Below are 72,089 nucleotides of genomic sequence, written 5' to 3' on the forward strand. Positions count from 1 at the left end.
TCCTGTTGTATCCCTAATTGGTGTGCTGTATGATTTTGTACTGTCATTCTGAGCAGTTTTTCTAAATCCAGAGTTTTTTAATACTACGCTTGTAATTGGTCGGAATATTAAATTGTACACAATCACAATACTGACGCATGACGCTTAATTCATTTTCTATTCTTTCGTATTTTCTGCATCACTATCGTCGTTCAATTCAGTAATAAATTTATTTCCATCATTAATGTGATGATGGAAATACATTGTGATGATGTCGTCATTGATGTGTTATATCTTCAACTTTTTTCTCCCCGACCCTTGTTTTCTGCCATTGTCTTTTGGTAATGTTGTCTACTTACTGCTGTTTCAATTATTTCAGTTATTTATTTACAATTTAATATGACGGTAACCCTCATATTAAATTTAGAAATGGGGAAGTCTCAATATAGTACGTCAAGGCTTTTCAGCAATAATGGTAGGGGAGTCCAAGCGGGGATTTTTGCAGTAACTCAAGCACGTCAGATTGCCATATGGGAAGAAACCTGGTAGCCTGTAGATGTACCTCTACCATATATTGGCTCTTACCACAGGGGAGTTCGTTAAGAGGGGCCCGAAAAAAAATATATCCTTAAAAATACTCGAAATTGTCAGATTAAGATAAGGTAAGTTAAGTACATACAAAAAAGTGTATATTTAAAAAATCTGACGATTTGAGCGGGGCGTAAGGAAATGGGCGAGTCAAAATTGTCACAATAAAAAAAGGATAGTTCTAAAAACTAAAAAATACGTGCTTAATATTTGTCAAAAATCTATCGAATGATAGCAAACACGACTCCCCACGGAGAGGGGTGAGGGGTAAATTTAAAATTTTAAATACGAATCCCGCGATATTTCGCGAAATGAACATCAGATCAAAAAATTGAAAAATACACTTATTCAATATGTTTGAAAAATCTATCGAATGGCACCAAATACGACCCCCATGGAGATGGGGAAGGGGGTTACTTTAAAGTTTTAAATAGGATCTACCATTCTTTATTGCAGATTCGGGTTGCTTACGTAAAAATAAGTAACTTTAACAAACTGGCGCGCTGTACTTTATCAAACACTTTCGTTTAACCCTCGTAAGGCGGTGCGGGGTGCAGGTGCACCCCAGACCTCGTTTTTCTCTCCTATCTTCTTTAATATTTTTTTTTGATTTTTGTCCATTTTTTTATTCGCATTAAATTCAATTCTAAACGCATTCCACCCATTGCAGCATTTAAAACTCTTTGCGTTTACGTGCTTTTTTTTTGAAAAATTACTGTTGGGTGCAAATGATGAAAATTTCATATCCTGAATTGGACGATTCTGGTGTTCCACCTGGAGCTAACAGAGCAGGGGAATAAGCTCGGTGTCAGTGAAAATAGACCAAAAGTTCCGGCATAACTGTATTATTTGTAAAAACTGTGTGTTGCCCATTCTGTGAAAAATTTCATGTGTTTGTCTTGCAACGATAATATTTTTTTTAAAGATGAAATGAGTACTTTGTAAAATTATGTTTAATACTATAATAAACAAGTCCTTATTATCTTTCAAATCAATTTCCCCGACGTTTACATATAAAAAAGTGGATATACGGATGGGGTGCAAATGCACCCCGCACCGTTGTTGATGTAAGAATCTAAGCACCGCCCTACGAGGGTTTATCAACAAGATATGCGTAATGCGTATACGTCGCAATTGACGTCTCTAAATCACTGGAAAAAACTTGTATTGAGAACAAAGCCTCTATAGTATCAACAGCATTTATAAACCTGAACTGGTGAGGGGAAATTTGACTCTCACATGGTTTTTAAGTTCTATTATGGATTATCTTTAGGAAAAATTTTAGGGGATGACTTATTAGGCTTAACGTACGGTATTCTTCTTATTTTTTATGTATTGTTTTTTTTAAATTCAACAAACTTACACTACAGCAATTCGGGTCTAGGACGTTTTATCGCCGCCGTTTCCATGTCGCCAGTTCGATGCCGATGCCGGCCGATTCATCGCCAGTCAATTAGTCGCTATCTGATATATTTCCGAATTTTCGACAGTTACAATTATTAGTTATTTTTAGTATTAATTAGGAATTCTAGGAAATGCGAGATATGACGGCGATGAAATGGACTGGCGATGAACCGGCGGCATCGAAACGGCCGGCGATGAACCGGCGGCATCGAAACGTCCCATTCCGAGCAATTCTGTTGGTATTTCTTCAGAGTTGTATATGTTGTTGAGTATCTTTTTGATTATTTCTACCGATTGGTTGTCCATTGAATCTTGGACATTGAAGAGACAACACATAAGAAGAATAGAAGCGTTCGAAATGTGGTGTTACAGAAGAATATTGAAAATTCAGTGAGTTCAAAGGATTACCAATGTTGAAGTGCTACGACGTTTAAATAAGGAGTTAGAAATTATGAAGGGTATAAAAACTAGAAAACTGGAATATTTGGGTCACATTACCAGAGGAGAAAAATACGAGTTGCTGAGAATTATTATGCAAGGAAGGATCCAAGGAAGAAGAAGCATAAGAAGAAGACGCATCTCCTGGCTGAGAAATCTTATAGAATGGTTTAACTGTAGTTCATTACAACTGTTCAGAGCAGCAGCAAACAAAGTGAACAGAGCCATTATGATATCCAACCTCCGATAAGAGAGGGAACTTTAAGAAGAAGAAGGTTGTCCATTAGTTTGAGTAGTTCTGCTTGTATACTATCCGGACCTGCTGCTTTGCCTTCATGTAGCTAAATTATTGAAGAATAAAAAATGTAAACTGTTATAATATCCCCGATATATCATTCAGCTCTTCTTCTAGCTCAAATGTGTTATCTCTTTTTTCTTGAAACAGTTATTCTAGGTAGGCTTTCTACGTTCTTTTTTTACTCTGTCCAAGACGATGTTTCTATCAGAATCAGCTAGATTTTCTTTCTGTCTTTGTTTTAGTTCGAGTTTTTTTATCTTTTCTAGGCAAATTTTCGCTATCGTATTTTAAGTGTAACATATTTTTTTTTAAAGTGTATAGTGCAGCGTATTTCTTATCATTTCTCCATTCCTTAATACTACTGGTTGATTATACGATTATTATTTGACTACAATTTTGTTAATTTATTCTCTTCATTGCGGTTTTGTTTATTTAGTTTTTTGTTTTAATCGTCTTCGCTATAAATTCGAGTCTTGTGGGTGCACTTCATGTTTTTTTAATAAATATTATCAAAAACAAAGAATTTTTCTCTCCTTTCATAGTATATATTATATTAGTGAACTACTTATTTCAGTTTTGCTTTTTGAGAAAATATACAATGCAAATACATAACACTGACTAAAATGATTTTCCTGATTGAAACAAAAACTAAATCCAGTCTATCATCAAATCTATCCCTCAGAATCCGGATAATTCCACAATTAATTTTACACTGAAGTTTACATCGCCATTAAGATTTGCACCAGAGATCTAAGTATCTATCAAATCTCGCAAACGATTTTCAAAGCAGTCACAGTCAGCAATAGGGATTAGGGAGGAATTAGCCCTTGTTGAGAGAACACAATACCATTAAACTCGGGCGTAAATGCCGAAAAGGACGTCTAAAATTTATGGTAATGTTCTTTAAGTTATGTATATTATATTATATTATATATATAACTAACGATGAGAACACACAATTAAAATCTATAAAAAAGATGGAATGCAAGACACGTGTTTCTAACTCATTATTAGTCGCCATCAGTACGGTATAGCCAAGTTAGAAAAAGGAGCAATATAACTTGGGAAATGATCACTACGGGAGCGATGTTACTATTTGTGACAATGTCAAAAGACCCTGCCGTTCAGGGCGGTAACACAGTCCCAGCGGTAAAGCTACCCGAGGAAAGAAAAGCCAAAACGTTATGAAATAAGGGATGTTGAGTAAGCGAGTACAACTATAAATATTATAGAAATTTTCCTTTTCAAAAATAGACATTTAGAACAAACGGATCTAGGGGTTGCCGTAACGTCGGCACGATATGTCGACAGTTTAACAAACAACCGATTAACAAACGTATTGTTGAGTTATGGCCACTGCAGGAAGCACAACGAGCAGATGATGCCCACCAACCAGATGAACTGATGATATAAAGCGTGTTAGCAGTGGTGATTATTAAATCACGCCGCGATCAGTGACCGTGATTTTTAGACAACGGTGATTTTAAACAGTTACAGTGCTCGCCGCTTTTTTATGTACAATAAAAAGTAGTCACAATAATTGTAAACTAAACACGATCGCGATTAATCTGTTTTAGGTCATATTATAAAAACATGTTGCTGATATTGAATCTGCTTAAACCATTTGGGAACTATAATCAATGAGTCGTGGGACAATACTCAAGAGATTAAATGTCGCATCAGAAAGGCCAAGAGTGCATTCTTGACTATGATCTCTGTGTTCAAGAGCCATGGTATCAGTCTAAAAACAAGAATAAGGCTCCTTAAATGTTACGTGTACTCAGTGCTTCACGGAGTAGAAACGTGGACATTGAATGCGGAAACTCTATCGAAACTTTAAGCTTTTGAGCTATGGTTGTACAGAAGGATCCTGAAGATACCATGGACAGACAAAATCACCAATGAAGAAGTACTACGGAGGATGAGCACAACCGCAGATTTAGTCAACATCGTGAAGGGCCGTAAGCTGCAGTACTTGGGGCATATAATGAGAAATCAAGGCAGATACGAGCTACTCCAATGCATTTTACAAGGTAAAATTGAAGGAAAAAGGGCCCCAGGACGAAGAAGAGTATCCTGACTTGCTAACCTGAGAGCATGGTATAGAAAGACCTAAACACAACTATTCCGTATAGCAACTAACAAAGTCATCATACCCAGAATGATCGCCAACGTTCGGAACGGACAGGCATCCTAAGAAGAAGAACGCAACAATGTGGTTGACTTATTTATAATATAAATTTGCAATACCACAATAAGAAAGTCCATTTAAAAACAATAAAATGCTTTCTTGACAACGCTTCCTCTACAAACTAAAAATTACTATAAAATATCAAGTAATTTTTTTAAAGAAGAAAATATGTCCGCAATAACATAAAATACATCGTATTTCACAGTTCCTAAAATCCACTGTTAATAAATCCACAATGTGGATTTATGTTAAAGGGGTGATACACACGCGAGTAAGTACGCGAACTTATGGCTCGACGACCTTTTTCGCGCGTGTATCACAGCAAGTACGCGTACTTTAAGTCCGCCGAGTAAGTACGCCGCCGTCGATCCAACAAGTTTGAAATATTACTCGTAACCCGTACGTGATTCACTGCCACGAGCCGCGAGCCTCGAGCCATCATGTTATTGCGTTTAAAGTTACACTTATATTTTCACTAATTAAGCAAATTGCGTAGAAATAATTCAATCGTTTATTGTTGAAAGGAGTAAAACCCTATTTTAAGCTATAATAAATTATTTTTGATTATTTGTTTTTGATGAAAATATTACGCTCTTATCTATGATATTTTGTTTGTTACCCACACTTTTCGATTTCGTGTTTTTTTATTAGTATTAAAAATATATAACACGATAGGATACGATACGAAGTATATAATACTACAAAATTCCTAAATAGCACAAACCACCCACGGCGACCCCGATCTTTAAACCCGCGTGCTTAAAGTTTGCGTGTGTATCACGCGCTTTAAAAATCGCTGTTCCTCAAATCGCGACCACAGAGAATATCGTAATAGTTATTATAAAAGTATTTACTACATCGTTGTTTAAAATTCACGGTTCATAATAATCGCCAGATGTAAGGTCACATTCGCCATTAATGAGGTTTATTTTATAAATAAACACGTTTTGCGAGATAATGAATGTGAATGAAGTTGATACCTGATATAAGGTCACCAGTCACCGTTATTGAAGTTACTAAAGAATCGTCGTTACCAGTTATTTGTAATTCACCGTGAATAAATCACGATTAGTGAAATCACGTACAACCACTAGTTAGCAGTAACTGGATAGAGGCGGCACAGGACAGAGACAGACGGAGAGGGCTGAGGAAGACCTAAATCTAGCACTGAACGCATACAGGTTGATGATGATAAAATTATGACATCCATGTTTAAAATATAAACATTGTCATACGCGTTGTTATATTTTTTACCTCACTTGCAAATAAAATGGTGTAACATCCTTGGCATCAAAAGAGGAATAAGACAGGGAGACACATTATCTACAAAACTCTTTACGGCAGTACTTTAACATGCTTTCAAACCATTGGAGTAGGACGCCAAAGGAACAAATATCGACGGCGAAAGGCTCTCCCAACTACGATTCCCAGACGACATAGTTCTTATAACAGAAAACTTAAAAGAGGTTAGGACTATGCTTACTGAGTTAGATGCCGCCTGTAAGAAAGTTGGTTTAAGCATTAATTTTGCAAAGACGCAATAAATGAGAAACCTGGTACCAACCGAATATTTAAATGTTAGCGTCAAGGAAATAGCATTGGTCAATAAATATAAATACTTAGGAAATGAAATCCAAATTGCCAGGGACAATCAAACTGCCGTATTACAAAGAAGGATTAACTTAGCATGGGCCGCATATGGAGCTCTATCAGACATCTTCAAGAGCAACATACCACATTATCTGCAAAAGAAGACGTTCGATCCATGTGTGCTTTCAGTCATGACTTACGGCGCCGAAACATTATCTTTAACCCAGGCCACAGCAACTAAACTTAGAGTGACCCAAAGAAGAATGGGACGGTCCTTACTTGTACTAACTCTCAGAGACAGGGTTAGAAACGAGGAAATTAGGAGAAGAACAGGAGACACAGATGTCATAGAGCAAGTAGCATAGCTGAAGTGGAATCGGGCGGACCATGTAGCAAGAATGAATGACGGGAGGTAGGTAGATTATCTACACGATGGACATACGAGGTCAAAAGGATTTCTGGGAATTGGTTGCAGGAAATCCAAGACGGACAAAACTGGAAGACATTAGGGGAGGACTATGTTCAACTTTGGATGCAGAAATATGGATGATGAACGTCCTTGACAATCGCTACATTTGGTTCCTATGTAACCTTTTTATAGTATTTAGTTGTAGATAGATAACGAAAGAAAGATCTCGTGAAGAAAATAAACAAAGCGTTTTCTACTGCACTTTATTAATTATTCTCCGTACACCTTAATATTTTATTTGTTGTTCTTTCTATATTTTCTAAATTATCGAGTGTTATTACAGTATTATTATCGACAGACCTATGGTTTCTAATTATGGCTCGCTTTATTTTAACTTGAATATGTTTGTGCACTCAATACTTAAGAGTGAAGTTCAGTAATTTAAAGGCGTATTTTTGCCATTTTTCTGATGAATTACGTAAAGGACTCAGGGCCGTAACTACCATTGGGGCAACCGGGGCAGTGCCACGGGGCCCCCGGCCAAGGGTGGCCCCGCAGGTGCCCCTTTTTTGACCGTGCATAGAGTTTAACGAGGAAAATAAAAATATGTATTTTAAAAGCCGATCCTAACGAAATATTTTCAAATGACACAATTTTAAAAAGACCTTACAGGGACACCCTAGAATTGAACACAAAGTTTTAATTTTTCACTGGAGAAACTAGTATTTTCGACTAAAATGCAATTGGAACAGAACCCATAGAAGGGGCCCCTGAGGCCTGAGCTGAGCTGGGGCTCCCGAGACCTTGTCATATAATTTTATATTAATACTTAGGAAATTAGTTATTTCGGCGTAATAAAACATAAAATGCCATTGGAAGAGTGGCCCTCGAGACCTTTTATAAAGATATAAATTGTTACTGAGGAAATTAGTTATTTTGGTGAGATAAAAACTAAAATGCATCCGGAATAGCGGTCCCTGGTCCCAGCTACCAGTGGAATCAGCCCTACCAGTTCCACAGCATAATAAATCTTACAGCAGTGACGGTATTCGCCTTCGAGGGTGTCACGACTGAAGGTACCGGATATCGTTTTCTAATATCCTCGTCAAATATGATTCTGCTCTCATTAGGTCTGTATACAATTACTTCCCGACGGTCTCCTTCTTTTTGACATTTTCCATCTCCGTCAATTTTTCTTCCAATTTTCCATATCGAATTTTACCGCATTCTTGAATTTTTCTTCCAACTTTTCAGTTTTCTGTATCTCCTTAGCAGTTTGATTTACCTCTTCCCACATTTTCTCTAAATAAACCTTCATATCTTCATATTTTATTATCCCATTGGGTTTTCAAGTTTCAAGAAATTTTCTTTTTAATGTTTCATTATATTATTTCATTTTGTTTTACTATCTGTTCATTTTGTTTTTTTTTCTTTTAAATTTTTTAAAGCGAACAAAAAATAAGGTGATTTAAATTTTTTTTTGTATTGGTCAACTAAAATAGCAACATGTAGGTTCAAGAAACTTCAGTCATAGAAATCCATTAAAATGCTTTTTCAAGGGGTTAAATATCAAACATTTTTCCGGACTCCGCCTTCCGCTGGGGGGTAAACCCCCAGACCCCCGGCAGGGGGCCCAAGATCATCTTTGCCCCAGGGCCCCTAAAATCGTAGTTACGGCCCTGAAAGGAGTCAATCTAAACCATCCGTGGCTTAACTTTCAATCCTTTTTCTAACTTTAGCTTCCTATTTGTGACATCATTAATGAATTTTGTGATTGATTAGTTTTCCATTCTATTTAAATAGCTCCGACCCTATTCGACCGTACTTTAATATAGGTGAGATTTTGGTCGGAAATTGACCAATAAAAAGGATGTGAATGTAAGTAATCAGATTCTACAATCATGGGATCCGTTGTGACTAATAAGATTATAGCACATCGCTATTTTATGGGAGTGAAGCATCTGATCGTGATTTTATCTGGAAGAACTTTATTTTCCAATTTAATAGCGGCTTTAATGGCGTCAAGGAATCAATTTAATTGGCGATAAACGTAAAATATGACGAACTTTTATATTTGCTTCTCAATTAATTTCTTTATAATTTAATATTAATGCTTAAGTTGCTCTTTTCTTAAAATATAAAAGTGAGTTTCAGATCATAAATCATCGTAAAATATTAAAAAGATTGGAGTATAAAAATAAAAATAATAAAATATAGGAAAATAAACTTCTTGTTAATTAAGCGAAAGTTTACATTTACGTTTCTTGTACATTTTAGAGAAAAATACTTCAAACAAAAGTTGTAGATCATAAAAGTTCTTTCATTTTGACTGTTTACTACAAATTAAAATGCATAACCAGTTAACCCATATGCATGTTTGCAATAATTGATAAATGATTATATAAATGATTATATGATAATAATCAGGGAGACAAGAGAAACTGTAATAATTACCGAGGTATCACCATAACATGATAAAAAAAGATTCTAACAGCGCAACCCGTGGTAATGAGAATACGGGGTAGACCAAAACTGAGGTGGATGGACGGGGTAACACAGGATGCCGAGAAGATTCGAGTCGGCAACTGGAAAATGCAAGCAAGGGACAGAACAGAATGGCGTAGAAAGCTTGAGAAGGTCGAGGCCCTCTAAGGACTGTAACACCAAGATTATGATGATGATGATGATCACCATATCAAGTATACCTGGAAAGGTATTCGCAAGAATAATAGAGACAAGGATAAAAACCCAAATAGAAACAACTATGAAAGACACAGAGTGTGGATTCAGGAAGGGTAGAAGCACGCAAGACCTAATATTCACATTAAGACAAGTGAGTGAGCAGGTAATCAAGAAGGATAGAGAAATACGTATGTGCTTAATTGACCTGGAAAAGGCGTTTGACAGAATCCGAATAAAGGACGTATGGAAGACACTAAAAGAAATGGGAGTCGACAGACACATAATAGAAGTAATAAAGGATATATACAAAAATAATACAAATACAGTAAGAACCAATAACGAGGAATCCAGAGAATTTACTACAAGTCAAGGCGTCAAACAGGGATGCGTGCTGAGTACACTGCTATTCTCAGTGGTACTGGATGTAGCGATAAAGAAAGCCAAGAGAAGAATGAGAAAACTAACATTGGGATACTGGCAAATGAAACGGACTCAACTATCAGAGCTACTATTTGCAGAGGACATGGTATTGATAGCAGAAAACAGAGGAGATTTAAAGAACAATCTTGAAATCCTAGAAGAAGAACTATCAAACATAAATATGAAAATTAATACAGAGAAAACAAAAACAATGATAATTTCAAATACGCGGAAGATACACGCAATAGAATTAGACGGGAAACAACTAGAGCAAGTGGAATATTTTAAATACCTAGGAGTAATAATCGAATCAAATGGTAAACAAGACATGGAAATAAACGAGAGAATGGGACGAACAGGAAGCTTATTTAACGCTATGAAAACAACATTTTTGGGGAAGCAAGAGATACCGGGAAAAGTAAAAACGGCAGTCGTTAAATCAGTAGTTAGACCAACAATCATGTATAGCAGCGAGACATGGGCATTGATGGGGAGACAAAAATCCAAAGTCAATGCTATGGAAATGAGGTTCCTGAGGAAAATAGCAAACAGAAAGAGGACAGACAAAATACGAAACGAACAATTAGACAAAACCTAAAACTAGAACCAATCAATGAAAAAATAGTGGAGGGACAACTTAGATGGTTTAGGACGTGTGTAGAATGTCGAACGAGAGGCTTACAAAACGAGTGTTCGAAACGAGAGTGCAGGGGAAAAACAAAAGAGGAAGACCAAGAGTTATGTGGGTAGATGAAATCAGGAGAGAAGTCGAGAAGAAGGGATTGACATTGGAAAGTGCCAGAAACCTAACGCAAGATCGGAAAGCATGGAGACTACAATGCCAAACTCAACTCCACCAGCCTTACATCTAAAGGTAAAAAGGCTTAGGACTAAATAAGTAAGTATAAATGATTATAACATTCTTCTTCCTCTTCTTCTTCTTCTTCTTCTTCTTCTTCTTCTTCTCGTGGCACTACAATCGGGTGCATCGGGATGGGTAATGGCTGGCTGCACAACTCATTTCTATCTCCAACGGTTGTCTATGATATTTGGGTCAGTGGGTAGCCGCTTTGTTCTTAGATCTGACCATATTTTGTCTCTCCATGGTCTTCGTGGGCGTCCTAGGGATCTTCTTCACATGGGAACTTACTCGCAGAATAAATTGGCAAGGTTAATAACATTGTTTTTTGCATAATTACATGTAACATAACTACTGAAAATTATGGAAATTAATGAGTCATTAAATTTTAATTTTAATTTTAATTTTACCAAATTTTAATCAGATCTTTCGAATAGTTTATAAGTTTTTCAATTATTTGCTTACTGAAAACGATTACTAAAGCAATGGAGGTTGTCCAAAAAGTTAGTCTAAAAGTATTTTGTAAATAAAAAAAAATAAAAAGAAGCATTTTATTAAATTTGAAAAAAAAGGACTTAATTTAAGGATAAAATTATTTATACATTTTTTTTCTCGCGCTTGTAGGTGGACTCATATTCCAAAAATCTAGTCAAAACACACACTTTCCAAAAAGAAAGAGAATTTTCTATGACCAACGAGAATCAATAATTTACAGTTTTTTTCCTAGAATAATTTGTGTATAGTAATAATAATTTCATATTTTTTTTAAACAAATTCACAAAAATATTTTTTTTATTTCGAACAATATTTTTTAGGTAACTTGGTCATTATTAGCAAAAAAGGTCTCTTGTCATTTTTCTGTATATTGATTGTTGTCGAGTTATATGCGATTAAAAATTTGAAAAATGTGAAAATGGCCATTTTCAAAGCTTAAGCTTAATAACTCGATTAAAAATTATTATTATGAAATTCAAAAAGTGACCAAATCAAGCTTCAAATCCCTTCTTCAAGGCCCTGAAGAGATTTTTGTCATTATTTTATTACAAAGCTGTTTTTTCTAATTATTAACAATTAGCGCTATAGTCCAACTGAATCGTCGCCCCCGTTAGCGAAACTATTTCGATTAGATTTTTTTGCAAAAACTTACTAAAAAAAGGTCCTTATAATATGTTCACAGGGTGCCGGGCGGTGATGTGGTCGAAAAATTGTTTAAACAATTTTTTTAAACAAATTCAAAAAAATCATTTTTTCATTTCAAACAATTTTTTTTTAGATAATTTGGGTCATTCTGGGCAAAAAAGTTCTCTTGTGATTTTTCTCTAAAATTGATTGTTGTCAAGTTATACGCGATTTAAAATTTGAAAAATGCGAAACGGGCCATATTTATAATTCGACACCAATCAATTTTAGAGAACAATCACAAGAGACCTTTTTGCTCAGAATAACCCAACTTATCAAAAAAAAAATGGTCGCAATGAAAAATTTATTTTTGTGAATTTGTTTGAAAAAATTGTTTAAACAATTTTTCGACCACGGCACCGCCCGGCACCCTGTGGGTATGTTATATAAGGACCTCTTTTCGAGTAAGTTTTGCAAAAAAATTTAATCTAAAGAAGGGATTTTAGACTTGATTTGGTCACTTTCTGAATTTTATAATAATAATTTTTAATCGAGTTATTAAGCCTTGAAAATGTCTTTTTTCGTATTTTTCAAATTTTTTATTGCATATAACTCGACAACAATCAATTTCAGAGAAAAATGACGAGAGACCTTTTTTGCTCAGAATGGCCCAAATTATCTAAAAAGAATTGTTCGAAATGAAAAAATTATTTTTGTGAATTTGTTTAAAAAAACTGTTTAAACAATTCTTCGACCACGGCACCGCCCGGCACCCTGTGGGTATGTTATAAGGACCTCTTATTGAGTAAGTTGGTGCAAAAAAATCGAATCGGAATAATTTCGCTAGCGGGGGCGACGATATAGCCCGGTATATTGGGAACCGAATATATATCGCCGTTTATGTGTCTATTTCAAAACGGCGATGTTATGAAATGAACACGCAAACGGAAATACGCAGACGGGTGGTGGAATGCAATTGTATATTCCTTGGTTGTTACTAGAACGTTTGCCCTACATTAAATAATCTGTAGTTTTAAAAATTTTACTTAATAATAAAACAGCAAGTTCGCGATAAGAAATTTACAGAATTTATTAAAATTAATGGTATGTCCATCCTGTATAACACGGAAATTCAATTCTCGTTTCCTATCAAACGCAAAACTAGAAAACCTTGATTAATTCAATTAGCAACATCGTTGCATTCAGAGGACAAACGTAGAATTCTTGTTTGAATTCCATATCCAAGCCGAGAAAATATTTTCCGAACAACCTATCAAAATGCAAAGACACCTGTGACCTGATTAGAATCTAGCAAAAATTTTAAAGTACAATACACATTTTATTCGCTGGCTCACGTTGTTGACATGGCAATAGCATTCGATTGGATGGACAGATTTTTCCAACTCTTTGCATTCGAAATTACTGTGCGCCTGAATCGATGAAATGTTTGCAGAAAGCGATAGATTTGGAAAATATGCTGAATGCGAGAGAAGTTTTATTACTTCCTCTATCAATATTTCTGCTGGTAATGTGCTTATTATGTCGGGAACAGGTGGATTGAAGCACTAGTTTCAATCTCGATTGTAAGACCAAAGCGTGAACATGTTGCATTAGAAGTGGTAAATTATTAATGGTTAGTTGAGTTTTAAGATACGTTTTTCCTAAATGTAAAACTTTAGTATTAGATTAGTATTAGATGTATTGGAATCTATAATACAGGAACATAGACAAATCCTAAATATTTATCCAGAAAACAATAGATTACATGACTTGCAAATTGCTAACAACTTGTGGGGAAATAAATATATAAATATATATAATATTACACAGGGTGACTCAAGAGGAACTGTATGTACTCCTTGCTCTTATGGAGGTCCACATGGGAACCCATTAAAAAGTGTCTGCTGCCCTTATTTAATAATATACAGGACGATAAAATTTAAGTTTTTGTGCCGAGAAAAATATAAATATGGCATTATAGTTGCCAATTTTTCTACGACAACATAAATATGGAGTGCAACGTGGCAAAGGCGTATTGCATATACTCCGATGGCTCAAAAATGGAAAAATACTCGAGATCCGGTATATACATCAGATCACTGAACCGTAGTATAAAATGGGTATAGGCAAAAATGCCAGCGTAGTCCAGACTGAACTAGCTGGTATCTCCATAGCCGCAAAAATATAACCCGAAAAGGTATAGCCGGTAAAACCATCATAACCTACAGAGAGCAGACAAGCGCTACCAACCCTGAATAGACCACCACGTATCACGTCAAGTTTAGTAATGGACGTCATAGGTCACTAGCCCAAGCTCAGGGTGGTAACAACATCCTGAGTAAGATTAACCTTCGGATGACCAAGGGGGTAAATTTGGACCCCAGCGTATGTTTTTCTTTGATAAATTCAAAAGTATTTTCAATTTTTAACTCATTATTTTTTAATTTGACTTTAATATGTTTCTAGATACTCTCATATTTCGCAATAAAAAAAGTTCCCTATATTTTACAAATAAGAAATATATTCTGAAGTTGATGTTTAGTAAAATACCGTCTATTATGTGGAATTCCAAGTAGTTTTACACTGCGCGTTATCAAAATCTATTTTTAGACTGTGGTGCCTGTTATGTACGAATTATGATATTCCTGTCTGCTACAGTTAGTCATTATTATTATTTTCTGGCGTATATTGTTATAGTTTCTTAGTATTTTGTGTACATATAAGATATGGCCAGCAAATATATTACTGAGGCTGAGTTACAAGAAACTGTTACTGCTAGCGATTTTTATGACGATATAGAAAATGAAATAGTATCAGAAAACGAGGATGTATTGTTAGATGAAGATTTAAATTTTGAAAACATTAATTCTAGGTCATTTTTAACCTGGGGTCATTTTTTACCCCCGTTTGTCATCCGTGTAACAAAAAAAGGTTGGTCATCGGAAGGTTAAAGGACACAATGGCAATTGGCAACCGCAAAGGTAACCGCATTGCTTACCAGCTAGCTAGGAAGGCAGCAAGCCTAAGACACTTATGGATTAGTTTTATTTTGGCTGTTTGGTGTCAACTTCAATAATCGAGGAAATTGTCTAATGTCACTCCCACATCAAGCCGTGAGAAGATGGGAAGACGAGCCAGCATGGAAATTTGTCAAGGTAATACTAAGGAACCTTGGAGAATCAGCATCAGAAAAGTACTTGGGAATCATCAAGAAAAATCTACGCTTTACAGTTGGCTTTTTAACTGGCCATTGTCAAGTAAGCAAACACTTACACATACTGGGGCTAGTAGACGCACCTCTATGTGGCAAGAAGTGTGAACGAGACGATAAAACTGTCGAGCATATCTTATCTAAATGTCCGGAGTTATCGTCAATACGAGAGTATGCGTTCAGCGAGCCATGGCCTACATCTTTGTAAACGAGAGAGATGTCCCCTGCTGATTTGTCCGCCTTGATAGGGCAAGACGTACAATGGGCTGCTGACGCAACTTCCTGGGAGGATGCATAAAGCTGGGTACTCACTTGAGCACGAACGCGCATGAGGCAAGCCGAGGCCGTCCGAGGCAGTCAGTGAGGACGTAAATCGTTCGCCGCACGCCTCGGAGCGATCCATTTGTTTTCGGTCCATCAAAGGGATTCGTGCCTCAGTGTGGACGGTTTTTAAGTGTTTTTAAACATGCGGTTGCGTTTCGATTCATATTTATACCTTTTTAAGCAGACCGTGCAAGCAATGAATGTAACTATAATATAATAATACAAAAGAGATCTAAAAGATTTGGATTTGTTGAATTTTATTTCTTATCTTGAAATATTCATTATTTTGGAAAGTTGTATACTTAAAAATTTAAGACAAATTTATAAATCTACCTATAAAAAATGGAATGGAGCCAAGAGTTGTGTTTAGAACTTATTGATAAATACAAAAATATGGAAATACTATGGAATCCTCTTAACCCTAGCTATTATAATAATAATTGGTCGTTCGACATATGCGCTGCCTCAAGACGAATAAATGGATCACTGCTGATGGCTCTCCAAGCCTGATGCGGGATGCGTGTTCTCATACATTTTTCCCGACTCGAGGCATTCCGTGCGGCTTCGGCTTGCCTCATGCGTATTCGTGCTCAAGTGAATACCTACCCAAGTTTACAGATAAGTGCTGTTGGACATAACTCGCCCTCCCTACTCTACAGATACAGAGAGACAGAGAGTAGTTGCTATTGTTTGATTGGGGTAGTTATAGAAGTGGTTGAAACTAAGGTTACAGCATGGTGGCTTGTTGAATCTTTTGTTAATTTTCAAGTTGATTACTTGGTTTTCCAGTTATATTGGAGTAACTTGGTTCCCACGCTCATGCGCACACAGACAGTATATAGTTAGTTGCTAGATCTTTCAAGTTATGTATGTATCAGTGCAAATAAGGTGTGAAAAGGATATGAATGTATTAGTGTTTTTAGTAAATATATTTATCATATTTTTGTGTTTTTGGATTTGTCTTCCTCGGGAATAAGATAATAAGTATTATTAAAACATTTTTTATATTTATACTTCATTAAGTCTATTTGTCACTATATCGGAGAAATCATGTAAACATAGCGATTATAGATCAGTGGTAGATCATCCGACTACGGATCGAGAGGTCCTGAGTTTAAACCAGGGTAATACGTATTCTTTTTTTACTTTTGATATTGTTTTAATAACATTTTTTGAAAGTAGTAAGTATTAAAATTAATTTAATATAATAAAATACAAATAAACTGTTTAAAGTATATTTATTTCGTTGAAATCATATAATAGAATTAGAACTTTTTACGTGCATAGAAATACACATACAAATTCTTTTTTTGTTTATTGGGTTTCCTATTTTCGGCTTTAGTAAAGATTTTTGTCGAAGAGTTGCGAACATTTCCTCTTGTAGTTCTTGGTTTAAATGACAACCTTTGTACTTGGGAAGATGATTTTCAGAACTGTTGACGTACTTTAATTAATTATTTCGATTTATCCTTGGACATTCTCCAGTGAAATGATCTCCTGTACATGCAATTTTTTGCCATGACCATACTTTTGACATCTTTGACATTGAGGTATCTCCCGTTTAAGATGTGGAGGTTCAATTTTAACTATTCATTAGTTTCTTTAATTTGTTAACTTTGTATATGTCTTTATTATTTTTGTTTGTGGCTAATTATATATTAAATAAAGCGGAGGTGCTTTCTAGTACCCCTTTGCCGAATGTCAAATATGTTCAGGACTTTGTGTCCAGTTTTTAAGGGATATTTTAGATCCTCCCATTTCTGTCGGTGCATGAATATTTCTTAGAACCATTCGAGAACTACGATTTACTTTGAGCTTAAAGAATAGTTGTCTGGCTTAGTCACCTGTATTTTAACTTAATTGTTGTTTAAGCTTTTAACAGTGTAGTATTTCGATTCCGTCATTTTTAGGAATCCATAAAGAGGTTTAATGTGTAATACATTATGTATAAATATTGGTGGAAATTTAGTTGATGAAACATAATTATCACCGTCATTTGTTTTTTCTGTAGTGTTTTCCAGATGATGGTATGATCGTTTTCTGGTAATGGTAGGTTGATTTAGCGGGTAGTCTTTAAAGTTGTTTGTTCTCTAATTTTATTGTGCTTATGCGTTGTCCGGACTATTTTAATTAAATGGCATTAAAACTGAAACTAAATATGCGAGCTCTACTTTTCAATACGCTACCATTGATATATCACATGTACTATTTTTGCTACTATATTATGGCACTTTAGGTTACACCTTTTTAACCGGAAGTGATATAAAACCGGATAACCGGAAGTGATATATATTTATTTTTGTCTTGCCGACGCGCGTTGAATAATGTATCGCTTGAACTCTTTCGGCGACTTTAAAACAGTAAAAACAGGCCAAATTTCTCAAAAAACACCTGTAGTACCATCCTTGTTTATATTCTTACATTAGACACCTTATTTGTCATCCTATCTGGTATAGTGACGGAGGAGTTTTGTTTACAAAGTCCCTGGTACAGACGGGCGTCGACAATTCAACGTTTTTTACACTAACTTGCATATATTCATCTTGTGCTTGTACTATGTACGACGTGTTTGTACACGAGCACCTCACTGTCACTAATATAAGCAAAAACTCCTTTACAAAATGCTGCTACTCCTGTCCTGCTGCTACAAAAGTTTGCTTTAGATATGTGTACCTTTGTAGCAGTAATGAAAATGGTAAGCAGCAATAAGTATTCTAAAACCTTCCGTAATTTAGCTTTAAAGGGGTTTGAGAAACCAAAAATTTAGTATGTTTAGGTGTAGAATGTGAAGTAGCGTTAAACAAAACTGCCAAGAACATAGAGAAAGGCATAATTGCAAAATCTATTACCGATATTTGTAGTGAAACTAATAATTCCTGTTACAAAGAGGACCAAATAGCTGTTTCAATTAAAAATAAGTCAATAAACCATGACATAATGTTTACAAAAGCAGACAAAGGTAACACTACTATTGCTATAGATAAAAGAGACCTACCCGTACTGACACAACTATACATAATTCATCATCTCATCCTACACAACACAAGTTAGCAGCCTACCATAGCATGGTACATAATACATTGACTGACAGAAATTTCCATGTCAAAAAATAACTTCGAGATAGAACTGAATATCATTAAACAAATAGCAGTATACAATGGATATAACGAACAAACAATTAACAAAATTTTAAACCAAAAACTCCATAAGAATGCCCTGAAATTAGTCTATCCACCACCACAGAAAGAACCCAGCACCTTCTGCTCTATCACATTTATACTGGCAAGATAACAACAATAGCCAGATACATAAAAAAGAAATAAATAACACCAGCTTTCAGAACTAACAACAACTTAAGCAAATATATTAAGAACAATAAGAGACGAAAGAGAAAACAATTACAGAGTGGTGTTTACAAACTAACTTGTGATGACTGTCCGAAAACTTACATCGGTCAAACTGGCAGAACCTTTTACAAACGGATAGCAGAACACAAAAGGGCTTTTAACAATAGAAAAACAGACACTTCTACATACGCACTTCACCTTCTCTAGATCATAATCATTCTTTTAATGAACAGTTTCAAATTGTGCATATCGTATCCTCAGTGCAAGACTGCAGTAACTCAAAATTTTATGAAAAAAGTAGTCATGGAATTCGATTGTAAACATGCATATCTATCCCCTGTAAAACTTTAGTAACTTTCAAATGCTTAATAGGCTAAATATTACAACAACAACAGTTTAACTATTTTGCGTTTTTGAACATAAGTTCCGTGCAAAACTGTTGTAACTCTAATGTAACAGAGTTACAACAGTTTTGCACGGAACATTGCAACGGATTCGATAACAAGCAATAACAAGCAATGAAAAAGTAAGATATTTGTTATTTTAATATCTATATATGTGGTGTTTAATTTTAATATACAGCGCGTCTACGTAATCCATTAACCGCTGAGACAATAAACAAAGATTTTCGAGACCAATCTATTCATGTAAATTTTATGTCCTTTGTGTGATATTATATTTAGTTTCCATAAGATGTGTGCGATATCGTTTGACCATTTATTTGTTAGATTGGATTAAAACCACATAAATTAAGACTAATTATTTACGACCAAAAGTATTTTTTCTTATGAAAGGAAAAACAGTTATCTTAAAACTTGTGTATTGACAATACTGAGAGGTCAAAAATATCTATTCCCAGAAAACTTGCCAAAGAACAGCCAAAAATTCAAATGGCCAAAAACAAAGATTTGGTATACTTATGCCATTCGGGTATGATACCAGAAGTCCACCATAGTTTTTATAAAAATATTTTGGCACAAGATGATGTACGAGAAGAGGACAGCAACTACGGTAAAACCTGTCAGCAACGGCCACTAAAAATGAAAGAAATATTGGCCGATATAGAAAGGTGGCCGGTATTGCCAGTTTTTGTAGTCTAGATATACATAATTGGTTTGGGGAATTTTTAAACTGGCCGTTAGTACAGGTGGCCGATGTTGGCAGGTGGCCGGTAACACAGGTTTTACTGTAAAAGTAAATGTGTCTACACTTTTTACAATTTTCTCCGTGCAAAACTGTTGTAACTTTGAAATTCCTAATTTTTTTTGCATTAATATTATTTTATTTAAATTTAGATTTGTGGTTAATGTAATATAGGCTGAAAAGCATGCAAAATCGTAATTAAATGTTAATTTTTCTTAAAACTTGAATCTTATTTCACCGATATTAGCATGAAAATAAACAAAATCGTCTTTATCTCGAAACTTACTTATTTTGACTTGAGAAATCACTTGAGAAAGGCACTCTACCGAAACATCTGTAGTCACATAGTTGTAATAAGTTTTGTGGAAGTATCAAAAACAAACGTTTTCAGTGTTTTATTGTTAAATTAAGGGGGTTTGTTTAATAATAAAATATACCTTTTTTAAAGGATTTTTTATAATTTAATAATGATGAATTTTGTTGCTATCCACTGCGAATCGAAGGTGGAGCCTAATATCAAAATAAGTCTCCAGCTTTATTTTAAGTAATGGAAGAACCGGAATAAACCTACTGTTAGATAAATCCCATATAAGAAAGAACGTCAATCCTGTTCATTTTTGTATCACTGAGCAAATTCTGGAGAGTTGAAATTCTAAATTTGCGCAAATTACTCTATTCAAATCACCATCTACGGAAACATTCATATTTATTAAAAAAAAAACCTTTTAATTATTATACGTACTACTTTAATTATTAATAAAAACTAAATAACAAAATAATATCGGATTGCATGGTTGTATGATAGCTTTTAAAATTAAAATTAATTTACTTTTTGGCATAATATATACATAAAAGGTAGATTTGTACGGAATAATTATTTTAAAATAAAGTCCATTAAAAAAATTTATTAAAATTGCGTGTTTTTTATTTCGACTTCTCGGTTTCTAAGCCAAAAATAGTTTTAAATAGAAAAAATTATAAAAATTGATCAAATTTGTGAAACATGTTTTAGTTTTTGTTTCGTTTTTGTCCACTAATTGGTGGTAAATAAATTTTTGAAACATAAAACTTACTTTGCTTCAATTTTTAAAGCATTCCCTGCGTTTAATACCTCTCAACTTAAAACGTCTTTAAAGGTAATGTATCCAAAACTGACATCAAATTTTTATCATTTGTTTATTGTTATTTGTGTTATTTCGTTTTAATTTTATAAATAATGTTATGTCCGAAAAATACTATTACCTCATTAGTGTTAGTTAATATAGTTTACTATGTACTATTAAGTGAATATTTATCAGTATTACTTTATACAGTGTGTCAATTTGAAAAGGTACCACCCTCTATAATTTGGTCCTTATAAAAAATCTAAAAATATGCAAAAACACGAAATTTATTTGTGAGGGGGACATTTCGTGAATCAGTTTTTACTACATTGTATCAACCCTCTAGGTAAATACCACAATATATTATATTTCTTTTCAGTACTTTTGGAAATATCAAGTGAAACCGTACAGATATTAGGTACCTATTAAGTTCAGAACTACAAAAAATTTTTTGGAGTATTGAACTCTAAATTAATTTTTTTCGGTATTAGAATTTTTTGAGTATTTTTGGAGTATTTTTGGAAAAATCAAGGAAAGCCGTAAAGATATTAAATATCGAGTTCAGAACTTCCAAAATAGAGGGTACCGCCCTCTATAATTTGGTCCCTATAGAAAATCTAAAAATTTTAAAAACACGTCAAATTTATTTGTAAAGCACATTTTGTAGACCAGTTTTCAACTAAATTACCCTCTAGAGGGGACTGACACAACTCCCAAAATCTTTTTCGGAAGGGGGGTTGAGTGATATCTCATTTTAAAGCTCGTTCAATTACCATTTCAAAAATACTGTATATCTGGTTACTCATATTAATGAAAGCTGGAATTCTAATACAGAATTAAAAAGTAGAATTGCCAAAGCAAAAAAAATTTATGAAATTAAAAAAAAATCCTTTGCAGTCATAATCTTAATTTGGATCTTCGCATAAGAATTGTTCGATGTTATATATTCCCAGTACTACTTTACGGGGTTAAAGCATGGACCCTGACAGAATCGCTTTTAAAAAACATAGAAATATTTGAGATGTTGGTCTACCGCCGTATTCTAAAGATCAGTTGGCTAGAAAAACGAAAGGGTTTTGAAACGTTTGAATAAAAGTTGTGAAGTAGTGAACACGGTTAAAAGGCGTAAATTGGAATACTTTGGTAATATAATGTGTCACCCAAAAAAATATGTCATACTTCACCTTGTCATGCAAGGTAAAATAATCTGAAAAATAAGTGTGGGCCGCCGTACAACTTCTTGGCTTAAAAACCTACGCCAATGGTTTGGGAAAACTAGCACTGAACTATTTCGTGCGGCTGTAAATAAGACAATGATTAGTAATATGCTGGGCAACATGAGAGCCAACGATCGACAAGCGGTCTCGACACCTTAAGAAGAAGAAGGTATTTTTAAAAAGATAGTTAAACGACCTTTAAAATTAGGTTGATTTGAAACCCCTTTTCATTAAAGATTTTGGAGATTGTGTCCGCCCCCACTAAACGGTTGATGTAATTTTGTTGAAAATTGGTCTATAAAATGTTCCCTCACAAATATATATTTTGTCATGTCTAAGGACTTTTAAATGGACACACTGTATGTATTATCATGAGTAGTGTGTGCTGAAACCTATCTGTTGTATTAGAACAGTGGTATTAAAAATGTCAGCAATACATACATTTAGAAGGTCACTCCATAAAGTCTCATTCTGTTTTGACTTAAGATTTTGGTATTTTCGATTGAAAGCAGATGTGTAAAAAATTATTGGTAAGTGTAAAACCAATTACATCTGAAGAAAATAAAAACACTAAATCCCATGATTGCCATAGCTTACTACAAATCAGCAATAAAAAATGAGTAAAACGTATAATCAGGAAAAATTTTAGTATTAAAATTTAACATTAAAATTTTGTAATATTCTCAATATACTAAAATTGCTGGTAAATAACTTTTCCCAAAAACGGCCTATTCTCCGATAATTTGCCCAGACTAATAGTGAATTGAGAAGGGTAACCTATGGGTAGATATAATTTTTCCAGTTTACTCTGGAATCTAGTTGTAATTATTTTTGACTAAAAATCTAAATACTTTTGGCGAGTACTTTTATTTTAAGTTATTTAATGATTGCTCTTGAATTTTTGTACTAATTGCACTAAAAGTGTTTTTATCAATCTGCCACTATTTTTATCAATTAATTTAGAACTAATTCGATTTTTATTATTATAATAGTTCAGTGTTTATTTAGATTGATACGTCATGTTGTTTGTAATAATATATTATTATATTATTACTTAAAGTATGATCTATTGCTGTTATATTAAAAAAACACTATTTGAATTTGTGTGTTATAATCCCACCGGGCTTGTTTTTTATGTATTCCAACGTGTTACACAGGCCTGTACAACCATACTTTTTACTCATTTTCTGGAAACATAAAAAGCAAAATTTTACAGTCAGCCTACGATACATTCAGAACATATCCAATTTTATATACCTACATATCCGACAAATCCGAAACACACATTTTATTCTATAGTGTGGGTTCTTGTACCAAAAAATTGATGTTTAAATATGTATTGCTTTTATTCATATTTCTGTAGCCCTGTAAATTAATGTTTTTAAGTCTTTTCATGTTACCGAGCACTAGGCGACTTGTTAAAGTAACCCAAAAAATTTTCATACACACCTGGATGTTGGGAATAGTATATATTTCTGAATTTTTGTATATAGAGATGATCATTCAGATACAGCTTATTTCAGTTTTTTATGAGGTTCTGCCTCAGTACTTTCCATGCTCCACTTAGGCTATTGATTATATTCAAAATAAGATAGCTAAAAGGAACTACTACGTTAACGGGGTTTTATTATTTCATATGGTCAATGGACATCTATATATGAAAAAACCGCGGAGTGCTACCATTTAAAGGGGTGAGTTTTTGAGAAATGGTTAAATTAGACCCTGGGCACAGGTTACATTAGAGTGAGCTCTATGCTCTTTTGGTACAAACATATCTACATAAAAATTGTTCCTGGTTAAATTTTCTATCTAAATATCAATTTTTATAGTCAGTGATACTATTTTTTACAAAAATTTATGCAAAAGAAAAACCGCAAAGAAACCCAAAAGAAACAACTTTTGTTTCTTGTCCCATAACTTTTGTCCAGAAGGATATAGGTATAGACATTGCTTTACAGAAAAAAAATCTACATATTTCTTCTTTAAAATGTTGTTTAGTAGAGGTAATTAGGATTTACAGTTTTCGAATTATGATTTTTCAAAGTTCGCCACTCACAGCAATTTTGGGCAATTTTCCTTGTTATTTCGCAAATATTGTTCTGTAACTTTTATCTACGTAACTTTAGGTATATGCAATAGTACACGTAATAGGAGTAGAAATCAATTACCTTTAAAATGGTCTATTGTATAACGTTGTACGACTTTTTAAGAGATTATGGTTTTTCAAGTTTTTTATACTTTTTACGATTTTTATAATATAATATAAAAATAAAATAAAATTTTTTATATTATATTGTAGTATATATATAATGTAATATTATATTATATATTATATATTATATATTATATATTATATATTATATATTATATATTATATATTATATATTATATATTATATATTATATATTATATATTATATATTATATATTATATATTATATATTATATATTATATTATAATACCTAATACAAAAAAAACATTATTTGTTAAATTTTTTACGATTATTTTTTGAAATTTCTCATTATAACTTTTTTTTTTCTTTTACATGAATATGCTATATATTGCTCAATAAAGAGGGCTTACTTTCTGTTCTTTAAAATGGTGTATCATCTATATTTAAATATGTAATGGAAACCGAGTGATTCTTTGATATTTTTTTACCTGTATTATTTAAAATTATTTCTTTTACAAAAATTACATAAACATTAGTCTTAGAAAACATCACTTTAGTTAAAATTATTTAAACGTTGACATTTAAAATTTTTTAAAAATTAAAGTCCATCTCTTCGTTAGCATTAGCTTCAATATCTTCCTCTGACACCTCAGTTATCTTAGAGTTCCCACAATTAGTACCCATGCACATGCACCCTTTGCAGAATATTGAACAACTAATTCCTATCTTCCTACAACCGCAGTTTTTTGTACATCCTTTGGTACATTTACATGCTATTTTTTCAAGCAAAACATAAGGTGCAGGAGCTTTAACAGTAAATAATTGGAATTAATCCATATTTTGAAGTTTGCCCGGCCGAGTCAAGTGGATCCATAGTATTACCTATAAAAAATAAAATTCAATCATAACACACAATTACATAAAAAAGTTATAATTAGGAATTTAAAAAATAATCCCAAACTCAAAAATCGTTGGATGTACTTATTACATTTTGAAAAAGCATATCTTATTCAAAAATAATCCTAGAATTTTTTATAATACACCATTTTAAAGTAAACAAAATCAACTTTCTTTTTTTTTATATAATATATACCTAGATGAGGAAAAAAGTTATAATGGGAAATTTAAAAAATAATCGTGAAAAATATAAAAACTCGTTAAAAGTATAAAGTATTGAAAAAGATAACCTGTTAAAAAGAAGTCGTACAATATTATGCAGTAGAACATTTTAAAGGTAATTGATTTCTGTTCCTCCTGCATGTACCATTGCATATGCCTAAAATTACGTAGAAAAAGTTACAGAACAATATTTGCGAAATAACAAGGAAAATTGCCCAAAATTGCTGCGAGTGGCGAATTTTGAAAAATCATATTTCAACAACTGTAAATCCTAATGACCTCTACCGAACATCATTTTAAAGACAAAATACGTAAGTTTTTTCTTCTGTGAAGCAATGTCTATACCTATATCCCCGTGGACAAAAGTTATGGGAAAAACAAAATTTCTTTCTTTTGGGTTCCTTTGTGCTTTTTCTTTTGAATATATTTTTGTAAAAAAAGGTATCTTTGACTTTAAAAAGTTATATTTAGATAGGAAATTTAACCAGGAACAATTTCTATATAGACGTGTTTGTACCAAAAGTGCATAGAACTCACCCCAATGTAACCTGTGCCCAGGGACTAATTCACCCATTTCTCAAAAACGCACCCCTTTAAATGGTAGCACTCTGCGGTTTTTCATATATAGAGATTCATTGACCATATGAAATAATAAAACCCTGTTAACGTTGTAGTTCCTTTCTATAGTACATAATCAATAGCCTTATATTTGAATTGCCACGTCTCTGCATTTTTAGATATTTTCGTTGTATTCATCACTCAGATTAGTGTTGGAAGGTATCGCCACATCAATTATTGTTGTTTGTGTCGTTAATTTATTTAATATATAGTATGAGATCTGATCTATTATGTGCCACTGTTTGGACTGTGAGCACAGTATAGCTCAGTTGAGCCGTTGATGGAATCCCCCATACATCAAATTAACGGTTGAGCACAGTCTTAGTATAGCTTGTAGTTGTCAATTGTACCTGCCTGTTTTTCCGTCATAAACATCTCTTAACTGATAATATGAAGCGTCTATAATATTTTTAAAACTCGTTGAAATAACCACATTTCAAAAGATTTTTCGATAATTTTGCAAACTTAATCTAAACAACCTCATAGAAAAGACATAGTAAGTATAAAACTTGTATTATTGTAAGACTATAAGACGTAGTATAATAATGGTTGCAGGCATGGATAATTAGTGAAGAGATGAAAAGTGTGCATTGGCTCAGGTCACAATCCTTTAGGTCACATTCCTCTAGTAGGAAACTTCTCAACTTTAGGGGATATCTTTAGGGGATAATTCCAACTTATTTAATTTAACGTATATTTTTATACCCCGTATATTTGTGTAGCTGTCAAATGAGCTTATTATTCCTAATTAATAGGACAAAACAATTTGTTACAATAAGAAATAAATCTCTTTGTAATAACTTAAAAGTACAATGTACCTGAAAGAGATGAAAAGTGTGCATTGGCTCAGGTCACAATCCTTCAGATCACATTCCTCTAATAGAAAACCTCTCAACTTTAGGGGATATATTTAGGGGATAATTCCAACTTATTTAATTTAACGTATATTTTTTATACCCCGTATATTTTTGTAGCTGTCAAATGAGCTTGTTATTCCTAATTAATAGGACAAAACAATTTGTTACAATAAGAAATAAATCTCTTTGTAGTAACTTAAAAGTACAATGTACCTTCAACTTCGAATATGTAAACTTGAATCCAGGGTTCTTTACCCGTGCGTCATTAATACCTGGCGAGATAAAACACATAATTTTTATTTAGCATCATTCTCTTCCACGCATGAAACTAAAGACAAACCAGCTACCGCCTGTTATTAAGTAAAAACACATGTTATTTTTATGAACGCTCTAGACTCAGTACATTGAAAAGAGATGGGTACAAAAAGACATGTGGGCCTGTTTTCAGATTTTAAGTACAATTTGTGACGTTTCTGGTTTGTTTAATTTTGTGGCTGTCAGTCTGTTGAATTTTTTGCTGGTTTTTATATTACATAAACAGTTGTTTTCACAACCAATTTGATATTGGACTTTGAAATTTTATGGTAAGTGTATTTATTTTGCTATAATTTTTACAACATACCATTCAAACAGTTAAGCAATGGCTGTGTTTAGGTTTCCTCCAAAGTGAATAAAATTACAAAAAGAAAATATGTTATTGAATTTTTTTATAAATTATTTATTTATTTATTAATCACTAATGATATTAAAAACTTTATTAAGCACCTTCAAATTTAGCTGTAGTTCTACACCAAAATTTTAAAGCAAAACTTACATTTTTTGGCATTATATTTATTTGATAACGTCAAATTTTATAATAATATGTATAACCCCTGATCTGAGCAGTAACAACTTTCTGTCACTATTACAGTGGAACCTCGATTATCCGTCTCTCCATTAACCGTCAGGGTACATACAGACGTTGTATTGACTACATAAGCAAAAAATTTTAATGTAAAAAAATAAAAAAAAAATAATTTGATTTGTGATAAGGACACAAACGGCTATCCATTGCTGACAGATAAGGAAATCGTTGAAATGGCAACAAAGCCGGACCAAACAGATTCAGAAGCTGACACAGACTTGGAATTTGACTGTAGATATGTTGATGAACCTATTGTAACTGACAAAGATTTGCGTAAATAATCTAGAGAAGCTTCATCGCACATACAATAATTCATCGAGTGGTATTCTCAACAAGAAGAAGCTAATGATCTTATGCCGACTAAGAAATTCAGCCGTCGCAAAATGTGAAGCAACAGTAAAACAAACAAAGATTTCAGAGTATTTCAAATTGATTCGATTGTACGAACACAAATCCCTCTTATACATACTGTCAAACAAAACATACAAATGAATTTTGAGAGTTGTACTATGAATTTTAATTTTTTTTAATGTTCTGTTAACCGTCTTTTCGATTATCCGTCATACCCTTGGTCCGGTGCCCTGACGGATAATCGAGGTTCTACTGTATTTCGTATGATTTAAATGATGACGCACGGGTAAAGAACCTTGGACCTAACTATAATTACCGGCATTTAGTTTTACTATATTTTTGTCCTTTGTGCAGTGGGTATTATAAAATATGTTAATGATACATTTTTTGGCTATTAATTTAAACAATAAATGTCTAGGACATTCCTGGATTCTCAACTTTAGGAAGTATCTTAAGGGACACAACTTATTTAATTTAAATGGGACACCTCGTATATTTTTGTAGCTTTTAAAGAGCTTGTTATTCCTAATTAATACATAAAAATTTGTTACGATAAGAAATAAATCCCTTTGAAGTTAAAAGTACAATGTACCTCCATCTTCGAATATTTAATACCGGCATCTAATTTTAATCTTTGTCCTTTGTCCAGTGTCTGTTATATGTTAAAATTTTTTGGCTATTATTTTAAACAAAAATATCTACGACATTGCAGGATAATCTTCCTGATATGACGAAAAGCCACTTATAAGAAGAGCAAAAGTACACTTGGGCAAGATTTAGTAAATTCAGTGCTCTGTAGTGATATTATGACACTCAGTATAATGCATATAAAATTTGTTTAAACCTCACTTAAAGTCAATAATCAAAATATTATAAACTCTTGGATTCAGTAACCTCTAGTAAGATTGAAATGTCACGCTTGTTATTGTTTAAAGCTGTATATAAACATAACCCTGGTTATAAAGAATAATTATTGTAATTAGTATTTATTAACGTAAAGGCGATGGCGAACTAACGTTGGGCTAGGTCGCTACTATTGTTGATGCTTATACTCACAGTTCGAATAGCAGTAAATGAAGTATAATGTAGTTAAATTGAAGTCGTATTTACTATATATTTAACTAAATCGGACTAAATGCACCTGATCACAAGGAAACCATCAATATATTTTCGACACAGCTCGATATATGCCTTTTATTTACCTAAAATTTACCATTTTTTTACCGTAAAATAGTTTCATGAATATAGTCTTTTTCAATATATTTATTTAGTTCCATAATTTTTTCAACCCTGTATATGTTCCATACAAAGGACACCGCATGCAAGTCCATAAAATTGTCATCTCTAAATAATTTTACTCTAGTCGGTATTGAAAACAGAAACAGCTTAACCCAGCGTAAGCTGATTAGAGGAACTATAATATACGTTGGTACGACTGACCAAATTATATCTAGTTTATCATCTATAAGGTAAAACAGCCGATTTCATAATCATTCGAAAAAGAGGACTTTAGTAAAAGGAGGCTTTATGTTAAAGTGGCCTTTAAAGCGGCTGTTAACGATATTTGATTTCATAATTCGCTTTAAAGGATTCTTTTAGTAAAGTGTGTTTTAATGAAATTTTATACTGTTGGTTAAACTGAATTATGTTATATTTGAACTAAAATGGGAAATAATGACATTTTGTGACATTTGAATGCCTTACATTTTGCAAGTTTGTAGGATAGTTCTTCTATAATTATTGTTTTTTACTACAAAAAGTTACTTATTATTGCTTAATTATTTTAATAATTATTATTACTTATTGTTATTACTATTTCTATATATATATTATTATTCTGCTTTTCTTTTTAATCACCTAATACTTACTTTTTAGTTTTATTATTGTATAGGTATTACTATTATTTAATAATTATAATATACACCTACTATTACCAAATACTATTGCTATTACTTAATTACTCATCAATAAAAAATGAAATCTAAAAAAAAATGGACAGATAACGAGATAACAAAAAATTACTTCTACAAACTTTAGCAAAGAGGAGAAACTTCTTTTGTTACAAAATATAGAAAGCTATAGAAATACAATAAATAAATGTAAAGAATAAAGGAAAGGTCGGTACAATATTTTATTTGTTAAAAATGATTTAACTTATCCAAATAATTGAGTATCATTTACAGACAAGCTAATGTTCATTTGCATTGCATATTTGCAGAACAGAAGGAAAAAAAGATGGAAAGGGAAGAGGCAGAATATAAAAAAATAAAGTTATTGGATTTAAAAATAAAACTACCTAATAGGCCTGGATCCCGCACACCAAAAAAAGTTGATTAATAGCAAGCTGAAAATTTTTTAATAGCTTAACGGTGTCTAGTGGTACAAACTTTGATGTATGGAACACTGGAACAGGGGAAGTTTTAATTGTGGAACAGTTTAAAAATTTGGAAAGTCAGATTAAGAAAACATCCCATGTATTTTGTCGGACAGAACATCCAATTGATTTGTTATCCTTTCATTAAACTCTCATGCAAAAATCAGACTGCTATTACTAACCAACATGATTCCTGTTATTTGACATGTTCTTCGTGTTTCACTCATTAAAATGCCCAGTTGGTGATAAACACCAGCCTGATTTTTGCATGAGAGTTTAATGAAATGGTAACAAATCAATTTTAAGTTCTGTCTGACAAAATACGTGGAACATTTTCGTAGTTTTACTTTCCAAATTTTTAACCTGTTCCACAATTAAAACTTCCCCCATTCCAATGTTCCCATACATCAAAGTTTGTCCGACTAGACACTTTTAAGCTGTTAACAAATTTTCAGCTTGCTATTAATTAACTTTTCTTTGGTACGTGGGATCCAGGTCTATAAAAAAAATGGGATAAACTACAATAAATAAAAAGTTCAATACATTCATTTTGCTTTTATTAATAAATATATTTACAATCTACCAAAGTGTTCATTTATTAACACAGTTATATTGTTTTCTGAAATATTTTCATTCTGTTTTATGGGTTGTAATTATTCATTTTTTGCTTCATCTTCAGTTTTATTCACAGGAAAATTATCATCCATATCAATGGCAATATTATGAAGCACTCTAGTTGCAACAATCACAGTCATGTTTTCTAATTGTAGTCTCATTCCTAAGCGGAGTATAGGAAATCTTCATTTCCACAACCCATAGTATTATATTCCTTGTTCGTCACTGTCACCAACCATTATGTAATGGCCAAAGATACCACTTTCAAAATTCAGGGCTTAGGTTCACACAAACATAACTACATTAAACTTCTTATTTAAGATTCACATGAGCGTATGTCCACCTGCTTTAGTTCTGATTTGCACATGCATACCTAGGTACATATAACGTTCAGTTACTGTAACCCTAATATTTCTGTAGACGAAAATAAAACAAAATGTAGCTACGTTTGTGTGATTCTTATCCCCTGAATTATGCTTCAGCCTGCTATTATTAAAAATGTCTTATTTGATGGCCACAGTACAACAATATCTCTAATTTTAAATTTTGCATCACTGACTGAACATTAAATGCAAAAAATGATTTTCTGGACCTGAAAATTTCTGCATCCTGGACACCTGCAGAATCTATTTTAATTAAAGTATAACCCATTGCACTCATTATTCTAGGGAATACAGCAATCTTGTAAAAATCTTCAACAGCTTCCATCTCTTGATGATTCTTGCAATTGTAAAGGATACTATTTTTATAATTCTACTTGCTGAACCTCTGGACACTGCCGTAAAATCAGCTACATATTTATTGCATACTTCCTGATGCATAAAATCCAACAGAATTTGTTTCATGGGAGTAATGCATCCACCTCTAAAGTAAATAAACAGCATTGTTTTTACTTAATATCAACAAATTTTAGTCACTTACCTAATAGTATGCAAAGCTATTTGGTTTTCTATTTAAGAAGGCACACAAAACTGTTTGTTTTTAACTTAATATTTGGTAAAAATCCAGATCATCATATTATTATTGTTCAAAACAGTTTGTTCTTAAGCTACTCTGGTTAATTTTTGGTCTTCTGAATATAATAAATTTCTTGAACTAGACGTTTCAAAATTATACATAATTGTGCTTTTATAGTACCATTAATTAATCCTATTAGTAATAATATAATTATTATTGTTGACTGTTATGTTAACCTTAAAAGTTAAATACAAAAACAACTGTGTTTTTCAACTCAACAAAATAGGTTATGTACACTTTAAAGGAGACTTTAGCAACTTAAAGGTCCGAAATCTGCACTTTAAAGTTAAAGACGGCTTTTGATAAAAAGGACCCTTTAACTTGATTATGAAATGAAAATCTTAAGTTAAAGGCAACTTTAAATTTAAAGCCTCCTTTAACTTCATTATGAAATCGGCCGTTAGCCTCTGCTTTAATGCCTACAGAAATATTTATGAACTGGTGATTCAAAAAATCTCTTTTCTCTCTTTAACGTCCGTATTATCCGACAAGTGAGTGTTGGAGGGTTGCGCGTAGAACAAATTGGAAAATGGAAAAGATTGCTCATTTCTATTGCTGTCGGCTAGGCGTTCACATCGCAGTGAATAATATCTACTAATAGTCTGGGCTGATTATCGGAGAATAGGCCATTTTTGGAAAAAGTTATTTACCAGCAATTTCATTGCTGAAATCGAATTATAAGATCCTATATATTAATAATATAGGTATGCAAAGTCCTCAGATAGTGTGCTACTTTTTTTATAAACAAAATGGCGCACGAAAATCGTGTTTTTTTCAATTATTGCTCCATAACTCCGAATATTTTAACTTTGCAATAAAAACACTAAATAAAAATTCACCGTGATTAAATTCTGCATAGAGAATTGTTTTTTTCGATCTGCTCCGACGAAAATTTTCCTCGGAAAATGCGGGTTTTCCCAACAAAATCTTTAATTTTAAAATAAAGTTTTAGATAAGTAATTATCTACCAATAATTAAATATTTTAATGACTTAAAAGCCTTCTTCGTTTAGATTATGGTTCCAGAAGCTGGTGAAAATTAAACGAATATTTTAGCCACTACTCAATTGTTAATTAATAATTTATGGTCGCAATAATAACCAAAATAATTATGACACACTGATTAAACTTTGAAACCTTATAAAGATGAGATGCCTATTTAACATTTTGTCGACAAAATATAAATTTTTTATTTTTTTGCATAATCTTTAAATGTTTAAAAAAAATAGATATAAACAAGTTAACGTTTCTCAGAAAGTTTTTATTATATTATAATTTTAAAAAATAGCTAAATTGTGCATTTCAAATATCTTGAAAATGAATGCTTTAAAACTTTTTTGCAACCATTTACAAAAAAGTTATGAAACAGCAAAGTAAACATACGATTACTACGGTGTTTATAATTTTTTTTTAATTCTTTCAAAGCGTGGAAGTGAGTTTAAAATACAAGCTAATTATTTACAAAAAATATCGATTATAAGTTAAATGTTTATATTTTAATTAAAGATTATAAATATATTTTTTTGTAATTTACACGCGCGAAAGTAGAACAATACAGTACTGTAGCAAAAATTTTCACCCGGAGCGACGACCGGAGGCCGCGCGACGTGCACTTTTAATAAAAAGAATGTATGCTGCGTGCCAGTCGCTTCGAGTGAACATTTACTGTCTTTTTTTATTACATGGTATACAGCCAACTACAGGAAAACTTTTTCCTTGTGGATTTTTTATTCATATCAATTTACGCCGTTATTAATCAAAATCATCAGTTGGCCCAATGATATGAAATGATTGTTATTTCGGGACGAGTCTATCCATATAAAGGTTATTACATTTGAGTGACATGTTTTATATTTTATATAAGAATGTGTGCGGTGTCCTTAATAATATCCAGATACCAGTAAAGTTGTAGTTGCATCTTATGTCACAAGATAAACTTTTATTCTCAATGTTTGATTTTATCATAATATATTATAATATATAAGTTGTCAACAATGTGCCCGATTTCTGTGAAGTTGGTGCCACTTATCGCCACAACTATTCGATCGAAACTGCTAAATTCCAGAGTTCAGTTGTAAAGGAAACCTGGACACTGAAAAACTTTATTGTTTCAGCCGATACGTTTCGAGGTCCAAGTCTGAATCTCGTAAGGGTCGAGCGGCGCCAGATGGGCGCTTACTTATGCATCGCAAGTAACGACGTGCCTCCGGCAGTGAGCAAGCGGATCACTCTGCATATTACTTGTAAGTATTCCTTTTTGTACCATATGCTCGCTCGAGATCTGTTAGAAATTTTACGATTTTTGATAAGTCGACTTTGTGGGAGCTTCTGTAGGAAATTGCGAATCGGAACTGCGGGTATTTCTTTGGCAGTTTTCTGTATAATTCAAAACTTTAACTTGGAGTTTTACATACTCTCATAAGTTATGCATCACCCAAAATTTCCCTATTAACTATTTTCATAAACTATTGTTATAAAAGTATAACAATATAAAAAAATCATAAGGTTGGCAGACATTCTTAATAGTCCAGGGACCGAAGCTTTTCACCTCGCAATTTTTTACAATTAAAAAAAAAATATTGTATATATTTTTTGATAAAATTACCTAATGGTTTTAGATTTATTCGCTATCGAAAGTGTTAGTTTTATATCGAAAAAATCAATGTTTTTCGATATACTCATTTACGTTTCACCCAATTTTTGCCGTAGAAAAAATGATTTCAAACCAAATCTTGGGAATTAAATAATCTACAATTTCATATTTAAACATTTTTTCGTATCTCTGATGCTAATCTTTCAATTATGAAGAGAATGGCATTTTTTAAAAAAGTACAAAAAATCGTTATTCGCTTTTAACTCCATTTTTTTAAACTAATCATTTCAAGCCAATCAAACTTCTAGACTCTAATAATAATACATAGATAAAGAAGAACGAATAAGGTCAATGACTAAAAACACCGCCAACTTACGTTAATAATATGCTTACAATTGGATTTCTGCTTTTTTTTTTCAAAAAAATATATTGATTTTTTAACCGTAACTTTTTATTTTTAACCTTAGAAAGCTTGTTAAAAGGGTTTTGTAGGTTTTTACAAGATCTAGAAGGCTGTTAAAACTAAATCTTTTTAAAATCCTCAGTCACGAAAAAAGGTGACTTTGAAAGGATTGGTAAAGGTGGTTTTTGTATGTTATTACAAGTTTTAATTATCAATAGCTAACTTAATTTTTGCTGCAGCAAAAATTTTTGTAAAGCGTTTGTTTGGGAATTAAACCTGGAAGCTCACACTTGAGTGTGAGATACCCATTGCGACACTTAAGTGCATGTAGCTTGCGCAGCTGCATTTCAATAGTAATGCTGCTTTATGTAAATTCAGTCTCTAGTCTGCCAAGGACGGGTGTGTAGTTGAGGTCTCATTTGAGCAATATTTCCAATTACGAAAATTTATTGAATGCAGGCTAGGGTATGTAGCACCCATGTGTGAGGTTTGCGATCAAGTGTGCGTTCAAGTTAATGACCTAACAACACAATATCCCACAAATTTAGTAAAGCAATTTAGGTGTTATTTCTGCAAAGGCAAAGATGAAAAAGCAAAGCGTGCATGCTCGGCTTGCTATAAAGCATAATGCATGGAGCATAGAGCCACACTATATTTTGAATGTGGTCCCTAAAATGAGTAAAACTGAAATACCTGGCTAAGAATGAATATGAGTTCTATAATCAAAAGGTGTTATTTTTTGGTAGAAAGACCATTTTGTTGTTCAATTAAATTAAAATATTTTGAATTATGTTTGCGGTTTTTTATAAAATGTTTGTTAATTATTTTTAGGTATTTTTAATATTTTTCTCTTTTGTGTTACTACAATTAAGAGAGAGAAAATAAAACGATTGATTTAATTATTCTTATGTATTCAGTAGTGATTAGAGAATCTCTGGAAATCATAAAATATTTACTTTTTTTTATTTCTTGTGCGGTTTATTTAAAAAAAATGTGTGATCTTCCAGGGTTAAATAAGCTTCAATTTCATATTTAAACATTTTTCGTGTCCCTGACGCTAATCTTTTTATTCTGAAGATAAATGCGTTTTCTACCAAACTACAAAAATTCGTTATTGGGTTTTAACTCCATTATTTTAAGAACTAATTATTCTAACCCGGCCAAACTTCTAGAACCTATTAATAATACCTAAATAAAGAAGACCAAATAAGGCCAATGACGAATTTTAATTAGGGTGATGATTAGGGGGATTTGTCTGATCACTTTTTCGCTGAAAAAAATAGGAACTGACATTCTTTTCATTATAAGTCACTTAATTTTTGAGCTAGAGACTTTTTTTATTTCTGGAGATAGATATGTTGAAATACATTAAATTAGTTTGAACAAGTTATCCTCGAAAAATGCATAGTTTTTCCGTGTTTTGACTTTGAAACTACAATATTTAGCATTTGACGAAGGAGAGCTAATATATAATAAAGTATAGCTCGATTACTGTTGGTCATGAAGAATATTTTAAAAACGGTTTTGTTTATTTTTTCAAAAGGTACATTTTTGTTAAGCAAAGTTGTTTTGATAAAACGAAAACTTTTTGAGTTATTAGCAGATAACTGATTAAACACATTGATTTTTTTGATATAAAACTAACATTTTTGATAGCGAATAAATCGAAAACTATTAATTTTATCAAAAAAATGTATAGAAAGCTTTTTACTTAGAATGAATGGTTTTGCCAACTTTTGCGGTCAAAATATATTAAAAAATTTCCAACCCCGAGATGGGGTGGCAACCACCCCCATGGTAAAAGCGCCTTTCAGCCTCACATAGATTTTAATCCTTGGACTATCCACTACGTATTTTTAAATTTTCAAGTAAATTGATCCATTCTGTAAAAATTGCGAGGTTTTGTCCTATTTTAAGCTTCATTACTTGGACTATAAAAGAGACACTGTTTTTTATATAAATATAAAATTGATAATTTATTAAAAAATTTATTTCTAACTATTATGTATTTACCAATTTTAATATCGTATATTTTCATCACCAGTATCCATGCAAGCCTGGATTTGAGTTCTAATTCTACTAAAAATCGACCAATAACTTTTTCCTGTGCGATATTATCCCATCATTTTCTACAGGCCATCGTAAATTCATGATAGGTTCTAGAAAGATTCCTTCGCACACGAACAGCTCTGGAGGGTACATTACATGCAGATCCAATGAGGTTCATGTCTGAAGACATCGCAGGACACCCCAAGAGGCGAATATCTTCTGTCTCAAAACAAAATAGTCTTTAATCGCTTGAGTCATATATGGGCGCATATTATCATCCATAAATACAAAATTTTCACCCACAGCTTCTGGCCATAATCTCACACTAGATTCTAAAATCCGTGTTAAGTACCTTTGTCTTGACGAGTCTTGTCAATAACCACCACCAATTTTGTGCGTCTACCAACCACAATACATGCCCAAAACGTCACACAGCCACCAGCAAATCGAAGTATGTGACGGGCGTGTCCTAGTTGTGCAGCTCTTGTTACTTACTTACTTACTCCGTGGCGTTACAACCCTTTGTGGGTTTTAGCCGACTCGACAATATGCCTCCACTGTTATCTGTCCTGAGCTCCAATTCTTCACGCCCAACTTGTTCAGGTCTCCTGCTATATTATCTCGTCACCGGAGTCGAGGACGTCCGCGTGGTCTTCTTCCCGTTGGGACTTCCTCCCATACCAGTCTTACTATTCTTTGGTCAGAATGGCTTCTTAGATGTCTTCTGGACTTTATTTCTTTTATGATGTTGGCGTCTGGGTAAAGTTCTTCGAGCTCGTTCCTTAATAACATCAAACATTCCATGTATGTTCCTAGAATGTACACACAGGACATTGAGAACATTCCTGGAATGTTCTCAATTACTACTAATATTTAAAATGAAGAGCTTACCCCATAGCGTCTCTTATCTAATCTAACAAGATCGTGCACTATTCTAATGGTGCGTTCACTACGGAGACCAAATGATGGTATCCTAGCCTAGAGCATGATATCGTACTCTTCATATTCGTAAATTCTCGCATTTAAAATAATGCATTTATTTTACATAGCGATCGATAATATTTTCGATCGCCAGGTAAAATAAATACATTATTTTAAATACGAGAATTCACGAATATGAAGAGTACGATACCATGCCCTAGGCTAGGATACCATCCTTTGGTCTCCGTAGTGAACGCACCCTAACATACACAGGCACACAAGCACTATGCTCTGCTTTTCACTATCACCTATCACTCAAACTAGTTTAAAATGCTTGGTCCTCTTAAATCTTCTAGTTTGCCCAGTAGTATCGAGGAGCTGGATTTCCTCAATATTCTTGTACTTATTAAGTTGTTGCTCGTGACTTCCTGCCATCTTCTTGATGATTATATCCTGGTTCCATTTCTAAGTCTTTATGGAGATCACTGTTTGTCACATATATACCAAGGAGCATCTACAATATTTCTCAGTATTTTGTTCTGGAATATTTGTATAATTTTTATAGTATTAGGTCTAGTACACCCCCATACTGGGCATCTATAAGTCCATACAGGTCTTAATATTTGTTTATAAAGTAATAACTTATTATTCATCCACAATGTGAAGTTTCTTCCAACACTAGCCAATACACTTATTATCTTTCTTTTGCCTTTCATAGCCACAAGGCTATACGTTTCCTTCCTGGTTTTTTTGTAGACCACTTTCAGCTGATTCTAAAAAAAATTAAAATGAACGGTAATTTTTCTATTCTTTAGGTATTAGGTAAATAGGTACTATTTACAGGTAATAATATGCCTAAATAATTCGTTTCATGACGTCGACTTTGCAAAGTAACAAGACACTTACTCAACACACACACTACACACTACTCCCCTGACTTAGTGAAAGTTATACAATTACGTGGCTAAAGGTTCTAGTTCTAAACCAAAGCCAGAATAAGAGAAAAAAAATTCGTTTCATAAAGAGTAAAAAAAATTGAAAACGGATTTTATAATATTTACATAATTGTTTAAACAAAAGAGGCCAAAGCAAAACTAACAGACAGAACAGCAAAAAAGCCAACAATGCACTAATTTCCATTTTCCATCAAAATCAAATCAGAAATTTTTAGGTTATGAAATGTGACGACCACGCGACCCTACATAGATACACGCGCGGCAAATTTGAAAATGAACGCAAATTGAATAGTAAGTGGCCTCTCTTAAAATATTGGACATTGGTAGTATGTTCATAGAATGTCTTGTGGTAACATTCCACCAATAATTTAATCAGATGTTCACCGAATGTTTCTTAAATGTCCAGGACATTCAAACATTAATAGAACTTTTATAGTACATTCCTGGAATGTTTTGTGTTGTTAGGGTTGTTAGTTCTTATTCTATATTGTCCTGATGCTTTGTCCAGCATAGGCCCAAATATCTTCCTTAGGATTTTTCCGTCCCAAACACGTAGTCTCTCTTCGTTTGCCTCTGCTATCGTCCACGTTTCGCTTCAATACATTACAACGGGTCGTTTGATTGTTTTATACACTTGTATCTTCGTACATCTTGTTAGTTGTTTCGATTTTATCGTGTTAAAGGTTTTGGAGGGCAAAAAGACATCTGTTGCTGGCCTGTATCCTATTGCATATTTCTTGTGATCCGTTATTATCTTCATTTATTGTTGTTTCAAAATAGTTAAATTCTCTAACGCTCAAAGGTAAAGTCATCGATGGTGATGTTCTGACCGATTCTGTCTCTACTTTTGGGTATTGCGGCTCATATACAGTTCTTACGATGTCAGTTGGACCAGTATAAAAACAAAATTCGACACCGATTGTCGGCGTCGTTTGTAAAACATAGGCGGCGCAATAGAAATTAATGAGTCAACTTTTATTTTTAAATAATTATGGTTCAATATTTGTTAAACAGTAATAATGTTGTTAATTGTTCACATTTCTTTATGAAATTGACACCAAAGATAATTAAAAATACATAATACAAATAAAATTTAACGTGCTTATTAATTTGAGAACTAAAGAAATAAGACTACACTTTTAATATACACATAAAATACATGAAAACGAACAATTCGTCTTCCAGTCGAATTGTCTTAATTCATGACTAATGGAGAGATCACTTCTACTACTGTACATGGGACATATTTTTGACAAGTTGAAATATATCACTTACCCGTGTGTTCAGAACTTGATTCGACACTTGTTGTGTTTATAACTACCACACCAATATTGGAAAAGAAGTGAAAGGCGCAATTTACACAACATTTATCAGACCAATAATGACATAAATACGCGACAGAAACACAACTTGATACAGAAAGGACAGAAAGAATGCTAGAAACAGCAGAGATGAAAATACTTTGAAAAATCGATGGGATATGGGAAGAGGTAAAAGTGCAGATATACGACAAATATGCAAGATGGACAACATTAATAACTGGGTAAAAAGCAGAAGAGTATAATGGAACAACTACATGAGCCAAATGACAAAAAACAAAGTAGTAAGGACGGCGAGAACGTTTCCCCAATAGGAAGACGATCAGTTAGGTCTCTATCCCGCGTATGAAAAAAAAAGTTGATTAATAGTAAGCCGAAAATCTGTTAATAGCTTAAACGGTGTCTAGTCGGATAAACTGTGATATATGAGAACACTGTAACAGGGGCAGTTTTAATTGTAGAACAGGTTAAAAATTTGGAACGGTCAGACTTAAACTCTCCGAACAGAGATTAAACTCTCATGCAAAAATCAGACTGCTATTTATCACCTGTCATAATTCCTGTCATTTGACATATTCTACATGTTCGGCTCATTAAAACGCCCATTTGGTGATAAATAGTAGGCTGATTTTTGCACGAGAGTTTAATCTCTGTTCGTAGAGTTTAAATCTGTTCTGTCGGACAAAATACATGTGCCGTTTTCGTGGTCTGGCCATTCCAAATTTTTAACTTGTTCCACAATTAAAACTTCCCCTGTTCCAGTGTTCCCATATATCAAAGATTCTCCAACTAGACACCCTTAAGCTATTAAAAAATTTTCAGCTTGCTATTAATCAACTTTTTTTTCATACGCGGGATCCAAAGCTAAGTGGGAAGACCACGAAAACCATGGAATGACAACTTACTGGAGGCACATTGAAAAACAGACAGAGTCATGTCTACACCAGAAGAAGAAGAAGGAAAAGAAGAAGAAGACATTAATATTGGTGACAAAGCAAGATAATATTTTTATTTTACTTGAACATGAGCTACACAATTTTTCCAAATGTCACTTTTGACTTGTAAGTATATATATTGTATTAAAACAGAAAATAGTGAAGAATTACAAAGAATGATGGAAGCACTAGATAGTGAATCGACAGAAATGGGACTGAACATCGCTTACAGTAAAACAAAAGCCATGACCAATCAACAAGGAGAAGCAATAATTACAGTGGCACAAACAAGAATAAAGCAAGTAAAAGAGATATTCTAGGACAAATCACTAAATTAAATAAAAAAATCAGACCGAAGAAATAAAAAAAAAATAATAAGATTGGCCTGTTCATCACTCGGAAAACTGTATTTTATTCTAAAGAAAAAAAAAATACCCCCAATACCTAAAATCAAGAGCCTTCAATCAATGTACACTCCCTCTCCTCATATATGGCTCTTAGACATGGACACATACAAAGGAAAATATGGAAAAAATAAAAATATGAAACATGAAAAATTCTATTAATTACATTATCCAATCAGCGGACTGAGCAAATTGACGTCATTAAATCTCGCATAATATATGGGACATCCTGTATAAACAATACAGTTATTAAAATTTAAAATTGATCATTAAAAGTATATAATACTTACAAATGCAATATAATGTGCTTATTCATTTTTTAAGTACTAAAGAAATGAGACAAAAATGTATTATAAAAATAAAATAATTGTAAGTTATGACGACGACACTGTTTATGTAGTGTTTATATTGCTTGCCGCCTTTGAAACATGAGAAGGTATTTTGACCAGATAACGATATGATTTGAGCCTAAGCACTTCCGAACAATTTGACCAATTACTCTTCAGTATTGCCCAATAAGATACGTTAGAAAGTAATAAGCCACACCCGCGTCCATGTGGACTAATGCAAGACAAGGAGTGATCAATTTTGAAGCAAGCAAATGTTTATATGGTTTATCTTTATTTTTATGCTCTTCGTAGAATTACTGACCGGACCCCAAAAATGCTTCTGGTCCAACTGACATCGTAAGAACAGTACATATATTTCGTCTTGTTTTCGTTGATTTGGAGCCCCATATTCTCTACTTCCTTCTTGAAAATTACGAAAGTCTCCTTCATCCTTAATCGTGTATTTCCTATTAGATCGATATCGTGTGCAAATGCCAATAGTAAGTTTGGTCCTTCTCGCAGCTCTTGTTGACTCTCGCTAAACACAAGTTCGTAGGCTATTACTATTTAAAGAGACTCTGGTCTCGTTCCTTCCAATACCAGTTTTATAATTTAATTTAATTTAATAGCTGCCGAGCTATTCTATTTGTTTTTAAGCCAAAAAATTGTCTATAATTTTAAAATATTTCTAAGGAGACTTAAATAGTTCAATTTCAATTACATAAAGTTGTACGTTAGATAGGTAGAGTGACTTTTTATACAAAAATCGTAGTTATTGTCATGTATCATATTTATTATGGTTATTATTGCGACCGTAAAATGTTAATTAATAATTTAATTGTTGCTAAACTTTTCATTCAATTTCCATCGGCTTCAGGAAATGTAATATTCTCTAAAAGGATTTTATGTTACTAATTTATTTAACTATTGATAAATAATTATATACCTAAAATTTTATTTGAAAATTAAAGATTTTTTGGAAAAACCCGCATTTTCCGAGGAAAATTTTTGTCAAAGGAAATCGGAAAACACATGTTGCTGTTGCTATGCAGAATTTAATAACGGTGAATTTTTGTTTGAGTGTTTTTGTTGTAAAGTTACCTTGTGTTTGGTGTGTTGGTGTTATCTTTGGAGTTATAGAGTAATAATTGAACAAAAACACGATTTGGGGGCGCCATTTTGTTTACAAAAAAAGCACACTATCTGCGGACTTTGCGTACCTACAGGGTGGGGCATTAGTGTTACAAAGTCCAATTACTCGTTTGTCGTAAGAGATACGAAAAAAAGTTATTTAGGTAAAAGTTGGGGCACAGATAGTATCATATTTTAAAAATATTTTCAAATATACAGGGGTATCCGTATTGACAGGGTGACACAAACTTATGTTTTTTTAAATAGAACACCCTGTATATTTTTACATTTTTGGATTCTCCTCGATGTTTCCTTTCTTAAAATATATGGTTTTGTAATATTATACGAGGTAGTTTAAAAGTTAATTAAGTTTTTTTGTTAATTTCGTAGCAAAATCTACACCCTGTAGAATTGTAGTGATTTGACATCAAATTTTCTATTTACATTCAAACGATTTTTAGTATAGTCTACTACTGTTAATCATTAATAGTATAGCGAAATGTTTAATTTTAGTATACAGGGTGGGTCGAAACTCGGAATGAGTATTTTCTGAGTTTTCTTAAATGGAACACCCTGTATTTTGGTATTGTAATGAAATTACATTTTATGGTACTTTTTTATTTCTTAAGCATTCCCTATACCTAAGTGCTTTAATTTGTAAGTTATTCGTCATTCTTTAAGCAAACATTAATTGCAACAAAAATTACGTAAAATTTCATTAGGTAGCCGTGAAAATATCCAATCAAAAGTAATTTTTCGAAAAAAAAATACATAATAATCTAGCCTGATCCTTAATTTATTAATATTGGATGAGATATCTAAATAGATTCGTAGTTAAGGTTGTTGGTGCTTAAAATATGAATCAAACACACAAAATTCTGCCTAGTTGGCTATGACACAAAATTTGCTTAAACATTTGACATTATGCTATTTATATAGTTCCAGTTGGTTTGATACCATTACTAATATTAATTTTTCTAATGAGGAACGGATTAAAATGGCTTTGTGCTAGGAGAGTATAACAAAAATGAGCTACTTGCAATAAAAATTTATCATCAGCAATTCCCTGATAGACGACAATCAAAAAGAGAAACTTTTGAAAGTATACTAAAACGGTTTCAACAGACTAGATACTTAGATTGTAAGAACGATTGTACTAATATGCAGATCCTTAGTGACACTAAGGATTACATTTAATTGCTGTTTTCTTCACTTACAATAGTTTTTATTCGAGCAGATTTATCATAATCTAAATGATCAGTCCGTTGAAACCGTTCTAGTATATTTTTAAACGTTTCTCTTCTTAGTTGTCGTCTATCAGGGAACTTCTGATGAAAAATTCTTATTGCTAGTAGCACATTTTTGTTATATTCCACTAGCACCAAAATCTTATTAATCAGTTTCTCATAAGAAAAATACATATTAGTAATGGTAGCAAAGCAACTGGATTTATAAACATAGTATAATGTCAAATTTTTAAGGAAATTTAGTGTCATAGCCGACTAGGTAGAATATTGTATGTTTTTATTAATATTTTGCGCACCAACAACCGTAACTACAAATTTATTTGGATATTTCATCCAATAGTACTAAATTAAGGATCAGACTAGATTATGATGTATTTTCTTTTCCAAAAATTATTTTTGATTAAATATTTTCACAGCCACCTAATAAAATTTCACGTAATTTTTCTTACAATTAATGTTTGGCCTTAAGAATCACGAATAACTTACAAATTAAAGCACTTAGGTATAGGGAATGCTTAAGAAATAAAAAAGTATCATAAAATATCATTTCATTACAATACTTAAATATAGGGTGTTCCATTTAAGAAAACTCAGAAAATACTCATTCCGAGTTTCGACCCACCCTGTATACTAAAATTAAACATTTCGCTATACTGTTAATGTTTAACAATAGTAGACTATATTAAAAATCGTTTGAACATAAAATAACAATTTGATGTCAAATCACTAAAATTCTACAGGGTGTAGATTTTGCTAAGAAATTAACAAAAAAACGTAATTAACTTTTAAACTACCTCGTATAATATTACAAAACCATATATTTTAAGAAAGGAAACATCGAGGAGAATCCAAAAATGTAAAAATATACAGGGTGTTCCATTAAAAAAAACATAAGTTTGTGTCACCCTGTCAATACGGACGACCCTGTATATTTAAAAATATTTTTAAATTATGGTACTATGTGTGCCCCAACTTTTACCTAAATAACTTTTTTTCGTATCTCTTACGACAAATGAGTAATTGGACTTTGTCACACTAATGCCCCACCCTGTATATTATTAATATATAAAATCATAAGGTTCGATTCCAGCAATAAAATTGCTGATAAATAACTTTTCCTTGTATTTTGCTAATTTGTCCAGAGTATTATAGAATTTTAAATAAATACGGTATTATATTGTATGTTTACCAGTCTGGTACATTTTTGTCAAATATGGTGATTTTATCAACTGGTTTTTTTAAAAGGATTTTTTATTAAAATTTTATTTATCTTTAATTAATCTGAATGCGTTAGTAAACACAACGTATAAAATATTAATTGTTTTGAATAAATACCGATGACTCGATGATATTAAATAAATATTCTATAACTTTTATACGAAATTTTTATTACATCTAATATTGACCTCTGAAATTACAGTATTACCACCGGCTAGATGATCTGATGGCATAAAATACCAGGAAATTAAATAAAATTAGTAATAAATAGAGATAACGGATATATACACTGAACGGAAGTTGACTGTTCAAGCTAGCAAGTAAGCAAGCAAGCAAGCAAGCACGCCAAAATCGAGTAATTAAAAAAGGGGGGGCGGGAAATTGTACGCACAAAAGAACTTATACTTTTCTTTTATTATGATTTCAAAGAAATAAATATACTATGATTTATTTATTATATATTATATTTAAATATTAAACTTATTTTAATACCTACTAATTTCCAAAAAATTTTATTAAAACAATATCAAAAATAAAAAAAAGAATGTGTGTGTACTTTGTACGCACGTAAGAAGATATTCTTCTATTATATAATAGGTAATTTAAACGAAGTAAATATACTTAAAAGGTTATTTGTACTTATTTTATTTAAAAATCAAACTAACTTTCTTATCTACCACTTTCAAAAAAGAAGAATATCTTCAAAAATTATATAATAATATACTTACAATCATAAAATCTATAAAACAAATTAAAAAAATAATAACTTGCTTGGGGCTCGAACCCACTTTACGTCTACCGCGCAGTACGAAAGTTGACGCCAGTTCAAACTGCACCAAACTCTCGTATACGTCATGTGGGAATATACACAAACTAAAGGTTTACACCATAAATTTATATGAATTTAATAAAATTACTAGTTTGATTTTTGTCGAAATAGAATACAACAAAATATAGAGTAAGAAAACGATATATGAGATGAAGATTTGTTCGTAATCAGATTATGTAAATTAAAGCATTGCCTACTAATAGGTAACTACATTATTTTGTTTACATTTTCCAAATAGATAGGTATTGAAACTATTAGGTATTTCCAACTGAAACATTTAGAATTTCGTACCTGCGGCTTTTAAAAACTATTTAAAAAGTCACTATAATTATAAATTTGATTTTATTTCTGTCCACACATCAATAAAAACTAATATTATACAATATTTTTGTTTACCGATAACCTCCATATTGAACAATTATTGACAGATCATTTCAAAATTTCAACACCCAATCAGAGCCCGTATAACCACTAATACCATACTGTCGGTGTGCGCATGCGCGGGGATCAATCAAATTTTATCCTCAATCGATTCGCCGCTAAAGAAGAATATCTTCAAAAAAATAAAAAACACAAACACGTTGAAAAATGCCACGAAAAAATTGTTGGCAAACATTTTAACCAAATATGTATTTTCTAAAAAAATTATATAAAATCATAAAATTTATAAAAAAAAAACTGAAAAATTAAAATTTCTATTGGGAATCAAACCAGTGTATATTAGCATGATATTAGGTTGTAAATCAAGTATGTTAAAATGCGCCCAATTAGACCCGCCAACTGAATGGTTTAAACTTTTTGACAGTTAGTCATATTTGTAAATCGATGCCCTACTGCATTTTACATATTCCAAATAGATATACAATCTCTTATTACAATACTAAAACATTTACGGGCAAGTTGTTGCTTTTAAAAACTATTTCAAGTCACTACAACTATAAACCTACTTTTATCTCTGTTCTCACAACAATAAAAAATAAAATACATTTGTCATTGCAATGCCAAATCAGAGCAGGCAGAGCAATGCAGATTTTAGATGAATTTGCTCACCTTTAAATTTACTGCCAATCGCTCCTAAAGAAGTATAACTTCAATAAAATAAATATAACTCGACAGTAAAACAATATCTTTTGAACAGTGTCCCATCTACAACAATCAATATTATTTTTAAGGGTGAGTGCAGCTTTCGTATGCAGTTTCTCAGTTTTGCTGCAAATTAAATCAGTTTCAATAAAGCTGTTAAATAAATAAATGTTACGCGATTTTTTATTCGATTTTTAAATTAGACCAATAAACTTTACCAATTCCGCTAATTGGTCGCTATAGAATTTCTACTGTTAGAGCATCATCTAAATATAAGATCTATAGCGTGAGATTTTGATTTTGAGATTTGGCAACTAAAATGAGGCTTTTGGAAAACGCCTAAAATACCTGAGTTTAATCTTTTAGAATACAAATGATTTAAAATGTTTAAAATTGATATTTTTTGATTGCACAAGTACGTTTTTAAGACTACCTCGTAACTACACAGAGATCCGGAATTTCTTACCAGTGGGCATTCCCAAAATGCGGATTTCGTGGTAACCTCACCACTTACAAGTTCATGTGTCTCTGTGCCTCTCGGGCAGTTTGTATAACAGTGCTATTCAAAGCATGTAGTGTGTATTGTCAATATGTTCTTTTGTAGCACACATCAAAAATCTTAACCGGTAAAAATTACAGGATGTCCGTTTTAAGCAGGTATTTTTATATAAGTAGGTACTATAATATTTGTAAATGTGAAATGTTTATATTATATTTTTGTGTTTTTAGGGAAAAAGTAAAGAAATGGACTGAGTTTCTATTTTTTCTCTTGCATGTAAAAATTTTTGTAAAATGCTATTTTATGTTTCCTTTGTGATTCTATGTTACGCTTATTTGTTAAAAAAAGAGTCTAAATTTTTGTTCATGGCATTTATGGCCGTTTGTTTCAATAGACCAAAATGTCACCAAAATTCTCGTTTAATAGATTATATTCTTTAAAAATCTTGTATTATATTACTAAAATAACTCATTTTACCATTTTTTCCCATATCTAGAGACTCCAGAAAAACATAAAGCATAATTTTTTTGATTTTTATTATTAACTTTATATTTTGATTCTATTTTATAATGGTCGGTAAAATTACCGGGGATCCGTTGTTACGTGGTAATAATGGGATGTCTATAGTTAAGGGATACATATCTCTAGCTATAAAATTAATTCATAGTATAAGAGCTGTGAGACATTTTTGAGTAGGTATTTTAGGCAACCTGAAAATTTTTCAGGTGACTTTTCTATGATAGCCTAATACAAAAATGCCGGTCTGGCTGGAGGGTAGCGGTTATTTTCCCCAAAAATCCACCCCAAAGTTAAAAAAAGGGCAAAAATTGATATTACAAAAAATACCATTGACGTGACTTTAAAGTAAATTTAAATATTCAAATATAAAGAAAATAAACAGACCAGGCGATTTGAGGGCGATTTTAACTCTGCAAGATACTTGCATGGGCGTCCCAGGATTATTTTCAGGGGATGCATCTGAACTTCACAAGATTTCATCTGAATCTGTACATACTATTAACGAGTATAAAATATACAACTATACATGCATAGCTATGTACACTCCTTCCGGGCAGGGAGGTGCAATTGTTATTTTGACAGGGTATTTTTTAATATTAAAAATAAATATTCTAAAAAAGACAGGTTTTTTTTGGTGAAATTTTCCAACTGCCATGTGATCAAACAAATTACGGGTGCATATAAATGAAAAGCGCTATAGGTAAGCACCAGTGTGAGAAAGAGCGTATACCGATAGCTGTTTGCGTCCTCTGTTCTAACTGAGCGAGTCCGTTCGCTCGAGAAAAATCACGTGACCTAGCGATAACCATGTTGTTGTAACTTTTTCTTAATTAAAGGAAAATAATACGTACTATACAATACAGTGATGAGCAAGCTAATAACCGGCAAAATAGCTCAAAAGGTTGAAAACATAACACATTGCGAAACAAAAAGAGTTTCATCTCTTTTTGTTTCGAGATGTATTATGTTTTCCATCTTTTGAGCTGTTTTGCCGGTTATTAGCGCGCTCATCACTGTAGATTTTGCAAATATGATAGAAAAAAAAAACAAATGTATTATTATAAATATATAGGTAGAAAAGTATTAAACTATAGACTAAATTAATTCTGTGTCTTGTACTTCTTCTTCAAACTCCTCATCTGAGCTTAAATATTCATTCTCTTTTTCTTTGTTAGACTCCCCTCAAGACTCAGATTCGTCTTCTACCTAATCTGTAAATAGTTATAATATTTATTTAGAGTTAATTAAAAGATTATTAGTGATTAATTAATTGAGTTGCTACGTATTCTTTCTTTTAAAACCAATACTTAATACTTTTCCTTATATAACCAATCACATCAGGTTTTTTATTTCTTAGTATATGACCAAAGTAGCTCATTTTTTCCTTCATAGTGTTGAGTATTTCTTGTCTAATTTTCATCTTTCTTAATGTTTCCGCGTTTGTTACGTGTTGTGTACATTATTTTTTTACATTATTCGATAACACCACATCTCAACAATGGCAAGTCTTTCTTCAGATGCGCCCGTGGTTGTGCAGGCTTCGACTCCGTACAAAATGACAGAGAATACGTAGCAAATCAATTAATTAATCAGTAATTAATTTTTAATAAATTCTAAATGCATATTACAACTATCTACAGTTCATGTAGAAGAATAATCTGAGTCTCGAGGGGAGTCTGACGAAGAAGAAAAGAATGAATATTTAAGCTCAGATGAGGAGTTTGAAGAAGAAGTACAAGATTCGGACACAGAATTTATTTAGTTTATAGTTTTATAATTTTCTACCTATATATTTATAATAATAAATTTGTCATTTCCTATCATATTTGCAAAATCTATTGTATAGTACGTATTATTTTCCTTTAATTAAGGAAAAGTTACTTAAAAAACTATAATATATAACAATTACTCTAACGTTTCGAGGCACAACAACATGGGTATCACCAGGTCACGTGATTTTTCTCGAGCGAACGGACTCACTTCGCTAGAACAGAGGACGCAAACAGCTATCGGTATACGCTCTTTCTCACACTGCTGCTTACCTATAGCGCTTTTCATTTATATGAACCCGTAATTTGTTTGATCACATGGCAGTTGGAAAATTTCACCAAAAAGCTGCCTTTTTTAGAATATTTATTTTTAATATTAAAAAATACCCTGTCAAAATAACAATTGTACCTCCCTGTCCAGAAGGAATATACATAGCTATGCATGTATAGTTGTATATTTTATACATGTTAATAGTATGTACAGATTCAGATAAAACCTTCTGAAGTTAATATGCATCCCCTGAAAATAATCCTGGGACGCCCATGCAAGTATCTTGCAGAGCTAAAATCGCCCTCAAATCGCCTGGCTTGTTTATTTTCCTAATATTTGAATATTTAAATTTACTTTAAAGTCACGTCAATGATATTTTTTGTAATAACAATTTTTACCCTTTTTTTAACTTAGGGGGGGATTTTTGGGGAAAATAACCGCTACCCTCCAGCCAGACCGGCATTTTTGTATTAGGCTATTATGGAAGAGTCACCTGAAAAATTTTCAGCTTGCCTAAAATACCTACTCAAAAATGTCTCACAGCTCTTGGACCATCAATACCGTCCCCGTGGAAGAATATACCGTGACGTGACATCGCTTGTAATGTGAAAGTTTAATTTCAGCGTTTTTAGGAATACTTCAAATGCCTCATACTTGTTGCTAAAACTCAAAATGTATTTTTCATGCTACCTATGGTTTTTGAAGACTAGGCTCTAGCAATAACAACTTCACAGCGACCATTCGGTGGAGGTAATACATTTTTTGGACCTCACGAGAATCATAAAAATTGGCAAAAATCGCGCAACTTTTATTTATTTAACAGCTTTATTGAAACGGACTTCATTTGCGACAAAACACAAAAATTTCATACGAAAGCTGCCCTCCTTACCTTTAAAACTTTTTGATTTTTGACGATAGGAAACTTTGATTAAAAGATAATCAAATGTTTAACGTCGATTGGATACAAATAAAAAAAAAAACAATTTCGGGCGCATTGAGAATCGCCGGTCTTTTCAAGTGTTGTTTATGAGTGAACGGTCCATTCTACACAAAAATTACTAGTAAACATTATTGTCTATTATTATTTAGTATTATTAATTATTTCAGCTACATTTTCTGTTTGAAACATTTCTTTCTATGGCAGACGGGGGCTTCGTTTTAAGAGGGATATTGGAAGTAGGGTTGGCAAATTTTTTTGCATCTTCTTTGAGGTCATAAAATTGACATTCTCGTCAAAATTCAGCTTGTTAGTCTTGTTTAAGATATCAAATCCCTGGCGACTGGACTAAAACCATTGTTTTATTTGTATTTTAACTTATTAACGCCTAAATATTTTTTTTGCATTTTAACGTAATTTTTTGTATCGTAACATATTTTGAGGTACAAAATGATGTCTTATCAAAGCTTTTGTTTTTTATTTCCAAATTTTTGAAAAAATAACTGTCCTCATTTGAGGAAGCTGGGCTCAATTACAATAAAATTAAACGAAATTTAGTTTCGCAAAATTTATTTAGTAGTTTATTTAGTAGTTTTTAAAATTATATTCTTATTATAAAGTATTATGGAGTCAAAAAATGTTTATATAAATCCTATATTTTTTTATGAAATTGTTTTAAACAAATTGATATTATGCAAAGCGTTACATTATACATTTCTGGCAATATAGGGGAGTGCAATTAGAACGAAAAGATACAATGTTTCGGAAAAAATCAAACAAGGTTATATTTTTCTAAAATTTCTTTTATTAGTTTATAAATATGTTAAAGTAAAAAGTTCTACTCACAAATTTCGCCGCTAATTGTTTATTAATTGTTTAAACAATAACAATTGTTTTGTATAAATAATGTTAAGAATATGGGTGAATTCAACATTTTATTTTGATAAAAAATGTTTTTATTTTAGTTTTGATTATGCTTATGCTGAACCCGAATCTGACATTACAATTTGCAAATTTAAGATGGCGGATTCAAAATGGCGGATTTTTTCCTAAAAATCCTTAAAAAGTAGTTGTAAAATCCGAATTTTTTTTATTAACCGTGTTTGTTTACAATTATGTGGATATTTTTGAGAGGTTGCTGAACCTGAATCAAATTTTGATAATTTAAATTATAAAATGGCCGATCCAAAATAGCGGATAACTTAAAAAATAGTTGTAAAATCATAATTTCTTTACAAAATGTATTTATTTCTACAGATATTTATTTTTGAGAGCTTTGATAAACCTAACTTAAATGTTAACATTATAAACTATAAAATGGCGGATCAAAAATGCGGATTTTCTAAAAAGAACATAAAAAAGAACATTTTTCTAACACATTTATTGTCTTTATTTTTAACAGGTTGTTGAATCTGAATTAAAGAATAAAAATTTAAATTTCAAAATGGCGGATCCAAAATGGCGGATATTTAAATGAAAACAAGTAGAATCCAATCAAACAAATATGGAATTTCATTCTTAAAAAAAAGATAAACAAATAATTTTCACAATAATATTAAAAATTAAAATGTATTAGAAAGAATATTAAAAAAAAACAAATTTTCGATTAGAAGGATGTAATTACATATCGGGACATAGTTTGTAATTTCAAACAACTTTCATTTATAAAAATTTTCGATATTGTGAAATATAAAGGTACTTTACTCATGAGTGAAATTCATATTTTTTGACACACCTCGTACAAAATTAACAAAATTTGATATTTGATGATTGTGTCTTATGTTATATACGATGTAGAGTATTTTATAAAGAATAACTTTTTTTCGTAAAGCTGATATTAAAAAAGTTATCAATAGGTTCCAAGTTACGCAGACATACTGTATAAGAGCTAAAAAAAATTTTTTTTGTTGAACATTTATTATTATTGAAGCTTATTATTAAATGTATTTTAGGTAAGTTTTACAGAAAAAAGTTTTGATCACTCTGTATATACATTTATTCAGCTGGTAATTTTCGGTTTTAGTATTACATTTTTGTTATCTTTCTAAGTTTTCTCAAAAAGAAATTATTTATTTCATTTTTAAACTAAAATGATTGAGTGTTTTTTAAAGATTACATCCCAAGCTTTAAAAAAATAGCAAACAAGTTGTATTAGATTTATTCAAATTTTAGTAATACCGTCTTAAAATGGTGGGATTCTGTAAAACTACGAAGTTTTCAAAAATTACATTTTTTGAGACATCCTATTATTTGAATTAAATTTTTGAGATTATTTTTGAACAAAACATCGTTTAGTAAGATGATTGAGAGGTAAGTTATGCAAATTTGAGAGTTTTGTAAGTAAAATTGTATTAGTTACATATGTTTAAATCATTTTTAAACAAAATTCATGTAAGGCTCATTTTCCGCCCACACCGTACTTATGTCCATAAATTTTATTTCTTTTTATTACAACCATAAGATAGCTTATTTGATCTTATTTCATGTCCAATTTGTAAAATTTCTTTTGATCCATTAGTTAAAGAATTACATTAAAAAAACTCAACCGTGCACTTCTTACAACGCTAGTTTACAGTGCGCCAATGTGTGTGAGAAGGGTGACTTTAGCGTTATAAATAAAAAATTACAGAAGCTAGAGATTTAATTTTAGAAAAATCTTTATATAAGGTTTTTTTTGTAAAATTTTCTGAATTTTTCAATGGTCAAGTCAGTTTTTTTATAAAAATTATATTTTCGGAGGTATTTAAAAAAACATCTAATTTCGCTGTTCATTTGTTTAATAAAAAAAAACTAAAAAATAACCCACTTCTCGAGTAGAACTTTTTGCTGTGTTGTTTATTAAACATTTCTTACTGAAATTACAAAAAGTTTTATCTTGTTTGATTTTTTCCGAAGTGATAATCTAAATGCACTCCCCTAATATGTTCGCGGTTTTGACGTACAGGTTCGATTTTGACATCTTCGTGTTTTTCTCCATTTGCTACAATGTGGTTTTTACTATTATATCTAATGTCTTCAGAAATATTGCTTCTTGATGTACTTGGAAGACTAAATGGACGACCTTTGCTTATTCTTACGTCATGTCGACTTTTTAGATATTGAATAAGCTACTTGTCGCCTAAATTCTTTGATGGATATATTTTTTCCTTTATGTATCATGTTGTATAGCACGCACCCATTTACAATAGCCATATCTACCATTCGTGTAATAAGACACGAATAACATTTTTTTCTTCTTACAGATGTATGTTGTTTTTCTTACAACCAGTTATGGTGATCCACGCCACCCATATATTTCTAATAGCGGATAGTTGGGAAACATGTACTTTTTTTTTCGTTTTACTCCATTGTTGAACTTGGTTGGTGAGAAAAACCGTATCATAATTGGTTCCAATAGAAACACATTTATTGTATTGTTGTTGTTAAAGCACCAGTCATATGCACCTCGAGGCTTCTGTTCTGTTCTTTTAGGTCTTTTTATTGTCTGGTAGGACACTTTGCAGTTCGGTTTACTCTAATAATTTTTTCTAATAAATATTTTTGTCTAATCTAGAATCGAAAAAATAATTAGCTACTAAAAATGCCAATGTAGACTTTTTACACAAAATATATGAATTTGCCCAGCGTCCTGATTTGAGGACGCATAATACTCTTATAATTTTTTAACATTTTTTTACTGTGTAGCCATTTTTGTATTTTTTTTTTGAAAGTTATGAATCTAACCTAATAAAGAAAAAACAAATTTTTAGAACTCATCTTTGTATATAAAAAACTTATGCACACCGATATAAGTCTAGTTTAGTAAACTTAGAAATTGTACTTTTCGCATTGGGCTAGTATTTCGTCAAATAAAAATAAAGCACTAATACATACAGTTCTGTCTACAGTAGTGCTTCTACTAAACCACTGAGGTAGGCCATCACAAAATATTCACACAGAAATTGTTTTATTCCAACCTAAACAAACCGTCTTCAAACGAGGACGCTGGGCGCTAATGGGATAAATCTTTGTTTAGTTAAATTGTTATACATCTTTAAAAATGTTTATTGATTAAAATTATCACTTAATTTAAAAAGACATACGCGATTATCATAGAGGTTTTACTCTTAAACTATTATTCATAGTGTTAGTGTTCCTAACCACAAAAATAATATTTCTGTAGTTCTGCAAGTATTAATTAACACATTTACCGGGTTTTACGCTATAAAGCTAATGATGCACTAGTTCTATTGAATCTTAGAATAAGACTACATGCAGAGCATTGCTCAATATTGTGAATACGTACATAATTCCGCAGAAATGTTACAAAACATGTATTCCAGTCTAGGCATGTTTTGTAGTCAACGTGTTGACTAGGAAACGCTGAACGAGAAACTGTGTGGCGAGGAATCTCGCAGAATATAGAATGAATAAATATATTTATGTTCAGAATAATTATAAACTGCTCGTTTTTTCTAATATTAGCTGTCAACATAAACTTCAACAAAATAAGCAAAATCTTAAAAATAATCATAATGAATAATAAATTCTTTTCTTACTGATATTTATTATCGATTACAATCCAATTACTTCTTTACGTTATAAATATTACACGATAAGAATTAAATAATAAGTTATTATTTGCTGTTCTCCTTTACTCTTTAAATTTCCGGCCAAAACAGGAACACTAGTCATCCGTTAGATGGCGATACCAGGCATACCAGCGAAACTCACAGAGGATAGCCAACACTTTTTTCTTTCCAGCGAAATTTCCGGCGAAAGTTATACTAGTAATCCGTTAGGTAGGTGGCGATAGCAGCGAAGCTCATAGAGCATAATAGACGTTGTGTCACATTACATTAATGGAAATAAGACGTCTATAGAAGTTCTGTCCGGCAACGTGTTAATCTGAGGTACGCAGAATTTGGCATTCCATTAAAAATAATTTACTCATAAAATTTTTAAGGGCTTTCATCAATTTACATACAGATAGTCGTAAATTTACCGTCAATAAAATGTGCTTTTATGATTTTCCGGAGCTTGTACGCATTTTAGCGTTTTTAGCTTTTGAAACTTCGACGAAAATTAACAAGCTCTCGAAATATTTACGTATAGAATCTAATTTCGTTTATTTGGACACGGACGATGTATATAACTTTTTAATGCGCATTCATAAATGTTTGAAAGTTAAGCATTAACTATTAAATATGTATAAGCGGTATCCTGTAAAGTAAGTGAGATATTTCTGGTCTGTTCATCCTTTTTCATTTGCCTGTTCATCCATTCCATGAATTAGAGCACTTCCCGGAAGGTATAGGATTTGGAATAGAGATGGTGAATATATAGTATTAAATCCGTAAGACAGATTATAATATGTAGCTATTATGTATGAAATATTAGGTTTGTTCTAGCAAACAGTCAAACTAGTCAGAAACCGTCAGAAAACAGTTGGTCAGTGAGAGAACATAATACAGTCACCAGTGCTATCCCCTTTACCCGCGCTGGTCCACTATTCGCTGATGGTTTCAAACCGTTTGAAACTGATGCTAGAACAAACCTAATATATAAATGCTGACCTCATACATTTTCAGTAAACTATGGCCGGCGAAGTAAACAAAAGTAATGTTATCTCAGTTTTGTGAAAATCGTGTTTATTAAAACCAAAAAATAATGTATAATTCACTTCAACAAACAAAAAACACTTATAGACTAAGAGCCGCTATAGGTGAAAATTCTTAATCATTTTAGGCACGACGGGACCCTATAACTTAAATAGTAGAACCTAAAAGAAAACGGTTGAGCACTATGCCGTCACTTTTCAGTGGCACATGCGTCTACAGTGGCGCATCAAACTTTCCACTTATGGACGGGATACATAAATTAAAAAATACCCTCCCTCATTACCAGAATTTAATTTTTTTCATTTTTTTAAGTTTTATGTGATTAAGACATAAGATTCATCGTAATTTTAACCCACCACTCCCTTCTCCCTGCCCCCATCATCAAAAACTTTATTTTTCGATTTTATTTTTTTTTTTGGTGGGATACAATCAATTTTAAAATTTCAAAAAATTTACACGCATAGTTGAGGCTTTTATAAAACACGTCTATTTTTTATAGACCAGTAGGCTGAGTACATTTAGCTAAAATAGGAATGCGTATCAACTCCCTCTGTTAATGTGATAACTACTCTACTGCAGATTTAAATCATATAATCTTTAATTGTGAACTTAATAAAAACCATACGAAAGCATTAATTGCTAGACTTCAGGAGCGGAATGTAAGTTTACCGCTGAATATTTCACATCTACTAAGCTTCAATACCAAAACTATTAATGATATTATCATACAATTTCTTAAAGATTCTATAATAAAAATTTAATGTGACATCTTCAATCTTCCACTTTCAAATATCTGTGGCAAAAAGTTTATCTAATGCCATCCCCTCTTTGTGAACACACACACACAGTAGGCTGAGTGTACATAACCTCAAAAAAATTAAAAAATTTTTTTTTTGAAAAAAAGTATATAACTTTTTTTTGGGGATAGCTGCAGATCTAATTTTTTCTTAGTCTTATGTATTTTATCAAACACTATATTTCTGATTTTTTTCAGATTTTTCTGTAACGTTAGTCACCTTCAAAAATCCAAAAAACTGTTTTTTAAGGGGGTTTTGGGGGGTTTGAACGTGTTTTTCTGATTTTTAAATATTCTAAAGGACTCAGTTACTTCAAGTTACATATAGCCTATAAAAACAAAATTGATTTGATATATTATGAAGTCTATAAAATAGGGAAAATCCCCCAAAACCCCCCCAAAAAACAGTTTTTTTTTAAGTTGGGGAGACTTACGGAAAAATCTGAAAAAAATTAAAAATATAGTGTTTGATAAAACACACAAGCTTAAGAAAAAATTAGACCTGCAGCTATTCTTCAAAAAAAGTTATACGCTTTTTTGAAAAAAAAATTTCTTTTAATTTTTTGAGGTTATGTACACTCTACCTATGGGTCTATAAAAAATAGGCATGTTTTATAAAAGCCTCAACTATGCGTGTGAATTTTTTGAAATTTTAAAATTGATTGCATCCCACCAAAAAAAATAAAAACGAAAAATGAAGTTTTTGATGGGGGGGGCAGGGGGAAGGGGGTGGTGGGTTAAAATCACGATGAATCCTATGTGTTAATCACATAGAACTTAAAAAAATAAAAAAAAATTAATTCTGTTAGTAAGGGAGGGTAACTTTTAATTTATGTATCCCGTCCATAAGTGGAAAGTTTGATGCGCCACTGTCGACGCATGTGCCACTGAAAAGTGACGGCACAGTGTTCAAACGTTTTCTTTTAGGTTCTACTGTTTAAGTTATAGGCTCCCATCGTGCCTAAAATGATTAAGAAATTTCACCTATAGCGGCTCTTAGTCTATTAAGAAATCTGCACAACGTCAAGATATTTTACATGAGATGTTACAGGAAAGTACCACGGAACCTCGTTTTCCTTCTGATTTTCCCTGTAAGATTAATTGCAGCAATCCATATATTTCTCGCTGTTCCTCATAATGTTAATGTTGTTCTGAAGCTATTTTATTGTGGCATTTTTATAATGAACTATGTTAGATGGGAAATAAGCCACAATTTTACCAAAAAAATGAATTTATTTACGTTTCGACGCCCAAGTCGGGTGTCGTTGTCAAAATACAAAATAATACTAAATAAACAAAAATGTTGCTGCTTAGTAAAAATTCTTCTAATAATTTATTTAATCTGACTCGTTTATATCGGCAATTCAGGCATGTATTATACATTTTTTTAAAGTAGAAGACTTTAAAATCATATTGCCAATATTGATGAGTTGCGTTCCTGGGACGACTTTACTAAAAGATAGTTCATTCAATTACATGAAATCAACCCCAACTCAAGAATATCCGCCACAAAAAATCATAGCATGTGATCTGTCTAACAATGGCAGTAAAATTCTCGCGCTAGAGATTCCATAGTAAATCACGAGGGAAAACCAGGAAAAAACCTCGTGATACTATCCCGACACCGTAAGTATTTGGGCTAACATTTAGTTTACCCTCAAAACTAATACCAAATTCTGACTTTAATGTATGTACGCTATTTTAAATTATAAATTATATTAATAATAATTAGATATTATATAAATAAAACTAAAATATAAAATATGTACTAACTCTATATGTTAATGACTTACTAATCGTGGTATTTTCTTTCTATTGACTTCCTCTTTTAGTATGGGTAACCACATCCTACTGCATTCTACCGAGGAATTTGCGACACAGCTGTTTTCATTTAGCATAATTAGAACTGCTTCTTTGATATTTATCTTTTTACTGTTTCTTTCAGGACTATACTTAAAGTCTTCTACTTTAAAATGTATAATACATGCCTGAATTGCCGATATAAATGAGTCAGATTAAATAAATTATTAGAAGAATTTTTACTAAGCAACAACATTTTTGTTTATTTAGTATTATTTTGTATTTTGACAACGACACCCGACTTGGGCGTCGAAACGTTAATAAATTCATTTTTTTGGTAAAATTGTGGCTTATTTCCCATTTAAAATAGCTCATAATGTTATATCCGTTTTTTTATCGTGCTTAGCTATTTCTATCGTGGTTAGGAGCTCTTTTTTGTATTCTAAGGCGGCACCTACATTGGATGCTTATTTCTCCGATCCGGGGGTACAACGGCCTTCTTAATTCAGATGGACTTACCCAAGTTTTTTTATGTATTTTGGCCCGTAGAATACGAATTTTTTGGGTATCAGTTGATCCGGATATCGATAAGATTGTTATAAACCAAGAAGTTGAGGAATCACATAACAGCGATTTCTCGCAAAACAAAACATTTTTTTGTATTTTTTGGGCCATTCTAACCAAAAAATGTCCCTACAATTTTTTTCGTAGGATGCATAGTTTTCGAGATAAACGCAGTTGAACTTTCAAAAAATCGAAAAATTGCAATTTTTCAACTCGAATAACCTTTGAATAAAAAATAAAATAGCAATTCTGCTTACCGCCTTTAAAAGTTTGAGTCAAATTATATCTGTTTTGGGTATCTGCATTGCTAAAAATTTATTTTTTGATTGTTAAAAAAAGCTTTAAACACATAGTGTTTCCCGTGCCTAATGTATGCGTTTTAACGCATGCTACGTAGAAATAGCCCCGCTTGGACTTTTACCTCCTCTACCTACTCGTTCGATTTTAAATGAGATATCATTGAAAACATCACTCAAGCGCTAGGTGTTTATAGCTTTCTTTAACTATAAAACAATAAATTTTTAGCAATACAAATAATTAAAACCGATATAATTTGACTTGAACTTTCAAATGCGGTAAGCAGAATTGCTATTTTATTTTTTAATCAAAAGTTATTCGGGTTCAAAAATTGCAATTTTTCGATTTTTTGAAAGTTCAACCGCGTTTATCTCGAAAACTATGCATCCTACGAAAAAATTTTTAGGAACATTTTTTGGTTAGAATGGCCCAAAAAATACAAAAAAATGTTTTGTTTTGCGAGAAATCGCTGTTATGTGATTCCTCAACTTCTTGGTTTATAACAATCTTATCGACATCCGGATCAACTGTTACCCAAAAAATTCGTGTTCTACAGGTCAAAATACATAAAAAAAACTTGGGTAAGTCTATCTGAATACAGGAGGCCGTTGTACCCCCACTGGCGACAGGACTATACATTGGATCCGTTTTTCTCTGATCCGATCCGATTATATTATATCAACCGACGTCGAACTGTTTCAACTGATTCAACCCGACCTGTGGGAGATGTCCACCCTATCAAAAAAGTACATTCTGGTGTAACAATTCATTGGGACGAGGTGTTTTGACCCGAGTTTAAAACAATGATCACCCCACCTCGCTCAAATGCCCCAGGCCATCCCTTTCCCCCCATAGCACGCTGATGCGCGATGGGGGCACAACTATCGTAGCCAAATGCTCTTCACAATGGAATCCTGGGTAATAAGATTCCAATGTGGTACCCTAATCGAATGCAAAAACTAGGCCAGCGTAAACTATGCCTTTATCTTCTTACTTACTTATCCGCGGGAACTAAAATTGCTTGCTTGGGCCCCAAGTCATTGTACCAAGCCCTACTGAGCTCAGTCCAATGGCTTGGAACTCAAGAATTTTATGATTTTTTTGTTTTTTTTTTGTGTAGCAGCCATTTTAGGTGCAGCCATTTAATACCATGAGCTTGTTTCCAAACCCACGTCGGATCTGATCGGATCGGATCGGATCGGAGAAATACGGATCCAATATAGGTGCGGCCTTAATAAAACACCCGGATTATTAACTTGATCGGTATAAAAAATCTTCAGAATTCGACGATAAAACCACATTTTGAAGGTCTCAATTCTCTTGCAGGTGGCATATGTCAAAGTCAAACCATATTCCGTCCTTTATTTAGCAAAAAGATATGCCAGACGATATGCCAGTTCATTTAAAGATTCAGTTACTACAAATAAAATGGTATCTTTGGATGGTGAAATGATTGTGAAAAGCAATAGTTTTAAGTACCTAGGATCGGTATTACAGAGTAATGGAGAAATAGATGCAGATGCATGCAGTAGAATTAGGGCTGAATGGATGAAGTGGAAAGAAGCGAGTGGTGTGTTGTGTGACAGAAAAATTCCAATGAAGCTGAAGGGAAAATTCTATAAAACAGCTATAAGACGGGCTACACCGAGAGAAAAAAATTCTTGACATAAAAAAACTTTATTTATATTTAAGAAAGATCGACTTGGCATATTGCCTAAGAAATATATCTTTGTATGTAATATATAATTTTCTAAAATATTTCAAATAAATTTTACTATAGCCAAAGAAATATATCTTAAACATAATTGAACTATCACTTTCTGGCAAACTTCAAACCCATTTATCAGAAAGAAATTACACTTGATGTTAATTAATTTTATTAGTGATAAAAATATATTTTTCCATGGATGCTATACAATGTGCAACTTCTCTCACTACTTACATACATTCAAAACGAATAATTTCTCAGGCAGTGAGAAAAGTCGGCAATTGCAGTGAGAAATATTTTTTCTCACGGGTTCACCGCCGTTTAGATACATATGATCGCCATTTCCAGGGTAACATGCACAATACAAACACAATTATTTTTGTCAAACAAAATGTGTTGTCAAAACTTATCAAAAATTACCTTTTATAAGATTGCTCAAATGTGAATTATAATGTTAAATAAATAAAGTATATAAATATTAAGAATATTAAATACCTATGTGTATATATGTATTTTATTTCAATTTAGGCATATAATATACCTAAAACCACCTAAATTATTTAATTTGAAATTTTAACTCTTGACAAAAACGCATCCATAGAAAAAATACAGTTTACAACACGAGAGAAAATGACATATTTCTCTATCACTTGATTTGCGGCACTCGCCTCGTGGCTCGGCTCGTGCCAACAAACTTCTGCGCTCGTGAGAAATATGTCTTTTTTCTCTCTTGTTGTACAATTTACTATTTCTTGCCATTACAAAACTATTCTTTCTGAGCAATAATATTTCTTAGTAAGGAATATTATTATCTTACTATTAATAATTAATGTATTTAATGTTAAGAAATATATTTGGCAGATATAAACGTATATTTAGAGTTAAGTTAATATTTTTTGAAAATAAAGTTATATTACATACGGCGAAATAAATCATTGTGTTAAGGTAAAATCATTATTTATTAAAAAAACAAGATATAAAGCGTTATTATTACATACAAATGTTTTCTCCACTCTTAAACCAGTGGCTTCTACATAAAAATAAAAGGATGCAGAGGCAAATCCAACTTCCTCAAATTTTCCTTCTTTGTTAATAGCACTTTGTATATCAGCAATTCACTAAAACAAAATCGTTATGTAGAAAGAGTAAACTTACTTTAATAAAATTTTTTTATAAAGATATAGATATTTATTTTGACAAATTTAGGAAATACAAAAAAAAACAAATACACGGCCCCACATAAGAACTATTAAAACTAATAATAATCAACCATATTTAGTTCAAACATGGCATTATTTAACCTACACATCTTCGTTTATTTTTTCTCTTTATTAATGAAATATTAATTATTTATCTGTATAATATTAAGTCACACAATAAACATTGTATGCAGGCAATGTAAAACATTGAAGCAGATATAATAATATGTAATTTTCTTTATTTTTATAATCTAAAAGAGACAGCATACCCAATCATTAAGACATTTTATTACGGGAAAGTATTATTAGTTTACATCTTAAGTAATTTAATACATATTAACTAATTCACGGTTTTCGGCAATAACATTTCTTAACCATAAAAATATTTTTTTAGGCTAACTGATTTCTTTATCTCAAATAAATGAACAGAAAGCATCCCCAGCGTTGCACCCGCCATGTTTGATATAGCGTTGTATTGTATATTTTTATAGAAGTCGATACGTTCAAGAAACCTATTATAGTTGATACATAAGTATACACATTTTTAAAAAAGTACTTACATGTAAAAAGTTCTACCATTTCTGGAAGGCCCCGCAGTTGGTTAATAACTCCTTTCTTAATATTGTTCTGAAGCTATATATTATATCATTCTGTCCCAGCTTTAAATTGTGGCTTATTTCCCAGTTAGAATATAAATAAGCTCCTTTATTTCAGAGTTGTCCATCATTATACCTAAAAAGCATATAAAGATAATATTATGTTTTTTTTATAACCATTCGAATACGCAACAATATTATTATTACATCTTAAATTACTCAATTTACTTTTATTTAATACCTATATATGTACGTACCTTCAAAATATCCGTTAATTTTAAAAGAACACCAATAAATATAAAATCCATCTATGTGAACATGAACATATCACGCCATCTTGACAAACACTGACGACTAAATCATAAATAGTTAATCTGCGCAATTCTTTTGTGGAAGAAAATCTCTTTGCAAGTAACATTTCGGCATTAATGATAACGTTTTTATTTTATAACCACAGTTACTACAGAGGGTATTTCTGAAGAATTATTTCTTGCGGTTTAAAATATTTATTTTATTGTAAGAAAATTTCTTGTTCACAGATATAAATATGGATTAATTTAACATTATATTTCTTATACTCTAAAATATTTGTAGTTTTCAATTTAAGAAATAAAAACTTTAGGATAAGAAAATTAAATGTAACCGTTAATGCATTTCTTAGTATTGAAGGAATTATCTGTAAGAAATTATTGAGTTGTGTTTAAAAAACTCGTTTCTTTATATGTGAACCGGTATGCTTAAGTTAATAGGATATGTTAACTTTTAAGAAATATTGCTCCAAGAAATCGGTGTTTTAGGAGAAAAGAAATTGTTCTCTCGGTGTATGATGCACGGAACTGAATGTTGGGCAGTGAAAAAGAAAGAGGAACAACGAATGCATGTGCCGGAAATGAGAATGATTAGAAGGATGAGTGGAGTGACAAAGAAGGATAAAATTAGAAATGAGTATATTAGGGGAAGTATAGGTGTGGCACCAATTGATGCCAAAATGAGAGAGCATATGTTAATATGGTTTGGTCATGTTCAACGTCGAGACCTTAATCACCCAATACGAAGAATAGCTGAAGTGCAGATTCTTGGAAGGAGTAAGAGAGGAAGACCAAAGAAGACCTGGGGGGAGACGATAAGGCAGGACATGTTGGTAAATGGAATTAACATTGATATGACCCAAGATAGAATTGTGCGGAGAAATGCAATTAGGGAAGCGGACCCCCCATAAGGACAAGGCAAAGAGAATGATGATGATGATGATGATATGAGAGACGAATAGGGAAGAGCATTGGATATATTAATATACAAAAAAGGTGATCCAGTGTATCTATAAAATTACAGACCAATTAATATAGATATTTTCTTCCTTGTGAATTTTATTCAAATGTTTATCAGAACTCTTACTATATAGCTTCTTATCCACAAGGAAGAATTTCCTGTAGATGGCTGTATACCATTAATTACAAGTAAAATTTAATAAAAAATGTTTGTCCTGGTTAAAGGTATATTAGTTTAAAAAGCCCCTATAGGGCTACCAACATAGAAACAAAACGTTTTCGCTCTTTAACAAGAGCACTATCAGTGTTACAAGAACATGGTGAGCCACACAAAAATACAAAGGTTGAAATCTTTTAAAAATAGACTAAAACTATCACATAAATAATATAAACATCATAAAATCCAAAGGATTGATAAAATTCCTATGGATGTGGCTTTAGGGCAACATATGACTCCCACACGTGGTAAGTGGGTTAATTAATTAGGTCATTGTGTTATAAGAGGTGACAGGCCACTTTTCTAAAAGGTTTTAACCTTTGTATTTTTGGGCGGCTCACCGTGTTCTTGTAACACTGATGATGCTCTTGTTACAGAGCGAAAACGTTTTGTTTCCATCTTTGTAGCCCTATAGGGGCTTTTTAAACTAATATACCTTTTAGGACAAACATTTTTTATTAAATTTTACTCATATATCTTCTTCTTCTTTAGGTGCCGGGTCCGTATTTAGACGTTGGCTGTCATCATGTTTACAAGTTTCAGAAACCTTTCTCTATGGGCTGCTGCGCGAAATAATAATTCTTCTACAGTGGAACCACTCCATTGTCTAATATTACACAACCATAAAAGTTTCTTTGGACCAATCCATCTCTTTCCCTCCACTTTTCCTTGTACTGTAAGGCGATATTTAGGTCCTCTAATTATATGGCCGCAGTATTTTGTTTTTTCTCTTTATGATGTTTATGAGCAGACGTTCTGAATTCAACATGTAGAGAACACCTTCATTCGAAGTATGCGAAACCCATGATATATTTAGAATTCGTCGATAGCACCACAATTCAAATGGTTCTAATTTATTTAGTATTGTGATTTTCAACGTCCATGTTGAAAACTATATAATAATATAGATCACACAAAAGCATTACAGGACCTTCTTGCGAAAATTCATCGACTGGCTTCGGTTAAATAACAGCCTTACACCGAGAGAAAAAAATTCTTGACATGAAGAAAGTTTATTAATATTTAAGAAAGATCGACTTGGCATATTGCCTAAGAAATATATCTTTGTATGTAAGATATAATTTTCTAAAATATTTCAAATAAATTCTACTATAGCCAAAGAAAAATATCTTAAACATGATTGAACTATCACTTTCTGGCAAACTTCAAACCCATTTATCAGAAAGAAATTAGACTTGATGTTAATTAATTTTATTAGTCATAAAAATATATTTTCTACACATAACAAAACTATTCTTTCTGAGCAATAATATTTCTTAGTAAGGAATATTATTATTTTACTATTAATAATTAATGTCTTTAATGTTAAGAAATATATTTCGCAGAGATAAACGTATATTTAGAGTCAAGTTAATATTTCTTGAAAATAAAGTGATATTACATACGGCAAAATAAATCATTGTGTTAAGGTAAAATGATTATTTATTAATAAAACAAGATATAAAACGTTATTATTACATACAAATATTTTCTCCACTCTTAAACCACTGGCTTCTACACAACAATAAAAGGATGGAGAGGCAAATCCAACTTCCTCAAATTTTCCTTCTTTTGTTAATAGCACTTTGTATATCAGCAATTCACTAAAACAAAATCTTTATGTAGAAAGAGTAAACTTACTTTAATAAATTTTTTTTATAAAGACATAGATATTTATTTTAACAAATTTAGGAAATAAAAAAAACAAATACACGGCCCCACATAAGAACTATTAATACTAATAATAATCAATCATATTTAGTTCAAACATGGCATTATTTAACCTACACATCTTTGTTTATTTTTTTCTTTTTGTTAATGAAGTATTATTTCTTTATCTGTATAATATTAAGTCACACAATAAACATTGTTTAGCTAAAACAAGAGGGAAAATACAAACAATGTAAAATGTAAAACATTGAAGCAGACATAATAATATGTCATTTTCTTAATTTTTATAATCTAAAAGAGACAGCATACCTAATCATTAAGAAATTTTATTACGGGAAAGTATTATTAGTTTACATCTAAGTCATTTAATACATATTAACTAATTCACGGTTTTCGGCAATAACATTTCTTAACCATAAACATATATTTTTTTTAGACTAACTGATTTCTTTATCTCAAATAAATTAACAGAAAACATCCTCAGCGTTGCACCCGCCATGTTTAATATAGCGTTGTATTGTATATTTTTATAGAAGACGATACATTCAATAAACCTGTTATAGTTGATACATAAGTATACACATTTTTAAAAAGGTACTTACGTGTATGAAGTTCTACCATTTTTGGAAGGCCCCGCAGTTGGTTAATAACTCGTTTCTTAATATTGTTCTGAAGCTATATATTATATCATTCTGTCCCAGCTTTAAATTGTGGCATATTTCCCAGTTAGAATAATAAGCTCCTTTATTTCAGAGTAGTCCATCATTATACCTAAAAAGCATATAAAGATACTATTATGTTTCTTTTTTAACCATTCGGATACGCAACAATATTATTATTACATCTTAAATTACTCAATTTACTTTTATTTAATACCTATATATGTACGTACCTTCAAAATATCCGTTAATTTTTAAAGAACACCAATAAATCAAAAATCCATCTATATGAACATGAACATATCACGCCATCTTGACAAACACTGACGACTAAATCATAAATTGTTAATCTGCGCAATTCTTTTGTGGAAGAAAATCTTTTGCAAGTAACAGTTCGGCATTAATGACAAAGTTTTTATTTTATAACCACAGTTACTACAGAGGGCATTTCTGAAGAATTATTTCTTGTGGTTTAAAATATTTATTTGACTGCAAGAAAATTTCTTGTTCACAAATATAAATATGGATTAACTTAACATTATATTTCTTATACTACAAAATATTTGTAGTTTTCAATTTAAGAAATAAAAACTTTAGGATAATAAAATTAAATGTAACCATTAATGCATTTCTTAGTATTGAAGAAATTATCTGTAAGAAATTATTGAGTTGTGTTTAAAAAACTCGTTTCTTCATATGTGAACCGGTATGTTTAAGTTAATAGGATATGTTAACTTTTAAGAAATATTGCTCAAAGAAATCGGTGTTTTAGGAGAAAAGAAATTGTTCTCTCGGTGTACGTGATATTCCTATCCTGGTTATTATCTCTTCATCACAGTCCCAACTTACATTCAACCAGCTGCTAAGGTATTAAAACTGGTTTACCCGTTGTATCTCCTCTCCATCAAGGGAAGCACCCCTTGATCTAAATTAATCTCTTCAACTGCCATCCACTTTGTCTTTGAAATATTGATTTTTAGACCTCTTTGATAACTTGCTTCACTGACTAGATTTACTAATGTCTGAAGATCTTGTAAATTTTCTGCAAGAATGGCTGTGTCGTCAGCGTATCTGATATTGTTGATTACTTCTCAGCCCAGTCTTACTCCCTATTATCTGTCGTCCAAAGCCTCCCTAAATATTTCTTCAGGGTACATATTAAAAAGACTGGGTGACAAAACACAACTCTGTCGTACTCCCAGTTTGATGGGTAGGTTTTTAGTACGATTATCTCCAACTCCAACTCAATCTGTCTTCAATTATACTCTAACTTACTGTATAAGATGGAAAAATATTACGAGAGAAGTATTTCAAGGATGAAGAGATGATAGATGGCAAAGGCGTTTCCAATTTTATTTATGCGGACGATAATTTTATTTTAACCTACTCAAAAGAGAAAATGGTTTAAATCATGAGTAAGCTGGTGATGATGAGTAGTAAATATTGTCCTATACTGAGCAAGAGAAAGACCCAAATCATGATAATATATCGCAATACGTACAACATCGTAAAAATGTTGATTTTTATCGATAGGCTTAACTATTACTTTTTCTTATTCTTCAGATGTGTATATTGTCTTCAATTTCGCCGATTTTCCGAAAAAAAAAATTATAAAAACTATTCTTTGTTGGGTAGTTTATCTTGACATTCTCAGTTTATTATTTATTTCTGCAGTTAAGCTGCACGTAATTCCTAAGAAAATTTTGTAATTTGTACGCTGATAAATATGTAGGGCTAAAAAATAGTCACTTGATATTAATATTTATTATTTCCATTTTCCTTCTGTCTTTTTCCCGTATGTCAAATAAAGTTCTGAAATAATATTATTTAGTAATGCATTCGGGATATTATATAGAAGAAGAACAACTCTTTTACAGTGAACGAGTTGCATTTGTTGTGTTTTATATGAATATTATGGATTTATTGGATATGTATGTGAGATTATTGGTTCTTATTTTATAAGAAGAAATATATGAAACTTATGAGACTATAAGAAAACGAAACTTTTGTCGGACATGCAAAAAAATAAACCCTTTCAATGGGATGACGCAAGAAGTCATACAGCAGTATTTTCAATATTTTTATTTTGTAGACATTTGGAATTAAAATAATTTCTATAACATACTCCGAAAAGCTCATTTACTTGATGTAATACTTCCTTAAGCGTGCATTTGGGATATGGATTAAAATTATCTGCATGAAAATCACAAAAACTAATCCAGAAGAAAGTAGCAAATTTCTAATTTTTTTGTTTAATTTCTAAGTTTGAGGCAAACGAAGAAGAAGAAATACTATTATTTCCTGAAATATCTTTTATATAAGAACTTTTGGAACGAAAAAGTTTATTTTATCTTCGCCTATTTTTATTCATTGTGAGTGTATAAAGTAGCGGTCAAGAATACAATAACCAATATCAGTTATTTGTCGATATATTTCCTCTCCATCTCTTACTCGTGATCCTTCGGATTAGAATTCGAAATGCTGAGGAAAACCCACATCAATTAGGTCCCCGGCATCTGTCCTATTAAAGGCAAATGTTCGGTTGATTCCCATAATCTAAAAAACCCAATAAATGTACACAAAAGTGCGATGCTTAAATTTAGTCCTTATTGAAATTTTAAATCTTTGTTGCCTGATGAATACTTTAGCATAATATATTGGCTGTGAGTTTCGTCGGTAGAGCTCTCTCGTGGTTTGAAACTTGTACTTTTCTGATAAAATTGTTCAAATTCAAAGCACAAAACTGCCACTAACAGCTCTGGCGAAAACTGTCATATCCCATCTACTCTTCGGCTCACATCGAATAAGAAATTATACTGGTTTCAGTTCATTAACTACTAATCAATTAGGTAAGAAGATTTTTATTACAATGAACTTTTATTGCTGTTATAGGTTATTTATATCATATATTACTTACGTCAAAAATATAATAAAATATAGGCCTTAGCCAGAAATTTGCACGACCTAATTTACTTACTAAAATATATTAGTTCCTTAAATGTTTATTTAAACCAATAGGTTATTGATTATGTATTTTAGAAAGGAACTACAACGTTAATGGGGTTTTATTGTTTCATATAGTCAATGGACCTCTAAATATGAAAAAAATGCGGAGTGCTACCATTTAAAGGAGTGCGTTTTTGAGAAAGGGGTGCATTAGTCCCTAGGCACAAGGCGAATTAGGGTGAGTTCTATGCACGTTTGGTACAAACACGTCCACAGGAAAAAATTTTCAGGTTAAATTTATTATCGAAATGTCACATTTTAAAGTCAAAAATATTTTTTTACAAAAGTATATTCAAAAGAAAAGCAAGAAAAAACCCGGAAGTTAGCATTTTTGTTTATTGCCCTATAACTTTTTTCCACGGGGATATAGGTGTAGGCTTTGCTTCACAAAAAAAACTTACATCATTCCTCTTTAAACGCTCCTACAGTTTCCAAAATATGATTTTTCAAATTTCGCCACTCACAAAAATTTTAGGCCATTTTCCTTGTTACTTCGCAAACATTGTTCTGTAACTGTTTTTACGCAGCTTTAGGTATTTGCAATGTTACATTTAGTAGGAATAAAAGTCAATTAGCTTTGAAATGGTCTATCGTAGAAGGCTGTATGACTATTTTTAAGCTTTTTTCAAAATTTTATATTTTTAATGATTTTTGATATATTTGACGACTATTTTTAAATTTCTCATTAAAACTTTTTTATTTTACATATTGTAACATATTGTAATATTGTAATATTGTACATATATTTAGGTATATACGTTATGCAATCAAAATGAAAGCTTATTTTCTTTACTTTAAAAGGTGTATTGTAAAATTTTCTAGGTCTATTTTTAAACAAGATATGCTTTTTCACAGTTTTACATAAATACATGCAATAGGTTCACTAAGTTGGAACCATATGGAAAACTTTTATTATTATCTTTATGAAAAAAAATATCCTTTGTAAA

This window comes from Diabrotica virgifera, chromosome 1 (genome assembly GCF_917563875.1).
Source record: "Diabrotica virgifera virgifera chromosome 1, PGI_DIABVI_V3a".
Lineage (NCBI taxonomy): Eukaryota > Metazoa > Arthropoda > Insecta > Coleoptera > Chrysomelidae > Diabrotica > Diabrotica virgifera.